Genomic DNA, 72,089 nt, shown 5'->3' on the forward strand with positions numbered 1-72,089 from the left:
TCAAGCCCAAACAGCTAGCCAGAGTAGAAAGACTGCCGAGCTTGTCAGAGGCAGAAGAGAATTGGAATCCAAGTCTTTGGACTTTTAAGAACATAAAACTTTAAGGACTGTTACAACAACAACAAGAACAACAAAAACGACATACTACACAATAAGGCAACAGGTGAGTGCACCATTGTTTCACGAAAGACGCATGCTCATCATCGGAATTATCTGGAGCAAGAACGCTTCAGCTAATTAAGAGCTAAATTTAATTTACATAAATTTAGTTTCAGGCTTCCCAGCAACCAAGCAAAACGAGAGTTGTGATGGCTCATGTTTTCTTCCTACCTGGCAAAAGACAGCATAGAAACAAAAGATTTAAGTACCCACGGGGAGCAGATGGAACTTGTGGGCCCTGCAACAGAGCCTTCAGTCATTCACTGCACAAACACGGAGATCCCACAGAAGGTCCCCGAAAAGTGGTTACCAAGGAGCTCCTTAACTAGTGGAAGATAGACAGTTAAAAGCCAGCTTGTTAGGGGCTGAGCAGCGGGGAAGCGCAGGGAGCTGGGGTCTGGTGGAGAGGAGATTCATAACCCATGAGGGAGAAGCAAGGCCCTGGGGGATCTCAATTGTTAATGGAGTCCAATCAGCCACCTGTGGAGTGAAGGACTGGGCAATTGGGACTAGGGCATCACTGAAGCTGGCAGACCCCCAAAGCCCAGTGGTTTGGGGAGGTATTTTATGCACACCCATTGGCTATAGTGACATTCTTGCTGCAGGGCAAAAAGAGGACATAAGTGGCACCAACTCGACACATGCTGGCCATCGTTACCCATATACACGCACTCCCGGAGCTGTTGCCTGAGATGAGGACATCTTCGTTCTCACCCACAGACCTGGCCCCACTCAAGAAAATCAACTGGTACCGTCTTACCTTCCGCGTGGTGTCCAGTTGTTTTTCTGCCATTTGGACTTTGAAAATGAAAAATCGAGGACAGGTTTGGGTGGGGTGGAGGAAGGATGTGAATATATTAGTTATGATATGGAGAGAGACAGAGACAGAGACAGAGAGAGACAGAGACACACACACAGAGACAGAGAGACGGGGGGCGGGGGGGGGGTAGGAGAATGAGAACTTTCCAAAGCAAATGTGTTTTCCTCTTTCTTTATGTACTTTATTTGAGCAGCAGGTGAGGAAGGAATTTCCCTTGTAGGTGACAAACCAGAACTGAAGGACCATGTGACCATGTGACTCCCCATGGGATTCAGGAAGATGGTGACATGCCCCCCACCCCCACTCCTTGCTCTTCCACGTTTACCATTTCTGTGCCTGGCTCCCTCTTCAGGACAGTGTCTAATTGTGCCACCTCTTCTATTCACCCAAGGACTCACTGCCCTCTGCACTACAGGTGCCTTCTACAGGATACAGACTGACAAATATGTCCTTGCCCTGAAGCAAACAAGGCTGGACCTGTGGGATAAACTTTGTGCTTTGGAAATGCTCAAGTAGCTGACTGCTGGGGGAGAGGCGGGGGCATTGATTCTATGACGCTGGTAGACTGCAAACATTTAGAATGATTTAGGTCTTAGATTAAAGGTGATGAATAGTTTATGAAAATTACCTTCCACAGTCATGTGCAGAGAGCGGGACAGACAAATGCCTTGGGCATTCTGTGACTCCAGAGGGGCAGGCTTGAGGGGACCAAATAATGAAGAACTGGGAACAGAGGTCCAAATAGGCTCTATTGTGGCCTGTATCCTCATTTTGCCTTCTCTGAGCCAGGTTCTCCAGGGTCTTCAGTGTCTTCTGCTGGCTGCTTGGGACCCTCTCTTATGGGCCAGACCTGATTTGAAGACATAGGCATCAAGGGCTAATGAGATGAGATGACTCAGTGGGCAGAAACACTTGCCACCAAGGCTGACCATCTGAGTTCAGTCCACAGGAAGCAGGGGACCGAGCCCTGAAAGTCCTCTGAGTCCCTCTTCCACATGCTAAGGTGCCAATGTACCCACACATATACATACAGATAAATACAATGTAATAAAACAATAAATAAGATGTAGGCCCCTGGTCCTTGAACCTACTGCTCTTTTCCCACTGACTCTCAGTGTGGGGTTTGATGGACAAGGAACTAGGAGAAAGCCCACAGACACCATAGGGTGATTACAAGAAGTTAAAGAAAAAAAAAACAGCACCTTTTTTCTTCTGTGTGGATCCCTCTTGTCTCCATTGGCCTGGTTTTGCTAGGTGACTGTCTGAAGTGATTGTCACCAAGTCTGGGTTAGGGGCCTGGGGCTGGGAGCAGTCTGGTGGGAACCCTGAGAACACTGGGCACCCACAACTCTGAGCAGCTGGCTTTGAGGAATGGTTGCATATCTGCACAACTTAAAAATCTGCAGTTTGGGGGCGGGAGGGGGAGCGCGGGGGTGGGCCCCCACGCGTCCCATTTCTCTTCCGGGCTGTTGGTTGTGTTTTTGCTCAGTGCCGGTGCGGAGAGGCCAGGCGTGTCTTCTGGACCACAAGCTGCCCTTGCAGAGGTCCTTGGCTTGCAGAGGTCCTTGGTTGTTAAATCAACCCCGATCGGAGCCATCTCCCGGTGACTCCCTTTCCCCCCTCTCCCCTTTCCACCCAGTTCCTCTGCTTTCTCCATATGATGTGCACATGCCTGGTGCATGTGTCCAGCCATCTCTTCTGACTTGGTAAGTCGAGGAAAGGAACAAATCGTCTCATTCCACATTGTGTATGAGGTCTTCAGGGAGCGGGTGGTGGCAAACAGTGGCAGAAACGGGGTCGTTTCCTCCTTCACACTTTGTTGTTAAACAAGTTGGGGCCTCGTGACAGCTCAAGAAAACCCCGGCAGTTTTGCAAAGTGTTGCTTTGGCCGTGACTTTCGAGAGGCATTTTGCTCGGGCCACGGGAGAGATCATTTTTCTTCGGCTGGACTGCGGATCTCTCCCAGGCGTGCGCAAGGTGGGAGGCGTGGGACGTGACCTTGACTCCCTCTGGGACAGGGCGGGACACTCCCGAGGTGACTCTGCACTTGGGCCTGAATCGCAATGCAATTCCCGCACTGCTGGGTCTGGGTCCAACCATCGGTGCACGGAGCTCGCTGTGGGACATCCTTAATCCACATCTGTCCGCGCGCGAGCGCCGCGCCGCGCCCTGGGCCGGGGGAACCCTGGAGGAGAGCTGATCGCCAGGCGGCGGGAGGAGCGCAGAGCAGCGGGGCGTTGACTGAGACGTTGGCCCCGCCCGGTCCCGCCCGCCTCTCTAGGCGCCCAGCTCCGGCCGGGCGGGATCCCCGGACTCTGCGACCGCGCGGGCTAACCCGCTCTCCTGCCGCCGCGGCGGCGGGCGCGGGGCCGCGCGGTGAGGCCGGATCCCTGCAGCGCGGGCAGGCGGCGTCGCCGAGCCCAGCCAGCCGGACGCGCCAGGACTCCAGACTCCAGAAGGTACCTGCTCGGTTTCCCACCTTCCCGTGCGCCCGTGACACTTCTCCATGAGACCCCTCAACTTTATTTTTACCTTCCCCCACCTTTTGCTCTTGCAGTCCCTGGTGGCTCAGGTCGCGGGTGCACGACCTCACAGGTCTGTGTTGACTAGGGACTTTGCATCCAGCTGGGCGCCTGGCTTGCGGCTTCCTCCCCATCCGCCAGTCCCGGAGCTGGGAGTCCGCTGTCGCTGGAGCCCCGGCTCTGCCTGTTGCGCAAGCCGCAGACTGCCCGAACCGAGTGCGGGTTTCTTTGGACGCCCGCGGAAGGGAGCTAGAACCAGCTTTTGGGGTAGGAGGTGAAGTGGAGGACCGACTAGTGGCTAGAGAATGGGTGAGCCAGGGAAAGGCGGCACCTCGCGTGGGGGGCATCCCCGGGGCGTTTCCTAAGCCAGGAAGCCCTTCCTTTCTTTCTTCGGGAGGAGGTGCTTTCCTGGCAAATGTTAGTGTTTCTCGGGCCTCCTGCTCCGCCTTCTCGGCCATTTCTCCCCCCTCCCCTCTGCCCTGCAGTGTTGCAAGGCGCCCCGCGACAGTTGCTAGCAAGAGCGTACCCAGGGCTTCTTGTCCTGGTGCAGCGCTGCGCCTGGGGACAGTCAGTGCGCTCTTGGTGGGGCGGCTTGGGAGTCACTGGGCCCATGTGGAATGGTCTCCAGAGTTTCCGCAATTGAATCTGCAGTAATGGCGCGAGGTGGGCCCGCAGGGTCAGGAACTCTTAATTTCTTTCTTCCTTGCTGGTGGCTCCTGTCAGACCACAGGAGATGCCTGGAACGAGCCAGACCTGCCGGCAGGGGCCGCGGCGAGCCTGGCTAGGGCGCCTTTCGCATTGCAGAGCTACCCTTGTGCCCCTCCGATTTAGGATAGGAGCACCCTTTGCGTCCTTGGTTTTCCCCTTCCTTACACTTGTCTCGTCTGGAAAGACCAAGGTAATAGTTTAATTTGAGCGGCCTTTGACAAGGGCAGCATTCTGCCAAGAACAATCCCCACCCGTGAGAGTGACTTGAGGTGTCCTGGTGTTGAAAGGGAGGGACGTAGGTGTTCCTTCTGGTTTTACAGGGAGAGTGGATTTGTGGTTCTTCCAAGCTGTTGAGTTTTCTCTTTCACTTTGTCTGCTGAAGGCAGTGGGACAGGTGAGGAGGGAAACTAGATAGAAACCCTCCCATTCTTTGCATTTATTTGCTTCTACTATTTGCATAACCGTCAGTTTAGGGCTGTGTGTTACTCCTCTGGACTTCTTGCAAATACCTGCCCAGGTAAGCAGGAAGCAAGCATTTCCCCCCGCACTTTGCTAACCCAGAAAGGTACTGGTTTGCAAGAATGTCTGCCGATCCTGTTCTTGAACAATTTCCCTGGGTCCTGCGCTCTTCGAGGAGGCTGATTCATTCAGTGTGCACCGGGCCAGCCACAGTGAAGGATGCTAGAGTCAGTCTCGCTCTCCTTCCTCGTAGTTGCCTTCCTTCTCCCCTTACACCGTGTGTGGCTTCAGGACTAGAAGTTGTCAGTGTTAGGATGGGCAGGAGAAAGTTATGCTGGGGCGATTAAGATCTCTGAGTCTAACGCATATTGTGAGCATGCTAAGGAAACTAATGGGGTTTTGTGTGGGAGCCAACACTGCTTAAACACAACCATCAGTGAAAGCAGCCTAGGTGTGTGGTTTGCCTAGGAGAGCAAGTTGGGAAGTCCAAAGCTGTCTTGGGTTTGCTCAGCAATGTTAAAATACAAAAACCTCATATGCAGTGCTGGTGTCTTAGCTCGTTTCTCATCATGCTGTGATACGTTGCAGTCACAAAACAACTTGAAAGTGTATATGGCTTATAGTTCTAGTCCATTGTGGCAGAGAAGTCACAACAGCCTGAGACTGAGAGAACTGGTCACATTATATTCACAGCCATGAGCAAAGAGAGATGGGTTAATACTTGTATACCAGTGCTCTGATAGCTATTGGGTTTTTCATTCAATGTAGGACCCCAAGACCAGGGAATGGTGCTGCCCACAGTGAACACGTCATCCTTCATTAATGGTTGTAATTGAGATATGTTGTTATTTTGCTTAAGATTAGAAATTAGAAAACAGGAAAAAGAAAGTGTTGCAGGAGACGGGAACTGGGGATGGGAACCGGTGCGATACAGCATGAGCCATGGAGAGCACGTGAACCGTAGTTTATTATAGCTAGACTGAAAGGTGGGGAGACAGACATGAGGGAGAGAGTAAGGGAAGGGAAGAGATGAGAGATGAGAGAGCGTAAGTGGGCAGGGGTCTGTCCTTTTTGTTTTTTCGAGACAGGGTTTCTCTGATTGTTTTGGAGCCTGTCCTGGAACTCCCTCTGTAGACCAGGCTGGTCTCGAACTCACAGAGATCCGTCTGCCTCTGCTTCCCGAGTGCTGGGATTAAAGGCATGCACCACTAATGCCTGGCCAGGGGTCTGTCCTTTAAAGAGGTCCTTTGCATCCGTGTGCAGATTGGGTCTCGTGGAACTCTGGTCTGGCCAGAGAGCTGCCTGAGTGAATCTTGCTAGGTAACAGGGCAGGCCAGAGTAATGCCTGAACCTTTCAAGATGACCTTTCACAGTCATTCTCAAAAGCCCTGACAAATGGACAGTTAAAAGTAACTATCACATTTGGGTTTGCCAGCCAAGCCCCAACTAAGGGTCTTCTCCCCACCACCTTTTCTCCTTAGGAAGGGGAGAGGAGATCCCTGTCTGATGGAGTCTTCCCTGACTGTAATCCTTCACAGAAATAGCACGGCATCTCTTCTGTTCTGCCACAGACCCCAGTTTGCTCAGGTGTGGCGTGTGGTGTCAGAATGTGTGTTAGCTTGGGGAAAGCAGGTACCCTAGGGTTTTCCTCCTCTTCCTTTTAAAATAGGTAACATTTTAAATAGATAACATTTATTGGCTGCCTACAGATATTGGCTGGATACTCTGGTAGGTGCTTTTCTGGGGATTTTCTCATGTGAAGATGTAAGGCTTACATTCTTTATTTCCCTGTAGTCTGGATGTGGGAGTTTGCAGTGCATGGGAGTCCTCTCGGTGCTTCCAGAGTCTGATGGAGGCCAGCTAGATGGAGGCCCGAGGTTTCTAGGAGGGAAGGATAGCTGTCTAGGAAAGTTTAGGCAGAGAGGAAGATGGTTCCTGCTTCTCAGGCACCAGGGTGGTGGACCCTCAGAGTGTCACTAGGGAGATGTATCTTTTCTAAAACCCTTTTAAAACTTTGAGGCAGGGTCTCATGTAGTTCAGGCTGGTCTCAATCAAAGATGACCTTGACTTTATGTCTGAGCTCTGAGTACTGGAATTTCAGATGCATGCTACCGTGCCTGGTTTATATGGTTCTGGGGTTCTACCCAGGGCTTCTGGTATGCTGGGCAAGCACTCTACCAACTGGGCTACGTCCTTAGCCCTCTTGTGTGAAATATGTATAAGGAGACATCAATCAAAGAGAACAGACTACCAACCCCAGTGAGTGTCTCTTTGTGGCTCCTCGGCAGAGGTCACTTGTGTACTACGTCCTTACTGTTTAGCTCCAAAGATTTAGATTGCTAATATTGTTCCCTGTACAAGCACGAAAGGCTAAAGGCCTTTTACATGTATTAACTCCTTCCATTCTGAGGACAACCACAGGAGCTAGGCTTTAATCATTGCCCTGTTTTACATGAGAAGGGCGAGACAAAGCCACCCAGCTAGGAAAATATAAAGCTGGAAGTCGTGCACAGCAGCCTGCTAGTAGAGCCACGGTGAGGTTCACCACCATGTGTCTAGACCCGAGGATCCCGAGCTGTACCCTGTGGTACAGACTGAATTTGGTGAAGTGACCGGTAGAGGAGGCCTGCGGTTACCGAGTGACTTCACCTTCTGTGTCTCAACTCTAAGAGGGAGATTAGAATTTAAAAGCTCTTGTCTTTCCTAGTCAGCTTCTCAGTGGACTTCTGACAGACCGATTTGGATGGAAGGGAGAAAGCAGGACCTAAAAAGCACCAGTTAGGCAAACTCACGGTTGTTTCCAGGTAATATATGATATGAGAAACCTAGAAAAAACCATAGACGGCTTTATCCCTGAATCAGATTCATTAAATTCAGAACCTCAGGCACTGAGGACAAGTGACCTCTGAGATGTGATCTTTGTGGATTTGGGGACTCAAGGTAAATATGCGCACAGTAGGGCAACTCAGGATCCTAACTATGTAATACCTGGCTAGAGTCACAGTCACAGCTACATTCCCTAACCTCAGGCTTGTGTCTTCGCAGTCCTCAAGGCATCTCGATTATGATACATCATGACAGATGGTAGGATGGAGGACCTTGCACGTCAGCATTGCCAGGGCTCTCCTCATTCCACACCAGGGTCTTTCAACCCCACCTTTTTTCTTGTCTCTAGTGGAGAGTCCTTATTGGTGGCTGTATTTGAATTTTATTCTCGAGCCAACTTTTTTTTTCATTTTCTTTTTTAAGTATCCCAGACTGATCCCAAACATACTATGTAGCTGACTGCAGCTTTAAGCTCTTGAACTTCCTGCCTCTACCTCCTGGGTTCTGGGATGAGAGACAGGCATCACTATGCTCCGGTTGTGAAGAACTGGGGGATCCAACCCCGATTTTGTATATGCTAGGTGAACATTCCACCAACTGAGCACCATTTTAACCCCTGAAGCTGACTTTTGCATTCTGAACTTCGCCATGGTGCTCAGTGGGGACAATGGGAGGGGAGTAGTAAATTGGAGAGGACCAAGACAATGTGTTTTTGTTGTTATTTATTTTCCTTTTTCAAGGATCTGCTGTTGCAGGAAACAAGGAGGGGGCAGGAGTTAGCGTGAGTGCAGTACAATGCTTAGAACGGGTAGTGATATACAGAAACGGATTTGGAGCTTCCAGTTCCTGACTATGACTTCCCTTTACTATGTTCCGAAACTTCGAAGGATGAGCCCATTATAAAAGTGATCATTAATAACTAAAAATAGTCACTAGCCTCAATGGTAGTGTGTTTTTTTTTTTTCTTCTTTGTTTGGGGTAAGGGTTGTCGCACTTTCTTTGGAATCCAGCACAGCCTTAGACCATGGTTTTCTTGGAGGAGATACGGTATAAATATTGTCTTTAATTGCACAAGTGTTGAATGATAAAGGCTTATGGTCTGCTTGCTTTTAGCCAACAGTGCTACAATTAAGCAATCAGTGTTTATAGCAACTGGCTTCAGTGAGCTTGGGGACCTTCCAAATGAATGAAATGTCCTGTTTACTGTCGGCAGAGCCTCTACTAGATGCTCATTAAAGCTCATGATTAATATATTTGGTCAAATATCAGAGCTACAAGAATTTAAGTACTTGCCTGTTGATGTATCCTATGCTTGGAGCTGGGTATACTGTGGTAAAGGTGACAGATATGGAAGAGAGAGGGTAGGCGTGTGTATGCACATCCATAGAGAGAGACAGACATTAAGCTAATTTGATGAGGCCAACACACTATGGATGGCAATTTGTTACCAATTTGAATGTTAATCTTATTCAAAACCCCCATGGAAATGCTGGAAATACCATGTGACTAAATAGCTGGGTATCCAGGAATCCAGTCAAGTTGACAGATAAATCCAAACTAAACTGAACATCGCATCATGGTTAGCAAGGGCTGCTGACCTGAAGGTCAATCATGAATGTCACCATTATCCTGCTGTTCCTTAAAGATAGGGCTCTCGGTGATCCATTTAAAGTCACAGGTAGCGAGAGTGAGTTAGGGCCATAGAACTGAGATAGATCAAAGAATCGTTTAATTCATTTGCTGTGTCTTCTACCACCTCCTTCCTCCTCCTCCCCTTGCTCTTCCTCCTGCTCCTCATTCTTCATCTGTTTTCTTCACCAGGGTCTCTCTGTGTAGCCCCAGCTGTCCTGGAAATTGATATATAAGCCAGGCTGGCCTCAAACTCAGAGCTGTACCCAGGGCTGCCTCCTTCGTGCTGAGATGAAGCAGCCAGCAGACTGCATCTGGGAGCTTGGGTATGCTTACATCTTCTTACTTTTATTCTGCTATGGAGAAGTCTGGTTTGCTTAAACTCTGATTCATGTGCCAAGGTAAACATAAAAGTATTCCCTATGATTTATTTGATGTACAAATTATAATCGGCCAAAGAGATGGGAGACTTTGTGGTTAAAGGCTGTGGCTTGTGCATTCGCATCGAGACGATGCTTGGGTTCTGGCAAGGATGTTTCCGCATCCCGGTCTTTGAGGTCAATAAATCACATATGCCAGGCAGTGGCTGTCTTGTGGGCTTTTGTGATGATGGTTTTGTAAATGTAGGGACTTCATGAGACCACTGAAGAGAAGACATTTCATACTTAGGGATGGATAGGAATTCATTTAGGAAAGGTTGGGGCAAGAGAATCCCAAGCTGACGACTGAGTGCTAAGCATCAGGAGAATGGGAGCCCATAGAGTGGGGCAGCCGCAGATCATGCTGTGGCCTAGAAGCCAAGTTCAAGGTATTGTGGCTTAACTGGAGGGCAGGGGCAAGACATGGATGGGTTTGTAGTAGTGTCTTGCCACTAGCCTGTGTGCATGAACAACAGTTACTTCTGATCACCTTAGTGATTATATTTGACCGGGCTAATCAACAGCTATGAGATTGTGTTCTGTGGTTGAGTCTCTTTGTTTTTTAGATTATATCTCTTCTGGGACAAAAGTATAAAGTAACACGCCACATAAGATAGTGCCAATTTGTCATCTATCTTCTGTCCCATATTGACCTGTCTATCTTTCTCTCTGTCTATCTAGCTGTCATATATCACATTTCTGGTATCTCCCTAGCATCCATCCATCCATCCATCCATCTCTCTATCTGACATCTATCTAGAACATATCTACCTATCTACCCCTCTTTACATATTTATGGCTCTATCCTTCTGTCATCTCTTATCTATCTTCCATCTCTCTCAACCAATAATGTTATTCATTTGTATCATCTGTCAATTATATATCTATATGTCCATCCATCCATTCTTCCATTACCCATCATCCATCCACCCACCCACCCATCCATCCACCCACCCACCCATCCATCCATCCATCCATCCATCCACGTCTATTAGCTTACCCCTGTCTTTGCCAAAACATAAAAAGCCACCATTATCCCCCATATCCTCTCGCCATCTCCTCAAATCCTATTATCCTTTGTCATCATCTTCTGAAACTTGTAGTATATGTACAATATAAAGGTGAACACTCTTTTATATTCTAAGAATAGTTGCTGGGCTAGATTACAGTTTTTTTCTTTGTTGGGAGAAAGTGTCTTGAGATGGGAAACTTCCAAAGCTTTGAGAACTTTGCCCTTTAAGATTTGAGAGTGAATGTCAGTGTGCTGTGTCTTTTTGGTGGTGAACACTGAGTTTTTCCCAGCTCTTCTAGACTTACATTCTGGAAGGTGCTACACATGTTGCCTCATCAGGTAGTACCTTTCATATGGCATGGTAAAATGAAAAGCATGGTACGCACCATTTCATTTTATGCCCCTAGATATTAATAGGGCCGTTGCTTTCTATCAGTCATTTTTATCAACAGAGCACGCGTTTACCTTAGTCCGTCCCTTGGTGAGAAGAGTTCAGAATACATGCAGGCATTAAATCATGGGGCCCAGCTTCCAACTGGATGTACCATTCTGGGACTTGAGTACTATGGATATAGAAAGGAGGAAATAACTTTTTCTTGTAAGACAACGTGTCAGTTACTTTTTGTTTCTTGCTGGGATATAATACCATGACCAAGACAGAAGGAAGAGTGTATTTGGCTTATTGTTCCAGAGAGAGAGTCCATAAGAGTGGGGGAACAATGGATGTAGGCAGGTGAGCCCTAAGCTAGCAGATCACACTTTGAACCATAAACATAATGCAAAGAGAATGAATTGGAAATGGGGTGAGACTATGAAATCTTAAAGCCCACTCCCAGTAACGTACTTCCTTTAACTAGGCTGTACAGCCTCTCCAAACAGTGCCACCAATTGCTTTCCTGAGCCCATGGGGGACAGTTCTCATTGGAACTGCCAGAAGAGGGTTATACACTCACACTGCAGGCCCACGCACACAAACACAGATTTTTAAGGGGTCAACCGTGCTCATGGGTGTCGACTGTTTAGCTGATTTGACACAACCTCAGAGAGTATTGCACTATTTTTATCCAAATGTATCTCATGAGCATTGCTTTTACCACCCTGTCTTTAGGAATTTCTTCAGGAACTACTCAGATGGGTGAGTGTAGAGCAGTTGTGAATTGCCCTGCTTATTTTAAGTAGGAGGTACACAGACAGCGAACGTTTGTGCAAATCAGGTAAAGAAAGCCACCGCATCTCACTCTGGGGCACCTGGGGTTTTGTTTGTTCAGCATGCATTCCTGTTTCCTGTGTGGTGAAGATTTTCTTGCAGTATGGTGGCAGGAGAGGGAAGTGGGCACCTGACCTAATGTACTGGGCAGAGCTGCCTTCTGAAGCTTAGCCCTTGCGCCACAGTGTTACTGGCGGCCGAGCACAGCACTCTTCAGGTTGGTTTTTGCCTCCTAGCTCTCTTCTCTCTTGTTCTCCCTCATCTCAAAAACTGGGAAACCCAGAGAGAGGTAGATACATACAGGATATGAACTGGAAGAGAGGGTGTGTGAGAGTTAATAAGTCAAATTAAAAGTTGTTTTTTAAGCTTTCGTTGCCTGGGGATCTCATTATTTTATAATTTTTTTCATATTCATAAAGTGTAGAGTTAGTCTTGGTTGACTGGGCAAAACATTAAAAGCGCCCTTCCAGGATGGCTTGCAGCACCTTCCTGGATGTGGATGTTGTGAAGCATAAACACATTTCCTCCCGTTTTCTTTTCATATAATGGTGTGGGTACCACACAAGTCATCATATTAATTTTATTGTATCTTTTAAGAAGTTAAGTGAAACTTGTTTTTCACTGCACGGAGTAGTCACCGTGGCAACTTGCTACAGCAAAAGACACTTGGCCCTCTGAGAATTTCATTGTAAATATGCTGAGGATTTATGGTTTGGCAAACACACTCTGTTTTCGTTCAGCAGCAAGAAACATTTTCCTGAAACCCTCTGGAAATGCCATAACATGTCAGGGCTCACACTGGGTAGGGAGAAACAAGAACTTATACGATGGCTTGCGTGTGACTCTCAAAATTCACATCTTGCAGTTGTAACTGTGACAATATTAAGAGCGTGGAGAGGGTGGGTGGAATTCACAGGTGCAGGGTATGGGGGGTGGGGATCTTTGGAAGGTCATTAGGATTAGATGAAGTCATGTGGATGGAACCCCTGTGACGTCACTGGTGTGTTTGTAAGGAGAGAGGGAGAGCTGTGACCTTGCACACTTACTCTGGCTCACTGTGTGCAGCTCCTGGGCTAACATGCAGACAGAAGGTTTCATTGGATGTTGCAACATGCTCTTGGACTTCCTAGCCTCAAGAACTACAAGCTAAAGAAACTTCCATTCTTTATAAATTACTCCATCTCAGGTGTTTTGACAGCAGCAGAAAGGGAACCATACCTAATTATGACTTCTTAAAACACTTGCTGGAGCGCCAGGAAAGGTAGTTTGGTGGAAAGACAATGAGTAGCCCTCTCTACCCCTCTCCACTTTGATCAGGAAAGCTCTTTATAATATCTTAACTTTGTTATTTGTGTGTGTGTGTGAGTGTGTGTTTGAGTGTGTTGGTTATGTATGTATGTAGACCTAGAGATTGATGATGGTGTCTTCCTCAGTTATTCTTCACCCATATTTTGAGGCAGGGTCTCTCACTGAACCTGGAGTTCACTGATTCTGCCAGACTAGCTGGCTTCTGAGTTCCAGGGATTCTTTTGTCCTTACCTCCCAAGGGCAGTAATTACTGGTGCTCGCTACTACGTTCATCTTTTTAAATGTGTTTTGGGATCTGAACCCTGGACCTTATGCTTGTGAGATAGCCACTTGCAGACAGAGCCATCTCCCCCACCCCCCGTTGCTTTTTTTTTCTTTTAAAGTAGAGCATTCATTTAGTCATATTCCCACCAGACTTCTCCCACTTGTCTGCTGTGAATCAGACATAGATATCACGAAATGTCAGGGATATTGCTGGGAAGTGGGGTCTACAGTTTCGTAGGGGGACCTCCTTAGGTCTGTGTGCGCTGGGGGAAGGGAACAGGGAATGCAAAGCAAGGGTGTGTAAGAGGTGGCGTTTAAGCGGATTTCCTTTTACTTCGCAGAGTTTAAAATTTGATGTCTATTTTTCTTGCATGTGCATCTGTGTACATTTGTGTGCGGGAGGAGAGTGTCAGAGCCCCTGTATCTTGGGTTATAGAAATTTGTGAGCCACCTTGTGGGTGCTGGGAATCAACCCCCAAAATGGCTGCTTTTCTAATTGCTGAGCCATCTCTCCAGCCCCTTCAATTGATTTCCTAAAGACAGAGCCTTACCTACAAAGAAGGTTCCCATTAGAGGGAAATGGTTCAACAATTTAGAACCAACTAAGTAGGAAGTAGGTCTTGACTGATGGCAAGTGGCTCGAGCTCGTCCCTGAAGGTGTATATAGAATATGACTACAAAATCTTGGCTTATGTATGGGGAAGTCCCTCTGGCCACATGCCAAGAGGGTATGGACATTAGTGAGAACATGATGACATCACTGAACTACTGGTGTGATTTGAGAGGCATTGGAGAGGGGCCTCTGTTCCTTGGTGTCTGAAAACACACACACACACACACACACACACACACACACACACACACACACACACCCCTCCTTACACAGTTTTTTTTTCTCTATGGATAGGAATGGGAGATTCTTGCAGAGGGTTGAGTAGAACTTTTTGCTGCATTATCTGCTTCCTCTTGACATATTATCTTTGGGGGAGGTAGTTATTTGTCCTTATTTGAATGAATGGTAACAGTTAGGGGTGTCCCTGGAAGTTCCTGCTGCCAGCTTCCCGTCTGTGCTTTAGTATAGCTGTTGGGTGGGTAGGTGGTATGGGCTTATCTAGTTACATGCTCCATCAATGGAGTGACATCCAGCTCTCTCCTACAGTGAAGCAGTTGGGTGGGCAGATGGAATGGGCTTAGCTAGTTACACGCTCCATCAACTAAGTGACTTCCAGCTTTTACAGGAGGGCCCTGGTTTCTGCTTATTCAAGGTGGGGGACCTCACCTTCTTCTTTGACACTAGGAGCATCCTAGAACTGTTTGGAAAAAAACAGAACAAGACATGTTTGTGTTGGTTCATAAAAACCAGTTCCTGTTGCATCTGTCCAAAGATCCCCAAAGGATGTAAGAGATGCTCAAGGTCTATTTCACACCATTTTAAAGGCTCACTTTAGTCTTTCCCACTGGGTTAAAAGGGAGTGAGATGAAACTCAAGATGATTATTTGTAGAAATGGAGCCAGGGATGCCTGGAATGTACTGAGAAAATTAGGTCCCTGAGGATCAACCTTGCTGTTCCCCAGGCTTAGTCCTCAGGGACATCTCCTGTGTCTGCCTGGAGACTTTCAGATTTTCATCAGGTTAAGTGGGGGGACTGTTACGTTGTTAGAACTCGAGCTCTTATTTAGATGACTTTTAGGGTTCTTGTAGTATTTAGTGATAATATAATAGCCATTGATGCAGAATTTACAACACACCAGAATGTTGATATCAATACGATGTTCATTTTAACCTATTTAGTCATGCTTGATTGTAGGTGTTATTATAGTCACTGTTGTCTATCATCACATATCTGTGTGTCTGTATTAGAATGTTTTATTATTGATATGTTAATTATCTATGTACCTACTATCTGTGATGATTAATCATCATCTATCTGTCATGATTAATATTGTCAATTACAGAAGATCTAACTAGTGATTCTCAACCTTCTTAATGCTGTGACCCTTTAATACAGTTTCTCATGTTGTGGTTACCCTCAACCATAAAATTATTTTTGTTACTACTTCATCACTGTAATTTGACTATTGTTATTAATCATAATATAAAAATCTATGGCTTTAATTGACCCCTGTTGAATTGTTGTTTAACCTCCCAAAAGGGTCGTGATTCACAGGTTGAGAAGCATCAATCTAGGAGATCAGCCTCTGGGAATGCATTGAGGGATGACCTAGATTAAGTTATTTGAGGTGGCAGGACCCATCTTAACTATGAATGACAGCATTCAGTGGGCTAGGGTCTTGGATTGGAAAAGAAGGAGAAAGGAAGTTGAGTACTAGCATTCATCACCCTCTGCTTCCTACCTGTGGACTCATTTTACTGCCTCTCACACACGCCCCTGTGCCTTATCCATCATGATGGACTTCTCTTCAAACTGTAAGGCAAAATAACCCTTCTTTACTTAAGTAGCCTTGAACAGGAAATTCATTGCAGTAATGAGAGAGGTAACTAGGGTCAGATCTTTCTTCCCTCCTTCCCTCATTTCCTTCCTTCCTTCCTTCCTTCCTTCCTTCCTTCCTTCCTTCCTTCTTTCCTTCCTTCCTTCCTTCCTTCCTTCCTTCCTTCCTCCCTTCCTCCTTCCCACCTGCCTGTCTTTCTCTCCATCCATCCATCCATCCATCCATCCATCCATCCATCCATCCATCCATGCATGCATCCATGCATGCATCCATCCATCTACCTGATCAGGCACCCACCTACCTGATCTGTCTGTCTGTCTTCTTATCTGTCATCTATATATCTGCTACCTACCATCCATCCTATCATCTATCTACTATCTACCATCTGTTGTCTGTCTGTCTATCTATCTATCATCTGTTGTCTATCTTCTTATCTATCATCTATCTATCTATCTATCTATCTATCTATCTATCTATCTATCTATCATCTATCTGCTCTCTATCCATATGTGCTAGCTAGTGTTTGGTAACTTGACATAAGTTAAAGTCATAAGGGAGGAAGGAGTCTGAGTTGAGGCTCTCTTTCATGAGATGTAGCTGTATGGCATTTTCTTAATTAGTTATGGATGGGGGAGGGCCCAGCCTATTGTGGGTGGTACCAACCCTGGCCTGGTGGTCCTGGGTTCTATAAGAAAGGAGGCTGGTGGCGCATGCCTTTAATCCCAGCACTTGGGAAGCAGAGGCAGGTGGATCTCTGTGAGTTTGAGGCCAGCCTGGTTTACAGAGTGAGTGCCAGGATAGGCTCCAAAGCTACACAGAGAAACCCTGTCTCGAAAACAAAAAACAACAACAACAACAACAAAAACCAAAAAAAAAAAAAAAAAGAAAGAAAGAAAGAAAGAAAGAAAGAAAGAAAGAAAGAAAGGAGGCGGAGCAAGCCAGCAAGCAACAGCCCACCATGGCTTCTGATTCAACTCCTGCCTCCAGAGCTTGAGTTCCTGTCCTGACTTCCTTCAGTGATGAACAGGGCTATAGAAGTGTAAGCCATATGAACCCTTTACTCCCAATTTGCTTTTTGGTCTTGGTGTTTCCTCTCAGCAGTAGAAACCCTGACTAGGGCTCATCTGTCTGTTTATCTATGGAAACCTCAAGTCGCACTGCTAGGAAGCAGAGGTGCGGTATTTACATGGCAGCAGAATGGTTCCAGCGCCCTGCTCCCGACTTTGAATCAAATCCCTGTCTCTTCTCAGCCTCTGTATCTCTGGTTTCCTCATTCTCAGAATGGGGATAACGATAACATTTATTTTGCATAACGCAGCATCTGCAAAGCAATTCATGCAGTGCTGGGCACAAAGTAAGCGTGTATACACAGACCTTAAAGAAACACTGGTCAGTGACAGGCCCTGCCCGAAGGCTGCTTGCACTAGTTTGTTGAGGTAACACAGCAGTTCTCTTTGTTGACCTCTGGCACTGTGTAGATGTAACTTCTTATGCAATGTATGGTGATATTATTCTCATGCTCATTTAGGGGGATAAAGTTGGATTGTTTAGGGACAAGAGCCTGGTGTATACGATTAGGGTTGGGGTTGGAGTTAGGGTTGGGGTTAGGTTAGCGTCATTAGCAAGAGAGGCAAAATGACGTTTCCTTCTGCTCATTTCCCTGAGCACAGGCTTCAGTGGGCTCTGGCTTCACTCTGCTCCGTGTGTGTATGTAAGCGTGCATGCCTATTTGCATATGTGCACAGTTGTATGCAGGTGCATGCGCACATGTGTGGAGGTTAGAGGTCACCCTTGAGCGTCATTCCTCAGGCACTGTCTACCTTGGTTTTTGACACAGTTTCTTACTGGCCTGGAATTCACCAACTGTGTGGCTGACAAGTCCCCTGCGTCCACTTGTTTCCACCTCCAGGTGATGGGATTCCAAGCACAGCCCACACTACCACCTCTACGCCTGGCATTTTCGCATGGGTTCTGGGAACCAGACTCAGATCCTCATGTTTATATGGTAAACATGTCACACCGAGCGAAGCATTCTCTGGGTCCTGAATTCAACCATTTTGAACCTCAGTTTCCTTATCCATCAGTGAGTGCTGAACCATGCATGGGTGTGCCTGCCTCTCTGGTGTGACCTAGGAACTCAAATGGCCATTAATTTATTCATACATTCATTATTTCTTTCTTTCTTTCTTTCTTTCTTTTTTTTTTTTTTGGTTTTTCGAGACAGGGTTTCTCTGTATTGTCTTGGAGGCTGTCCTGGAACTTGCTTTGTAGACCAGGCTGACCTCGAACTCACAGAGATCCGCCTGCCTCTGCCTCCCGAGTGCTGGGATTAAAGGTGTGTGCCACCAACGCCTGGCTACATTCATTATTTCTTGTTGGGCATTAAGGATACAAAGATTAAGGAAAATGAGGCCTCCCTCCCCTTTGCAGAGTTGGTGGCAACCCTGGTGGGACTGGTGGTTGCAGGGGTGAAGCAGGCACGGTTTGGGGTAGGGGAGGAGCCTGTGGCCAGGGAGAGCAGGATGGAGCTGAGTGTTGGAGGGTACTTTGAGCAGACAAAGCAAGTGTGGATACCTGGAGCTCTTAGAAACCAGGGGAGTTTTGACAAATTTCAAGCAATTCTTCAGTAGTCCTAAGGTATGTGCTGTGTAGTGGCAGGTAAGGACGATGGGTTGAAGAGTGATGACAATGTCTAGCATCGTGTTGATCATTTATTGTCATAAGCACAGAGGACTCTACGTGTGTCACTGTCTTCCTAGCTGCTCCATGTGAGATATGGTTGGTGTTCATTCAGTACCTGTACTTTAAGAGTCAAGAAACTGAGGCCAAGACAGCTTAGCCAGCTTCTCCAATACCACTAACCCACTGCATGGGGAAGGTGAATTTTCCCGTAAGCATTCTGGATCTAGTGTTCATCCTGAAGGCTGAAGAGCCTACTGTGTGTGGTGTGGCTGTAACCCTGGTTTCAACTTGGGGGTGAGGAAAGAAGATGGGCAGAGGGCAAGGGGCACAATCAGAGTCTACTGTGGTCAACCAGAAGAAAGATACAGACTATCTGAGGGAAAGCAGAGCCAGGAGGGCCAGAGAAGGGAGGAGATGGGAGAGATTCTGGGAACATGGCGGTGTGCATCCTTGGCATTGGCTCAGTGTCAGCAGTGTGGGTGGTGAGGGGAAGCTCTGCGTCTGGCCGGCATGATTTCTGAATGTCTAAATTGAGATTCAGGTGTGGTCAGAGTAGAGAACCAGTGGAAGATTTGGATGTGTGTAAGGCCCCAGTAGGTTATTCAAATAGAGAAGAGCAGTAGGGCATTTTAGAGATCCAGAATGTGTGCTGTGTGAGAGCGAGTAGGGAGGAGGAAGGAGGGGGAAAGGGAGGAGGGAGAGACAGAGATAGAGGCAGGGACAGAATGCAGAGACTACAAATCTACACTCTGTCTCTATATGGGGGTTAGATAAAACTGGCCAGGGAGAAGAATGGGGTGGGGGGGGAGTACAGAAAGGTGTCATTGGGAATGACTAGGGTTCAGAGAAGACAATGTCTCCAGGCCATGGATACCTTTGGTTTGGCTCACAATTTAAAAGAATGAGCAACAATAGTTTCCAGTGTTTAAAAAATATTGTAAAAAATAAGATTTGGAAGTGTTTCTAACAAATTGGATGATGTGGCTTCCTGAGACCCATGGTGAGAGACAGTGATGAGCTGGGGTGAGCTGAGCATTTTGGATGGGCTGGCGTAGCCTGCTTCTCACGGTGGCCGGTGTCCTCTTACCTTGGACATCTGCTTGGTTCCTGAAGGTATTTAATTTGTGGCCTTAGATTTAACATTTGAGCAGAGGAAGTAGAATTTCCTGGGGACTTAGTTATAAATGTCATTAGAGAAGTAGGAAGGACAGTTAAGAATGGTGTCAGTGGTAGGGAATGGCAGGGCCTAGAGAGTTCCAGAGTGACAAATGCCACTGTCCTGTACACCATGCAGACTGGCTCAGGGTTTGGCTGCTTGGAGATGCCATCAGCAAAATATGTGTGGAATGGCAGGGAAAGAGAGATTGAGTATAGAAAATAACTTCAGAGAGCTGTGTGGTGGAGCTAGGGGCATGGATTAGTTCATAAAGTGTTTGCTAATCAAGCAGGAGAACATGGGTTCAAACTCCGGAACACATGTATAAAAAAAAGTGGGTATGGTGGTGCACACTTTTAATCCTAACATTGGGGAGGTGGAGACAGCAGATTCTGGGGCTCACTAGCCAGCAGGCCTAGCTGAATTGTTGTGTTTAATAAGGCACCCTGTCACACTAAAATATCCCTGACTGCCTCATAGTAACACAGGTGTGTGTGTGTGTGTGTGTGTGTGTGTGTGTGTGTGTGTGTGTGTAATTTCAAAAGCACATTGTGGTGATTTTCTTTTCTTCTTCTTTTCTCTCACTGGACTTAATGGGCAAGGGCACTTTAAAATTTAACGTGGAACGGCAGTAGCTTATGGCCAAGATGTGTGAAAAGTGCCAGTTAACCCAAAATTTTTGTCACTTGATTCAGCAAAATTTTTTTTTTTATTTTTTCAAATTTAAATTAGAAACAAGCTTGCTTCACATGTCAATCCCAGCTCCCTCTTCCTCCCCTCCCTCCCAACAGGCCTCCCAGCCCCCCCTCCCAATCCCTACTCTGATCCCCAGGGAGGGTGAGGCCCTCCATGGGGGATCTCCAGAGTCTTGTCATTTTATCCAGGGCAGGGCCTAGGTCCTCCCCCTAGCGTCCAGTCAGCAAATGATTTTTAAGAAACTATTATGTGTCAGGTGAGGGTGTAGGCACTTGTGTTGTGTTGGGTACAGGTGATTAAGAATTCTAATGAACAAGATAAAGAAATAGAAAACATATGTTTCTAAGTGTATGTATGTATATTATACTTTTATATTACATTTTTAGTTATTTAGTGTGTGTGTGAGTGTGTATTTGTTTGACACATACCCACACATGTGTGTCATGGGTTGTGTCATGGAGATCAAAGAACAACTAGTGGGGAATTGGTTCTTTTTTTTTTTTTTCTACAATATGGGTTTCAGGGATCGAATTCAGGTTTTTAGGTTTGGTGGCAGGCACCTTTACCTATTGAGCCATCTAGCCAGCCTGATTTCTAAGTATATTTTGAGGAGTGACAAATGTTAATGTTTAAAAATAAATCAAGGAGGGAAATAAGAATTTGAGGAGATAGGGATGTTTTATTTTATTTTTATTTATTTATCTATTTTTTTAACTTAAATTTATTTTGTGTGTGTATATAGGTGTTTTGCCTGCGTGTGTGTGTGTGTGTGTGTGTGTGTGTTGTGTTTGTGTGTGTGTGTGTGTGTTTGTCTACCATGAATGTGTCTGGTGCCGAAGGATACCAGAACAGAGCATTGGATCCCCTGAAGCTGGATGGAATTACATATGTTTGCGAGCTGCCATGTGGGTGCTGGGAATTAAACCTGGGTCTTCTGGAAGAATAGTCTGGATTGCACCACCTGAGCCTGGAGCTTTCCGGGAAGAGACTAGCTAGTGCAAAGGCCCTGAGGCAGGCACACACCCCACTGGTGTGAGGAAGGATGGCCAGGAGGAGCCTGTGGTAAGAGTTTGAGGAGCTAAAGCAAGCAAAGAGAACAGCAGAGGGAACTTAAACTCTGAGATGGAAGCCAACGGATGCCGACACAAGAGCACTAAGATGTGACTTACTAATCAGAATCACAGTCCCTTTGTTTTTGTTTTTTTGTTTTTTTGTTTTTTGTGCCATGAGCCCTTGTGGCCATCAGAGAAGCAATGGACCATTTTCCAGAACAGTGTTTTAAAATGCAAAACAAAATGCAAAACTGAAAAGCCACAGGATATAAAGGAACTCCCAGCCTATTGAAATGCGTTTATCAAAATACTAACGCCGATTTATGATTGAACAATATATGTGCTTCTTTATGAAATCATTATAAAAGACTTAGGAGTAGGTATGTAATTACTGTGAGCTCAAAGTAATTATGAGCCTAAGTGGTATTTTGTGGAGCCTGCAGTGACTCCTATGGGGCTGGGGATTATCCGGAATGTCCACTGTTGCAGTTGCCGTATTGTTAATACTACCCCAAGCCTGTTTTAATGGAAGGAATTGCACGGTTTCGGTTGGTGTTAGTAAAAGGCAGGATATACCATGTCTAAAATTCTTCTGCAGTCCCCTGTGCTGCCTTTTGTGGCGAGAGGAGACTATGAAAGGAGGGATGAATTACTGAAGCTAGTTCATGTTTTTGTTCCTGCATGCGTTGTTTTGATGGCTGTCCTAGAATTCGATATTGGCTGTCTCAGATCCCAGGAATTCCTGTGGACTGAGGTGCTCAAGAGGCACTTTCTACTCTGGACATCCAAGAAACAGCCCTTATGCCTGGAGATTTTTTTTTTTTTTGCCATTTCTGACTTGATACTTATGGATAGAGGTTTCTGGAGGTGTGCACTATGGACTCCTTGTTTCAGAGAAGTCTGTATGGCTACAGGTAATGTAGTTCCCTCTCCCTGGGACACCCGTCATCCTAGCTCAGGAAGGGGTTGATCCCACAGGTGAAGTGCTTTGGACATTTTAAGAGGAAAAACTGTGTTCGGAGCTTATGGCTCCATCATAGTTGAACTCCATGCTTACCTGCTCTTCCTACCCATACGGCCTTTCCTCCTCCCTTATTTGGCATGCACTTCCTCTTCCATTTGGAGCTGTCTTCCATTCTGTGTCCTTTGATCATATCTGCTGTGCCCCTCAAGGTTTGGCACCAGTACTTTATCCTCCTCTAGCAGGGACTATCCCCTCCCCCCTAAACTGACAGGGACTATCCCCTCCCCCCTAAACTGACAGGGACTATCGTCTCCCCCTAAACTGACAGGGACTATCCCCTCCCCTCTAAACTGACAGGCACCTACCTACCTTCTACTCAGTTCCTTATTTGCTCCGTAATTTACTCCCATAAGTTCCCAGGGAAAGCTCTACATTGCCGTTTGCTCTCTGTCTTCCCAGGTAGCCCTTGGGACAAAGCAACTTTCAATGAATTAAAGCAGCTGGCAATGCTACTCAGGACACAGGGACACCCCAGCTGAAGATTCTACCACTGGCGAGTCTGTAAATTCCGCTCCTGCTAGAAATCCCCCTCCTGGCTGTGTCTCTTTCCTTTCCTGCTCAACTACCAACCCAAGCTGCTTGTGCCCTTTTATATTTCCATGTTGATGTAACTGTTTTCCAAGTATTTTTAAGACTTAACACACTTCAAGTAATTTACACGATATTGACAAACGCAGAGTCAAAAGCAAGAATCATGCCAAATCCTATCACCCAGGGGGGGAAAAATGCACACATCATTTTGGTCTATGTTATCAAAGATTTCTTTTTCACTCTATAATCAACTCAGCCATATTTTGCAAAGCAGGGCTCTGCCATACAGTGTGTCACAATTGTCTTACTTTTCTATTGTGTTAGTGGCCAGGAGAATGACTTTAGAGCGTTGCTTGAGTTCAAATCATGGGGACATGATGGAGTAGCTGTTGACTCTTGGACTGTGTGTAGCTCAGTTGGTAGAGTGATTTCCCAGCAAGCACAAGCCCTGGGTTCAATTCCCAGCATGTGATAAGTTGGGTGTGGTGGTGCATGTCTGTAACATTAGCACTCTAGTGCCCCCCCATTTTGTTTTAAGGTAGTTACTGACTAGGGAGAGTTAGTAATTTCCTTGTTCTCCAGTTTCCCCTTCTGTAAAAGGAATGCAAAACCCCCACTACTCATAGGCTGTGTGTCTTGGTGCCTATACACCTGTAATGCCAATATTTGGGAGGGAGGAATGATAGGGAATGTTCTGTATGCTGTGAATATATGTTTCTCTTATTGGTTGATGAATAAATGCTGATTGGCCAGTAGTCAGGCAGGAAGTATAGGCAGGGCTACCAGACTAGAAGAACGATGGGGAGAGAGAGGCAGAGAGGAACCGCCAGGGAGATGCTATGCAGCTACCAGGAAGACAGGATTCCGGGCAGTCTCCTGTAAGCCAAGACTACTTGGAGATACTTAGATCATAGAAATGGGTTAATAATTAAGAGAGAGCTAGCCGGTAAGAAGCCTAAGCTTTCAGCCAAACAGCTTATAATTAATATAAGCCTCTGTGTGTTTATTTTGGGCTAAACGGGACCAGGTGGGACAGACGCTCCATCTACCGAGGAACATTACAAGCTCAAGGACAGATTGCAATTCAGAATGGGCTGAAGACCAGCCAGAGTTAGATACTGAGATCCTGTCTTAGGAAACCAAGAAACTAAAACTCAAAACCAAGACAGGGACATGGGAGAGATTAAATGAGCCCAGAATGGAAGACCACAGAGCAGGGCCCACCCAATCCCAGAGGTTACTATGCAGAGGGTTCCACTCCGTGGCTATCTCCAGGCTGTAGGGGCTCCCCATTGATGGACATTTAGGTGGCTATTGGCATAAAGTGATAAATAATTAACGACACATTGGACATCTTCCTACATGCATCTTTAACACTCTTACGCTTTATTTCCTTAGGATACTGTTGGAAATGTGAATGGGGGGGGGCTTCTGGCTACAACACCCTCAGGAAAAGGCTCCCTAGAGTCAGTTTGCACACTGCTATCACCTCTGTGTTAAACTGTTCCCCTGCACCCTGCAAAGCAGCTGGCTTTTCCTTTCTCAATTCATCCGAGCTTCAGCACAGTGGGTTGTCATTCCTACCATGGAAAGGGAGAGAGATAAGGCTAGGATTAGGATGTATAAGATCTCAGGCCCCCAGTCGGGTCGTTTTACCTTGCTGCCTGCAGTGGGAGCCTTTTTCTTCAGCTACCCTGGGCAAGGGTGGGAGAGTTCCTTCCCGGGCACAGTGGAGTGGCAGTCACATGGACCACTCAGAGTGACTTGGGAACCCTGTTAACACTCAGGGGTGACTGACTGGGGTCAGTGGCTGTGTGATGCTGTTATCTAGGTGGGCACACCTCCGCAGGCAGCTTCTGGCCTGCTTGTCTCTGCTTTTGTGTCACAGGTTGTCTTGGGAGGTGACTCAGCTGTGTGCCTGCTGCTCTTCTGTCCCACAGGGGAGGTTGTCTGGAAACAGAACCCGAGGAGAGGAGGGCAGGGCGGTGTTAGGTTTCGAATGCTCCGGGCCTGAGGGATTGCTGGAGATGCTTTTGCATCCTCTCATTCCACATACTCATGAGAGAAACAGAACTCAGACTGATCTCTCAAGTACGATTTAGAGACTTCGCTTTAGGAAGCACTAGCCAGGCTACTCACTGAAAGTCAGAATGTCTATAAATTTATTTTTAATCCTTGAATATATTAGAAGCTGAGAAGCTTTCATTTTCCTTCTGGGGCCAATTGAAGTTTTTTAAAAAAATCATGTGAATTCAAGGGTTTTTCATATGAAGGTACTTGTTGGAATTTGATAATTTGGAGGAAGTGTGTAGTTGAGGGATATTGGTGGTAATCCACTGTCAGCATCGGCTGGAAGGTGTATTCTTCTGATGGCTTTGGATTATAGGATTTAAATATCAGTACAATTCTCCCAGCACAGTAAATCCAATTATGGAAGGCTGATTGTGATATTTTAATATTATTGGAGCAAAACACTGGATGAAAATTCTCATTAGTTAAGCAAGACGCAGGCAGGATAGGATTTCATCTTCCATTATTATTCCTATAATTTTATTACCCTCAGGTTTTATTAAGAATTGATATGTGATTGATGAGCAGTGGCAGGGCCACAAAACTGGCGTGCATTTGCAATTTTTCCCCTCCAAGATATTCATTGAGTTTCTGCAGGGGGAGAGCTTTGGCCAAGAGTGGGTGTGTTCAGCAGGAGCAGTTTTTATTGCAGAAAGCAGGATATATGCTTGGAGCCATATGAATATATGTGCATGGCGTATCATCCTAGGTAACACAAGACAGGCTGTCATAGAGGAAGACCTCTGTCCTTATACTCAAGCTCCATGAAGCATACTTTGAGAGTTAACAGGTTAGATTTGCTTTGTGCATGTGTATGTTTGTTATATGTGTATGTACCTTCTTCTGTATGTGTATATTCATGTACATGTATACATACACACGTTTGTCTTGTGTGGGTCCATGAACACTTGCATGAAGACATGATAGGGGTGGAAGTCAATGTTAGATGCTATTCTTAACCCTTCACCACCTTATTTTTTAAAAACATATTTTTTAAAACACCGTTTAACCAATTCTTTGGGAATTTCACATCATGCACCCAAATCCTGCTCATTTTCCCAGTCCCTCTGTATCTGCCCCTCGGCTGTGTAGCATCCCCCCCCCCCCCGAAAGAAAATAAAAAAAAATTAATGAAAAACAAAACAAAGCAAACAACAGAAAGCACGCCTTGCTCCTCCATCTTTCCCGCCTCTCCAGCACCCCTTCCCTGACTTAGTGGCATTGGGAGCTGCAGTTTGTTGTGCAGTACTCTCCTGTCTACTTAGCTTTACTTGCAAATGTCCATTGTATAATGTATTGTTGGTCAGGCTCAAGGCCTTTGCCTTCTGGTGCACCACCACCAATGCTGGGTCCTCACCCAAACTTCTCTCGAATATCCTGCTGTATCCCTGAGCTATGGAGATCCGGTGACTGTGGTTCCCCAGGGCTAGCCCTTTCATGTGCTCCCGCAAGTCACAGATGGGGTAAATGCTGAGGTGTGCAAACTCAGAGCCGGGATGGTCACCCGGACCGCACTCCCAACCTCTTCTGCATCCGCGCTGGCACAGCCAGCGCTCCCATTCCTGTGGGGAGGGGGTGAGAGCAGCTCTTCTGCTGCAGTGGCCACTGAGGGACAGGGCCAGCTTTCCCTGGGCCATTGAAGGGCAGTGCCAGCTCAGCACGGACCTATGATTTCAACACATGTGATTTCTGTCGTCCCCTGTAGTAATATGGGCCGTGGTGATCAACACAGACCCCAGGCATAGCAGGACCATAGGCACACACATGGCCCTTGGCTGCAGCTCAGGCCACAATATCACCAGGATCCTGGTGGCGGTGCTGGCCACCCAGATCAGTATGGTCCGGCAGCAGCATGACCCTAGGACACCAATATGGTCTCAGGTGTCTGACCAGATGTCTGGTATCCACATAGCCCCTTGGTGGTAACAGCAGCCGCAGGTATCCACATGGCCCTCGGTGGTAATGGGAGCCACAGACATCAACTCAGACCCTGGCTGGTGTCACTACATTATTTTTCTGAGATTGGGTCTCTCACTGAATCTGGAGCTCACCTGTTTGGCTAGGCTGGCTGGCCTATGACCTTCAGGAATCTGCGTGTCTCTGCCTCCCCATGGCTGGGATTCTAGGTATATGCCATTCATGACTAGCTTTTCTGTGTATGTTTGGGATCCGGACTTGACACCTCAAGCTTATGTGGCAGGTACTTTACCTACCAAGCCATCTTCCCAGCCCCTATTTTTGTTGACTGACATTGTGGCATGAAATAACTGCTTTTAAAGGAATAAGTATTGGAGGATAGTCCCTGGGTCCTGTCCTCTGGGAAGTGTCACTGCATGCCGAGTCACAAACAGGGGTCTGAACTTTACTTCATTTATAGAGTTTTGGTCTCAAGTGGAGATAAGTTTGCTTCCTAAGCAGAGCACTTGACAGGGCCTCGAGACCTTTAAAAGAATGTCTTATTGGGATTTATTTATTTATTTATTTATTTATTTATTTATTTATTTATGTGTGTACACGTGTACATGTACAAATGCATATGTCATGGTGTACTTGCCATGGTCAGAAGACAACTTGTGGGAACTGGTTCCCTCCTTCTTATATGGTTCTCAGGAATTGAACTCAGGTCATTGACCTTGATGACAAGTGCCTTTAGGTGCTTTTTTTGCCAGCTCTGGAGAGATTTCTGATTATCATAACCTTGGTATCATAACCTTGGTATCATAACCTTGGTATATAGTAGGTAGGGTCTATCCATATTGCTAAACATCCTACAATCTGGGGCACTCTCATAAGAAACAGTCACCCTGTCCTGTGGTAGCAGCAGTTCCAAGGTGGAGACATCTACTGTGGAAGTTTGTAAGATCAAGATATCTCCAGGGAAGTTGTTTGGACCAGGAGTAGGTACCATTTCCCAGGGTCTTCATCCCAGATCAAAGACAGCTGTGTAACTTCAGAAACTCATTTTCTGGTATCAAAAAACTGATCAAACTCTGCCGGCTAGTTTAATGTTAACTTGACATAAGTTAGAGGCATCTGAAAGGAGGAAAATTGACAATGCCTCAATAAAATCCAGCTATACAGCATTTTCTTAATTGGTGATTGAGGTGGGAGGGCCCAGCCCACTGTGGGTGGCGTCATCCCTAGGTTCTATCCCTAGGTGGTACTGGGTTCTATAAAAAAGCAGACTGAGCAAGCCATAATGAGCAAGCCAGTACACAACACCCCTCCAGGGCGTCTGCATCAGCTCCTGCCCTGTTTGAGTTCCTCTCCTGACTTCCTTCAGGGATAGATTATGATATAAGCCAGATAAACCCTTTCCTCCCCAAATTGCTCTCGGCCATGGTGTTTCATTGCAGGACCAGAAACCCTAACTGAGACACAGACTTACTTCAAAACTCACAGAAAAGTGTAAATAAGCCTCTTTCCACTTTACTGAGTTCTATGCATTTATAAACCACAAGGGTAGAGATTGTATTGGCTGCGTAGCTCATGTGTTACCCATTGGCAAGGTGCCCGGATCTCTATTCACCAGGAAGTGTCTCTTGGAGCCTGGAGTCAATGCAAGGGAGATTTTTGGGAGTATTTAAGAATAAAGAACCTCTGAGGGTTTGACCTTTGACTCTTGAACTGGCCTGGAGATGTTGGAGCAGAATGGGCTGACTGCCCAGGATAAGAGGATTTTATCTGTATATCCTGTGCTAGGATAGGTCTTGGCAGTCATTTTGTCCCTCCCAGTATCCTCCTCTGCCTCTGACCAGCTGTCTTTTGTTATCTATATTGATTTTTTTCTCTAATTTACTCTTTAATTTTGTTGGCTTGAAAGAGGGGAATTGGTTTGAACAAAATGTGTCAAGCATCATTGTATGACAGGGATAATTAATATGAAGATTGCTAGTGGGACACTGTACCCAGCTGGTGGCTTTCTTAATCTAGATGATACTCAAGAATGTGGTGTGACAGTGATGGGAACATATAGACTTGTGTGTTCCTACAGAGGACACAGGCCAGTACTGCAATGCCATAAGGAGTGTCTGCTTTCATTTACCAGCTCAATTTTGCAGTTTTAGAGGCGATCCCATATCTACGGTTAGGACCAGGGAAGCCGTAGCCATTTCTGTGTACTGTTTGCAATCCATTTTCTTTCCCCTGGCCTCGGTTCCAAGATTGAATGTCAGGTGTCTGGATGATGGAAGCATCTGCTGTGTTACTTACTCTTCGCCTTTCCCCCTCAATAATGGAGGTTGTCATTGTGTATGGCTTTTGAATGCTGTAGTGAACTCACCAGGAAATATAGCCAGGCTGGAGGAAATGGCAAAGATAATTCAGTTGTTGTGAAAAGAGGAATTCTGCAGAGAGAATCACGCCTTGGGGGAGCATGATGGATTTTTGCCAGGATTGGGATGAATCACAAGGTCAGAAAGCTGTTCAGTGCTAAACCACTGATGATCCCTTTGTTTGAACAGATCAACACTGACAACCTTGGTAGGCACATAGAGAAGCAAACATCAGGTGGCAGGGTTGTGAGACAGAATGGGGGAAACACTTTGGGTGTCCACACTTCCTTTCCCCTAAGTCTGATGCTTTGTCCCACTTCCCTCAACGATTCCACAACCTTCTCTGATGATAACTGGAGGAACTTTGATTTTTGAAGTAAGAGAGATAAACATTGGTCCTACAACTTCTTGGGAGTCGTACTGTGTGCAGATAACATCTTTGGGTATGGATGTCCCACCTCTAAATTGAGAATAATACTTGGCATATGCTGTGGTTGAAGGTTGAGGAGATGTTTGTAAAAGTCATACAAATGTACCTAGAATGGTGTGGGGGACTCAGAAAATGTTAGCTATCAGTTTTTGTTGGGTTCATTTAGAACACAAATGATCTTAGAGTGGTATGGATTGCTATGAAATCATAAATACTACTGACTGGTGTCATACTTGTTTTGGAAATCAAAGGGTGTGTGTGCGTGTGTGTGCATTTGCACACGTGTGCTTGCACTCACACATGATGGAGGCCAGAAGACCACTTTGGGTATCATCCAGAGAAATGCAGTTCACTTTCTTCGAGGCAAAGTCTCTTATTGGCTGAGAACATGTCATTAGGCTAGCCTGGCTGGCCATTGGTCCCAGGGATCTTCCCATCTTGGCCTGCGGGGCTTACAAAGGTGGGACACCACTTCCTGCATTTTTACATGGTGTCTGGGAATCAAACTCACGTCCTCATGTCTTTGATGAAAGCGGCTTTACCAACTCAGCCATCTCCCTAGTTCCCATCATTTGACAGTGATTTAGGTGGTAGAAAATCTAGTAGGACACATGAATTCTGAGTTTAGGAGGCCAGGAGGAAGTGACTGTTTGGATGTCATTTATTCATGATATACTGACTGATGGCTTCCCTTCTGTTTAGAGCATACACTTGGCTAACCTTCACCGTGTGTCCCTGCCTCAGCCCTGACCGTTATGTGCTGAGCCAAAGCAATGGATTTCTAGCCAAGAGCTCAAGTACTCTATTTTTTCCTTCAGCAATGAGTATAGTGATATGAAAGTTGTTTGGGGTTAATTATCTCCAAGTTAACTTTACTTTCTCTTAAAGGATGTTGCAGTTTGAAAGGTATCTGAGAGGAAAGATTGGGCACTGTAGCATTTCTGCCTTTCCCTTTAACTTCTGAAATCCTGCTCTTCATCCTTACGAAGAGATTTCTGTGCTTTCCTAGCAAGAGTTCCACCTGAGAAGTTCTGCTTGCATGGAGACATATTTCCCTTCTGGATCATTCTCATGACCATTGGCTAGAAGTGGAAATTCACCCCTGTGGCAGGTCAGGATGTGCTCTGTCCCTGCTGGGGCCAACTTGTAAGCTGTGTTCCTCCCTGACTGTGTCTGCATAGCCCCCAGGAATGTTTACTTGGTTTAGGAACTGTGGGATATTGGGGTGTTAGAGTAGCTGCTGTGTGCCATCAGAGACCCCAGGGCTTTAGAAGGTCTTCAACCACACTGAGTGTTTATTTAATGACCGATGTAGCCACAGGCCCTTCTTGCCTGTCTTCTGCTCAACATCAATAGCTTCTCCGTGACTACCCACCCCCTTTTGGATAGGGAGTTGATTGGAAAACATGGAAAAAGAAATCAAGGGTTAGATGCTTGGATGCCAGCATAGACCTAAGGGAATATGTCAACATGAGGCAAGACTTACTTGGGTGGGGATTTTTTTTTGTTTTTGTTTTTCGAGACAGGGTTTCTCTGTAGCTGTGGAGGCTGTCCTGGAACTCACTTTGTAGACCAGGCTGGCCTCGAACTCACAGAGATCCGCCTGCCTCTGCCTCCCGAGTGCTGGGATTAAAGGTGTGTGCCACCGACGCCCGGCTGGGATTTAAAAAAAATTTTTGTTCTCTCTCTCTCTCTCTCTCTCTCTCTCTCTCTCTCTCTCTCTCTCTCTCTCTCTCTCTCTCAGGGTTATCTTTTTGTTTGTTTTGACATAAACTTAACCCCCCCCCCCCAGTCCACGCAGGAACACACTCATGTTTATGGAGGATTCTGTGTTAGGACCTGAAACCATCTCTGTGACATACAGCAATGTACAAATAAGAGGAATTGAATTTGTCCAGCCCTTGAAATCTATTAATTTCAAATTGTAGTAGTGGGGTTAATTCTATTAGATCAGTAACCCCTATAAATTTGCCTCTGAAATGGATTAAAGTATATTCATTTAGAAGTTTGCAAGCACACTCTTAATGGATTGGCTAAGGGAATAACTCTTATAAGCAGCTATATGGGAAGCAAGTGACGCCCTAACTCCAGTGCCCAGTTTATCTTGGATGTTTCATGGCCCGTGACAGATGTGATGCTCCAGATGTTCCACTGTAGTCAAGTTCTAGGAGTCCCTAATTCTATCTGTGAGTTCAGGTGGAGCAATGGTTCCATCTTGGGCAAAGACCACTTCTGCCATGAAAGTCCCATGGGGCTTGAAGGTTTGTGTCTAATCAGTGAAACATGCCCGGAGCATGGAGTTGGCGATGGAACGTGTTGGTTTTGTTTTCAGCTTTGAGTGACAGCTTGTGTGGTACTTTCCTCTGCAGGTGCTCTTGACTTTACAGCATCTGATTTGGCTTGTGCAACCAGAGGATCACACTCATCTCTTCTTCGAGCCGCTAAATGCCTGTGCGCACTCCGTACTCCAGTAAGGGAAGAAGGGAGAAGCTTCTTGGATGACAATGAACGTTCCACTGTACAGGATGAGGGCAGAGTGTGCGACATCACCACCAAGAGGGTAAGAATTGTCTTTCTGTATTAGTTTCTCTGACAACCGTTGCTGTCAATGAGGAAGAGGAAAGTATTTTTATAGTATAGCAATAAAGAGGAAATCCACAGATCCGGGGAAGTTCTTCTCATTGTAAAATTTGATGGGCAGTTGAAACCAGCAGGGGTCTGGAAAGGTTAGATCAACTTGCGATCATACTACAGCCAGATTTAGAAAGTTCTGGAGATAGCCCAAGGTGCTTGCTTATCATGCATAAAGCCATGGGCTTGATCCCCAGCACAACGTAAAACGCAAACATGGTGGCACACACCTGTGCTCCCAGCGCTTGAGAGCAGAGTCAAGAAGATGAGCAGTTCAGTTATCCCTGAACACTCATGTGTTCAATGAGTAAGAAGTCAGACTGGCCTGTATGAGGCCCTGCCTTAGTGTCTTCAATCAGAAAAAAAAGCAAGTTAGCGTGTTATACATATTCCTTCCCCGTACTCTCTTTTCGTTTTTCAACATTTGTGGTTCAGACTTGAGGAAAGATCACTACTGCTCTTGCAGTGAGTATCCTTTTATGTCTGCCTTTCCATGGAAGTCACAGAAGTGGAATTGTCAGGAGACTGGCTCAGGTCACAGTGTGCCCAGAAGCACATTTCTTTGGAGTCATATAATGTCTAAAGCCTAGTAGGTCAGCTCCGATGTCCTACATACAAATCAGGATTTTGTTTCTTCATGAGCACTGATAAGTCTGTCCTTGAATCCCCCTAAGTACTGAGATGCTGTGGGGAGTCTCTGTGTTTCACCTTGGGGAATGTATTACAGTGCCCCAACTGTCCCTTTGTTAGCTTGACTTCACCTTTTGGCCATTGGAGCCGATGCATTTTGCCATGCCTGATCTAGATCTTTTTGCTATCGCTTTTTCGGAGAACAGCAATAGCTTTTGTTAATTCTTCCAAACAAAGATGAATGTCATTTACCAGACAAGGACAGGTCATTAACAAAAGAGACTCTCATGGTCTCCTTTCTACCCTCAAGAGGACAGATGAGTGCTACAGACTGTCTAGACATTCAGGGTTTGTGCAGAGTAAGAAGGATCAAGTGTAGAAGGTGTGACACTAATGTGTGACAAGTGCTGCTATAGAGAGGACACAAAGGGTTGTTGATGTTGAACAGAGCAAGAGAGTCCAGGAGGAGAGAACTGTGAGCTTGACCCAGTACATTCAAATTCTCCATAACTCTTTTCCCTGAGTGTCAGAACTCTGCTGTTACAGACAGCTGTATGAGCGTCCCTCCATGCAATATGACTCAGGTGGAGCAGTGATTCTCATATGCAGAATCGAGGCAATAATGAACAAGTGTACAAGTGGGTACGAGATACCATGAAGAAAAGAGAATAAGAAAGGCTAACTATTAGGGGATAAAGACTGACTACAGGTAATGGGTACAAGTTAATGGAAGAGTATTTTAAGCTAATTCTTTTCTAGTTCTGATTCCATTATGGAGTTTTGGTTTTTGGTGGTGGGTAAGAGCATAATATTATTGTCTTTCCTATCCATTTTAGAAATTAATACCAATATTTTAACCTGAAATACCACTAGAACACTCAAAAATTAACAGTCTTTTATGGTATCACACATCTAATTTTTATTTGATATTTATATATGTGTACAATGCAGATATAATGCATATGCAAATACATCTATAATGAAACAATATGCATATATACATTTGATTTGTTAGAAACAAGATCCATACAGCATCTATAGACTGATTCAGTTTTCTGTTTCTCTTAATGATCAATGTCATTTTTTCTGTGTGGGTTCTTATACTCTTAGTTTTACTACTAGCATCCTTTTTGATATCATTGAACATGTTCTTCTGAAATCTCTTCTTTTTTTTTTTTAGTTAGGAGTTAGATCTAGACCAGGCTCAATCAAATTTAGGTCTGTGGAATTGTTTATAGACATCCATCAGGAGATGTTTTGCTTTGTGTTTCTTTTGTTACATTGGTCATCGCCAAAGGGACAGATGATGTGACTCTGATCCATGTTAGGAAATTTCTCATTGATTTGTTATCTGGCAGTCATTGACAACCATGGTCCAGCTCTTTAAAAATATTTAAATAGAAATAAAATTACATGATGTTGCCCCTCCCTTTCCTCCTTCTCACCCCTCCTAACTACCCTCCCATGGTCTCCCTTCCACCCTCAAGTTGATAGTCTCTTTTTCCTTGATTATTATTACACACACACACACACACACACACGTATAAGCACAAATATCTATCTACCAACCTACCTACCTACCTACCTACCTACCTACCTACCTACCTATCCTGCTAAGTCCGTAAGTCTGGTTTTATTGTTGGTGTGTATATAGTTTCAAGACTGAACTTCACATTGTGGAGTTCATCCCTGGTAGAGGCTAATTCTCCTCTTCCCAGAAGTCATTACTTGCCTGTAGTTCTTTGTCTAGGGAAAGGATTCTGTACAATTCCCCCTGTCCATGTTAGCATGTCTATTGATACTGCCATTGTTCCACTCCTGTTTATGCAGCCATTTCCAGGAGAGACTGTTCCACAGCTGTCCACAGCTGCCCTCCTGCTATTCTGTCTCTTACAATCTTTTCACTCCATCTTCCACAATGTTACCCCAGCTATAGACACAGGAGTGTGATGTATTAGGACTGTGTTTCCCATGATGTGGATTTTTTAATTGTATCTATAAAATAGATAGTGGTTTTCTATAATGGTCTCCAGTTGCTGTAAAGAGAGGCTTCCTTGGTGAGTGATAGTAACCATATTTACCTTTGGGTGTAAGGATGAAGATAAGATTACTGGACCAACAGAATTCCTTACTACATTTAAAATTTTGTTCGGGTTTTTCATTATAAGCTACCAACCAGTAAGATTTTAGTGCTAACAATTCTTCATTCACTAAGTGAAACTTATTAAAAATAGTTTTACTGAGATATGTTTCATATGCTACAAAATTTACTCTTTAAAAATGTATAATTCTGTTTTTACTATATTCGTAAGGTTGTATGGCTGTCTTATTCCAGAATATTTTTATCACTCCTAAAAGAAATCTATACCCGTTAGCAATCCCAGTTCTCTTCCCTTTTTCCAGCTCTAAGTGACCACCAATGCATTTCCTGTATATTATATGTGCTTATTTGTTGGGATATTTCATATATGATGATGAAATGTAGTATGACATTTCTATGGACAATGGACTATATACATGGCAGTATGTTAAAATGTCCTGGCGGATTTACATGTATAAACCAGCTTTGCATTCTTGAGGTAAGTCTGAATAGTCAAAGTATAGAATTCTTTTTATATGTTGTGCTCACTAATTTTATACTAACTTGACATAAGCTAGAATCATCAGAAAGACTCCCAGTTGAAAAAATGCCTCCATAAATACCGGGCTGTCCAAAAGCCTGTAGGGCATTAATGATTGACATGGGAGGGCCCAGACCATTGTGTTGGGGGTGCTATCCTGGGCTGGTTTTCCTGGGTTCTATAAGAAAGCAGGCTGAGCAAGCCACGAGGAGCAAGCCAGTAAGCAGCGCCCCTCCATGGCCTTTGCTTCAGCTCCTGCCTCCAGGTTCCTGCCCTCATAGGACTTTTGACATGAACTGTTATAAGACCTGTGAGTGAAATTAACCCTTCCCTCTGCAAAGTTGCTTTTGGTCATGGAGTTTCATCACAGCAACAGAAACCCTAACTAGGATTTATTAACGGACCTGGTTTGCTACTGATTTGTTGATTATGCTTGCATCTGTATCCACAGGGACAATGGTCTTGAGTTTCCTTCTTATGCCTGTTTATTGTCTTGGCATGAAGGGAATACTGGCTTTATATAGTTGGGGAGGGCACCTTCTTCTTTGTGGTCTTGGAAACGTTTGTTCAAGGATCCATGCTAAGAAGTGATGGAACTCAACAGTGGGGCTTTTCTATGCACAGAGTTTTTAGGATGCAAATTAAGTATCCTGCAAGCTCATTAAGATTTTACTTCTCATCTTGAGTTATTTTCTGTAAGTTATATATTTCCAGCAATTTACCTACTTTATCTAGGTTATAGGTTATCTAATGTGCAGCTATAAATTTGTTCACAGAATGTTCTTACAGTTCTTCCCACTTCTGTGAGGCCAGTATTGACATACCCTCTTCCACTGCTGATTTTGCTAATTGGTGTTTTCTTACATTCTTTCATGGTTAATGTGTCTAGAGATGGATCAGTTTTATTGATTTTTTTAAATGCCTAGTTTTTGGCCTTCTGAATTTTCTGTATTACTGTTCTTATTTTCTGTTTCATTCATTTCAAGTGTAACTATCATTTTCTTATTGAGCTAAATTTGGCCTTAGCTTTCCTCATTTTCTATGGTTTTAAGGTCAAGAGTTCTTAATTTCAGATCTTAATTTCTTTAAATATGGGTATATAAGTCTATATTTTTTCTAGTCACTGTTTTATAGCACTCTGTAAGTTTGTTGAGATTTTGTTTTTGTTTATTGCATTAAATTTTTTTCCCTTTGACTCTTGGCCCCTGAGGAGTATTGTTTAGTTTCCACTTTGAAACATTATTCCAGCTTTTCTTTTGTTATTGATGTATAATTTTATTCCATTGTAGTTGGTGTACTTTACTATTTAAATCTCTTTTTTTTTGTTTTTTTTGTTTTTTTTTTTCGAGACAGGGTTTCTCTGTATTGTTTTGGAGGCTGTCCTAGAACTCGCTCTGTAGACCAGGCTGGCCTCGAACTCACAGAGATCCGCCTGCCTCTGCCTCCCGAGTGCTGGGATTAAAGGCGTACGCCACCAACGCCCGGCCTTAAATCTCTTTTTTTCCTGTAATTTGAATCTTGAATGTCTCCAAAGGGCCGTGTATGTGTTAGATAGAGGCTGGATCCTTGGTTGTGGAGCTATTGTGAGGTGATGTAGTTGTTAGCAGAAAGTTAGTTCATTGGCGATGAATTATATTATATTAACACTGCCCCCCCCCCCATTTTTACTGGTTTGGCTTCCTGGTTGCCTTGAGGTTGACCCATGTAATCCTGCAATGCTGTTCTGTCTGTCTGTCCATCTCTCCATAGGCCCAAGACACCAGGGCCAAAGGATAATCTACTAAAATATTTGAAATGGTGAGCCAGGAAACCTGTTCTCTCTTTAAGTTGATTACTTCCAAGTAATTTGTCAAAGCAGATTCGAGATGGCTAGGGTCCTTTAGAATCTATCCAGGCTGTTCCGATGACTTAGCTGCTTTTGTTTATACTAGAGAGTGTTCTTCTGCATTCATCAGAGAGAGAGCTCTTGCTGGCTGGAGTGCTCTGTCTCTGTCAGATCTTGTTTGTTTATCATGATGTTTGAATCTTCTTTATTTCCCTGTGGATATTTCTATGATTGTTCCATATGTTATCCAAGGTGGGATATAGAAATGCCAGTGATTTCTCCTTCTAGTTCTGCCATTATTTCTACATAATGTATTTCTTTTGGCTCCATTGCTAATATGTGTATGGTGCTTCTGCCTCCTTTTGATGGTTTGACATTTTTATTACTAGAAATGTTCTTTGACTCTGGTAATAATTTTTATCTCAAATTTTATTTTTTGTGACATTCAGTATAGTCACAACAACTCCTTTTCAGTTATTTTCAACTTTTAAAATCTCAACTTGTTTTTAAGTGTAAATAATTACTTTCTATTATGCCATTTGATTATTTCCACTGCTGTGTTTTCAAATTATTGGGATACTTTTATAAAGAAAGATTTTCCTCATTAACTCTTGTATTATTTTCCTAAAGTATAATTCACACAGGAAAGTAGGATAAAGTGCTAGATTTTTCTCTTTACTTTCATAGAATAATGAGTTGGTACTTGGGCAGTCTCCAAAAGAGACAAGTCAAGCACTGCGTTCCTTTTTAAAAATTATTTTTGTGGGGGCTGAGGAGATTATCAATAGAGGGCATGCTATACAAGTAGTAGGAGCCAAGTTCAATCCCTAGAACCTGTTTTAAAAGGTCAGACTTGGTGGTGTGTGTTTGTAATCTCAGTGTTGGGCATGTAAAGAGACAGATCCTTGGGGCTCTGGCCAGCCAGCCTTGCTGAGTCTGGAAGTTCTAGGCACAAGTGACAGAGCTTGTCTCAAAAGACAAGGTGGGTGGTGTTTAGCAGTGACAGTAAGGTCATCTGGCTTTCATACTCTTGGGCACACATGCAGCTGTGTACACACAGAACATGTACACATGGACCGGCAGGGAAATTGTTGCTATGAACTTAAGACTTTCATCATATTTGATATGTTAGGATCTGTTGCAGATTTTTGCTTTTCCCCCATGAGACACGTGCTTCTTCTCTTCAGCAGGTGGAAGTCTCCTTAGTTTTCTTTGAATCGTTCTGACTCTGCCTTATCTTTGACAACCTCCCTTGTGTTCTGGTATAGAAGGAAATTCCAGGCTCCTCTTGTGTATTTCTGTTCCCAGATTGGAAATTGACTGTCCAGCCAAGAGACCCTTACTGTTTTATGGGAGAAATTGTATTTACTTGTTTCATTCTCACTGAATTAGGATACTTCCTAGTGTTTCTAGATTGGCTCTCTAAAATATACAGAGGCAGATATGTATAGGTGTCCTTGGGATCAGCACCCGTGCAGAAGTGAGGAAAGGAGGCTTCAGTAAATGGAGGCGTTGAACTTGGATGGGATTTAAGCATAGACCTCACTTGGCTGTCGCAGAGCTCCGGAGCTAGGTGGACCACCTTTATATAATAAGAAGTTGGGTTATGACAAGCCTCTTATAGACAAGCCATTGGCTATGTTTCTGATCTTGGGAAGCATCTCTCTTTTGGCTGAGGGTGATTCCCTAGTGGTGACTGACTTAGCTGAGAATTCTCAGCTGTTAGCACTCCTAGAGAGGTGAGAATAAATACCTCACTTTTAGGGAGAGACATGAGCCGCTGGCCATGTAGCATCCACGTAGTCATCTGTTTCAGTCTCTTTTATTCGTTTTGTTTTTGTTGTTTGTTTGTTCATTGTATTGTTTTGTTTGGCAGACAGAGCTAGGGCATATGACTCTCCATGTGCAAAAATAAATTGTGTGTTTATGCTGTCAAATTCAGGATCAGAGAGCTTTTATTTAATTTCTTTGATTCTTACATTCATGTTTATTTTTATTTTGTACCTAACATCTTGGAGTGCTTAAGGACATTAACGTAACACTTCCTGTGCTTCATCCTACGTGTATGTAAATGTTTAAACATAAGTATGCAGGGCTGGAGAGATAGTTATGTGGTTGAGAGCACTGGCTATTCTTCCAGAGGACCTGTGTTCAATTCCTAACACCCACAAAACTCCAGTTCCAAGAACCTTCTGGTTTCTCACAGTGCAGGGCGTGCACTTGGTATGTAGACACATATGCAAGCAAACACCTGTATACATAAAATAATAATAAATATTTTTAAAAAGAATAAGTACATAACCGTGATTGCTAAAATGTTTTAATATTGTTATTTATTTTTGTGCTAGTCTCCATACCAGTTGGATGCTTAGTCAGTTCATTGAAGTAGTTCATCCGTGTGAGGCTAAGTTACCAACTTGATATACAGTAATGCTAAATTTTTAAAGAAATATCTGTTTCATTTTAATCTAATTTGCCTCATAATTAGGTAAACATTAACATAGTTCCTGAGTTCCCTTTCTGACATTGTGTGTGTGTATATCTAATTACATACATGTGTGTGATATGCTGTGTGTATGTGTGTGTGTGTATCATTGTATATGATGTGATGTGTGCACGTTGCACATGCGTGCATCCATGCATGTGTGTGGCATCTAGAAGTAGACCATAATTTATATTTATTTTCAGTCATTCCTCCTCTGATGGACATTTGGACTGTTTCCACTTACACACTGTGCTTTGCTTATCTAACTTTGGGAAGAGTTCTAGAAGAGAAAATACTAGGTCAGAGGGTAAAAGCCTATGCCAGTCCATCAAACATTGCCAAGTTCTCCTCCCCAGGGGCTCCCCTTCATTTTACATTCCCAGCACAAAGTGAAGAGGCCTGCTTCACCACAGACTAGCCAGCACTACATGTAGACATTCTGATGTTGCTCCAATTTGGTGCATTAGAAGTAATGTGTCAATGTGGTTTTCACATGCACTCCTGAGGAAGGTTGAACATTTTTTTCCTGACTTTGGTACCATTTGTGGTTTTCTTCTATGAACTGTCTGTTCCCATCTCTTGTCCATTTCCCACATTGTCATAGTTCATTTTCTTCTTAAAAATAAACCCTCTTCATATATTAAGCGCACTAAATCTCTTCTGTGTGATATATGTGAGTCTTTTCTGTAACTCATTTTTATGTTGCTGTGAAAATTACTTTCACATAACCAAAATTTTTGAATCAGAAAAAGTTACATATTTATGGTTCATAAATTAGTTGGTCCATATTTGTATTTAGTGGATGTATGTATGATTCACTATATATCTACATGCTGTATAATGACAGACACCCTTTGGTTTCTAGATCCCTATAGATACCCAAATCCTCAGGTGCTCAACAATGGTGTAGTATTTGCGTAGAGCCCATGCATGCTCTTCTGCGTGCTTAGAATAGTTTTTAGGTAATGGGTGGCATTTCATATACTGCAAGTTCTGTGTCAATAGTTGTTATGCCCTGTCATTCAGAAAACAACGACAACAGAAAACTGCTTACATATTCAGTACACACATTTTTTTATTTTCTGGGTCTATGCTTATTTTTCCAATTATATATCAAAATTCAAACTTTCCTAATTATAAGATAGTATTACTGTTAAATGATAAAATTTACTTTCTGGGAAAGGCCTTTAATCTTAGTACTCAGGAGGCAGAGGAAGATGGATCTCTATGAGTTCAAGGCCCACTTGGTCTACACAGTGAGTTCAGGCCAGTGAAGACTACATAGGGAGACCTTGTCTCAAAAACGAAACCAAAATGCCATCTGATCCCTCCCTCCCTCTCTCCTCTCATCTCCCCTTCCTTCCTCTCTCTCCTCCCCTTCCTTCCCCTCCCTTCCTTCCTTCTTCCCCCCTCCCTCCCTCCTTCCTCCTTTCCTTTCTGCATTCCTTTCTTCTTTTGCATATATTTATATGTGGGTGTAGATGCTTATGCATGTATATTCATATGTGTGGTACATGTATGTAGGTGATGTGCACTTGTGTGTGCTTGGAGCGAAGTGTCTTCCTCTATGGAGTTTCACCTTTATATATTGAGTTAGGATCTCATGCTGAACCCTGAGGTCACTGTTTCACACAGTGTGGCTAGCCAGCTTGCCCTGGGGAAGCCTCTATGTCTGCTTCCCATGCAGTTGGGTGTTACAGATAGGTTGCTGTGCTCACCTGGCTTTTGCATGGGTCCTGGGAGCTGAACTTGAGTACTCATGCAGTTGAGGCAGGTGCTTTACCTGTTGAACTGCCTCCTTAGTCTTGAAATCTTGAGGACATTGTCCTGGTTAAGAAAATAGATGTTACTGATGGGGTTTAAAATACAAATCCTACACGATTAAACATATTTCTTGGCATTTTACTGTGCCAATATAAAAGAAAATGGAAATGTGTTCAAGTCGATATATTTGAATTGATTTTTGTATTTAAATAATTTATATTGATTTTAAAGTTAAATAATCTTGCATTGTGTGCATCATTGCAATACATGCATTTTTTTTCTGAATTAAAAAAAGGCTTACTTGTTTAGTGTGTGTAGAAACAAACATACCATCATTTGTGGATGGAGGTCAGAAGACAACTCTGTGGGAGTGGATTCTCTCTATCATGTGGGTCCCATGGATGAAATCACACTGTCACCACTGATTTGTATTTGATAGAATCCTCCTGTTTGGAGCTTCATGGACATGGAGAGCCAAGTGTGTGTGACTGCCTGTGTATATAAACCCGAGCTATACCACGTAGTACAGAGGTAACCTTTGACTCACTAAATTTTTCCTGAAAGGAGCAAACAAATGGATTTTTAATAAATGCTAAGCCAAATGCAGCCTCCTTGGAAGTGATGATATACAGTAGCAGCCATGTGATCTTGAGTGTGTGAGCTGGAATGCTGAAGCCTCTGCCTCTGTTCCTCGACTCAGATTCTTTGTTTCCATATCTGTCAATTCCCGGAATGAGAAAAAAATACATAAGAGTATGCTGCAATTGGAAAAAAGGTAGAAAGTTTTGTAAAGGTAGAAACTTCATCTTACTTGCTCCAAGTGGGCTGCTGGGGGTCTGACTGCAGTCAAGGAATCCAGGCCTGACTGTGTACATCCGAACTGGCCTTTGGAGCAGCAGTGTTGGATCTGATCCTGCAATGTTCTCTTCTCTTTTTTGAAAGCCCCCTAAAGTGATCTTTGGTTTTATGACATGTGTTGCTTTTATGATGAGACTCCGTGGAGCACATGGATGGACTTCCAGATGACCTTTCCTTCCCCAGTGTAGACGAAAGAAAATGCAGGGAGGACAAAGCAGAGGGGCACGGTTGGAATATGGGCATCATGGGTGGTCTTGCTCTTTAGATAGGTCACCAGGGAGAGACTGGGGAGGTGGATTACAGGCTCTTATTATGGGATCCTTATATGCCTGCGATGTCATGAAACATTATGCCACTGTGGGATTCCAGGACAGCCAAGATGAAAAACAATCCATCAGAAGTTGGCTTCCATTAAAGTCTTAGTGTCATTGTAGAAAAACTAGCTCCTATGAACATTTTCCAACTCTATGTGCCATTAGCTTGTGCTGTCCATCAGAGACATGATGTTACATAAATATTTGGATCAAGGCAACAGTTCTGACTTAGGCCTTTCAAAGAAGATGCCTAATTAAAAACAGAAAGCAGAGGGAGGCAAATTGAATTTTTGGAAGAGGTCAGCAAATCTATTGAAGATACATTAGCCATGCTCTGGTCTTTGGCTTCATGAAGCATTGGTGTCCTGGAGGCAAAAACTGAGTAGTTTTTGTGATTGTAGACCTTGTTCTGGAATGGATGTCAGAGGCTCTGTTTTAAGGGTGTGACATGACCTGTGGTATATGTCTCTATTTCAGACCAGGAATCTTTTGCTGGTAGCTTTTGCTGGCCATAAGAGGAATTCCTTCCTGACTTTTTATCCTTTCATGGTGTTACTGTTCACAAATTCAGGAGACTAGAGAGTATTTCTCCTTTACCCTGTCTATGTATTTCTCTCTTCTCTTGAACCAAGTGCCACATCCCGTCAGTTTTGCTTTGTAAACTCCTGAACTTGACGATTCCTCTTTATAAGTGCCCCCAACACATCCATTTCTAGTCCCTGCCTCATCCTGGTGCTGTGTACCCCTTTCTCCCGTTCGCTGTCTTTCCCTTGAGAGGTCTTCCAATTTTCCCTCAGTGGAACTGATATTTTAGTTTTGGGTTTCAAGTTTTAAAGAAAACTGTTTTTACTTACAGTTCTGGCGGCCAAGGCATCCAAGAGCATGATAAGGGCTTTGTACAGTGTCGTGAGCTGAAGCTCTGAAGACAGAGTCTGAGTGGGCGTAAGTCATGGTCACACATGCACTTGGAAAGGCCCTTTTGCTTGTAAGCCATGTCCATCCTGCAGTCTGCTGACTGCTTGTAGCTCACGGCAGCTATGCATGGGTCTAGTACCAACACTGAGGCAGGTTCTCTTTTTCCCTTGAAACTCAGTTACATGGGTCTGGAGTAGGAACTTTGTAGATGACAGTGTGGTGTTGAAATGGGAGCTCAGTTGATTATAGTCTTGTCTACAGAATAAAATCCAGTTTCTTCAGAATGGTGTACTGGTCTATTCACAGTCTTCCTGCTGCCCACCTCTGGCACCTCTGCTGAGAGCTCCCTTTCCCATTCTGTTTAGTCAGCTGTGCTGCTCTTGTTGAGGACCTGGGTTCACAGCGCTCACCTGTGGTGGCTCAAACTGCCTGATGTCCCAGCTCCAGGGCATCCATGCCTTCTTCTGGCCTCCAAGGGCTCCTGTCCACGTGTAGCACATGTACATATTCATATAATTAGAAACAGGTGTTTACATCCCCAGCCCTCCGTATTTTCTCTCTGAGGAATGGATCTGATATACCCTGGTTAGAATTAGAACTTTGAGCCCAACCAGTGTGGACCCTGGATGGCGTGGAATTCTCGATGATGCTGCTGTCAGTGTGTAAGAGACTGTGAGAAGAGACTGTTCATGCCAGGAAACAGAGCATGTTTAACTTGAAAAGGTCTTCCCCAGCCAGTTTCTTTCCATGTGGATAGTCCTGAAACCCCATCCTGGGAAGTGTAATGATATCTGTAAGATATATGGTGCTTAATTACGGGGAGATAATTATATCCTCCTGAGTGTCAGTGTCCAAACATAAATAATGGGCTCTCCTAAAAGAGCGCATTGCTGGAACATAAAGTGAAACCCACAGTCACTGTAAGAGCTCATCTCTGTCTCCCACGGATGAAATGTGGAGAAGAGGAGAGCACTTTTTCTCTGGGTGGATGAGTTTGGGATGGACAGATGTAGGCTACAAGCCCTACAGCAGCTGACTTGTTGAGCCTCATGGTTGAGACTGTAGACGTGTTTATATTGTGTAAGTAAGTAATCAGAATTGCATTGCTTCTTAGTCTCTCTCTCTCTCTCCTCTCTCTCTCTCTCTCTCTCTCTCTCTCTCTCTCTCTCTCTCTCTCTCTCTCTCTCTTTCTCCCTCTCTCTCTCTCTGTGGGAGGGGGTGCTGAAGATGAAATGTAAGTACTTAATAGAGAAATGGGAATTAGGTCATTAAATGATATTGTAGGTTTTCTTTTGTAAAACTGGATTTTTAAGTTCAAGTTTTTGGACCCCCTCCAAATGTGGCTTTTCTTTTTGCAAATGCATTTCCTGTTTTGCCTTCAGTGCAGCCCATCATTCTGGAAAGGGCAGATTGGAAATCAGTCCTGACGAGGCAGGGCTGGGCACAGGCTAATATTGTCTTGTGCTCCTTCCAGGTGCAATGTGATCTTGGGCATCTCCCTTCCCGGCCAGCACTCTGCCTTCTCTGTCCATCATGGTGTTTGGTGAGTTTTTCCATCGCCCTGGACAAGATGAGGAACTTGTCAACTTGAACGTGGGGGGCTTTAAGCAGTCTGTGGACCAGAGCACACTCCTACGCTTCCCTCACACAAGACTGGGGAAGCTGCTGACCTGCCACTCTGAAGAAGCCATCCTGGAGCTGTGTGATGACTACAGCGTGGCAGATAAAGAGTACTATTTCGATCGGAACCCCTCCCTGTTCAGATACGTCTTGAACTTTTACTACACGGGGAAGCTGCACGTCATGGAGGAACTGTGCGTGTTCTCCTTCTGCCAGGAGATCGAGTACTGGGGTATCAACGAGCTCTTCATCGACTCCTGCTGCAGCAGCCGATACCAGGAGCGCAAGGAGGAGAGCCACGAGAAGGACTGGGACCAGAAAAGCAATGATGTGAGCACGGACTCCTCCTTCGAAGAATCCTCCCTGTTTGAGAAAGAGCTGGAGAAGTTTGACGAGCTGAGGTTTGGTCAGCTCCGGAAGAAAATCTGGATTCGGATGGAAAACCCAGCTTATTGCCTGTCGGCCAAGCTCATCGCTATCTCCTCCTTGAGCGTGGTGCTGGCCTCCATCGTGGCCATGTGTGTGCACAGCATGTCAGAATTCCAGAATGAGGATGGAGAAGTGGATGACCCTGTGCTGGAAGGCGTGGAGATCGCATGCATCGCGTGGTTCACTGGCGAGCTGGCCATCCGGCTGGTTGCTGCCCCTTCTCAAAAGAAGTTCTGGAAAAACCCTCTGAACATCATCGACTTTGTCTCCATCATTCCCTTCTATGCCACTTTGGCTGTGGACACCAAGGAAGAGGAGAGTGAGGACATTGAGAATATGGGCAAGGTGGTCCAGATCCTTCGGCTCATGAGGATTTTCCGAATTCTGAAGCTAGCCCGGCACTCTGTAGGGCTTCGGTCTCTGGGGGCCACACTGAGGCACAGTTACCATGAAGTGGGGTTACTGCTTCTCTTCCTCTCGGTGGGCATTTCCATCTTCTCCGTGCTTATCTACTCTGTGGAGAAAGATGAACTTGCATCCAGTCTCACCAGTATCCCTATCTGCTGGTGGTGGGCCACTATCAGCATGACCACTGTGGGCTATGGAGACACCCATCCAGTCACCTTAGCCGGGAAGATCATTGCAAGCACATGTATTATCTGCGGCATCTTGGTGGTGGCCCTTCCAATCACCATCATCTTCAACAAGTTTTCCAAGTACTACCAGAAGCAGAAGGACATGGATGTGGACCAGGGCAGTGAGGACCCACCGGAGAAGTGCCATGAGCTACCTTACTTTAACATTAGGGATGTTTATGCACAGCAAGTACATGCCTTCATTACCAGTCTGTCTTCCATTGGCATCGTGGTCAGCGAGCCTGACTCCACGGATGCTTCTAGCATTGAAGACAATGAGGATGTTTACAATACCGCATCCCTGGAGAACTCGACCACAAAATGAGCAGGAGCATTGGCACCGATATCTCGTGTCCCTTCCTGACATTAGGTTAACATAGCTTTATAAACCTTAATGGGTTTGTTCAAATAAATCATTTAATTCTCAGGGTGTACCTTTTAGCCATAGTTGGACATTCATTGCTGAATTCTGAAATGATAGAATTACCTTTATTTTTCTCAGTGAGGTCAATTAAATGCCTTGTTCTGAACTTTATTTTTTACAAGAGAGAGTTGTAATATGGTGTTTTGGGGAAAAGTAAATGATACTGGGAAGGATTTATTGCTACGGCTTACGCATCATCCTGTATTTGTCATTCACTCACATTGAGCTAACTATACATTACTGATGATAGAGCAGAGGCCCAGCTGACTGAAGACGACATGCATGTGAGATCTACAACATGAGACAATGCATGTAAGTCCATGTTCATGTTTCAGACATGGGAATTAGGAGCCCAATAAACTTCTAATTCAGTATGGAGAATGCCTTGATTGTATGTTTTTATGTCAAGTACATATATCCTGTTATCCCATAATGGGCTTGGAAGGTCTTAGGGTTTCTATTACTGTGAAGAGACACCAATGTCCACGGTTGTCTTACAAAGGAACACATTTAATTGGGGGATGGCTTACAGTTCGGAGATTTAGTCCATTATCGTCATGGGGAGAAGCGTGGCAGCACACAGGCGGACATGGTGCTGGAGAAGCAGCTGAGAGTTCTACATCTTGATCTGCAGGCAGCAGAAGGAGACTGAGTCACACTGGCAAGACTTCAGCTTCTTTGACCTTAAAGCCCACCCAGTAGCCCACTTCCTCCAACAAAGCCACACCTACTCCAGCAAGGTCACACCTCCTAGTAGTGCTCCTCCCTATGAGGAGCCTGTGGGGCCATTTTCATTCAAACAATCACAGCAGGGAAAGGCTCCCATCACAATATCAAGAATTTTTTCGTTGCAACTGAGGTGATAGCTCAGTTGGTAATGTGTTCTCATCGGGACCTGAGTTCTATCCTCAGAACCCACAGTTAAAAATAAAAAGTCAGGCATGGTGTTGCATGCATGTAATTACAGAGTGGGGTTCATTGGCTGGCCAGCTTCGCTTGCTTGGTGACTCTCAGATCAGTGAAAGACCCTGTCTCAAAAGACAGATAGCATTGAAGATGATACCCCAGATTGTCCTCTGACTTTTACATACATATGCACACATGTGCACACCCCGACACACACTTGCATATGTGCTTTATTTTGAATATGCCCAGTGATCTGCTAGTTCTTTGTTCCTTATACCTATGATTGGCAGATAGAAGAGCACATCAATAATAAAATCGCTCTGCCTCATGTAAAATAGTTAAGATGACTAAGCATGTAGATGTTTGAGATATATAAATGAATGGTATACTTTTCCTAGGTGTATTTCCAGCGCAGTTTGAATCTTAACAATGCTTTGCACTTCTAGGATAAAACTTGAAAATTAAATGGGTGGGTAAGCCCACCCACTCGGCAGCAGAGAGTCACGTGTGAGTGGTGGAAAGGAGTAATACACAGACAGACAGATGTGGATCGTCAGACAGATGTGGATCGTTATGGGGAGGAGCAGGTGCCGCGTCGCTAGGGCAGGGGTGCCCACAACCATCAGATGAGCCAGAATTTTCAAACTGCCACAGACAGGGGGAATGGCTGCTCTTACACAGAAACCACACTGCAAAAGGAGACATACTGATTATTGCCTGAGCCAACAGCACAGTTCCATCCCACATATGGAGAGCGTAGCCTCAGACTCCATTTTGGAGACACAGCAAGAAGCTAACCGGTGCTGGCAGGCTGGCTGCCATTTCGGTCCCTGAGCTCTTTCGAATGGGGAGGCCGCAGGGATTTTGTGTGCAGCGTTTTATGTGTGGAGATGAAAGCTTATCTATAGGCTGTCAGTGCCTATAGAATGCCTCATTCTTCTTATTATGCCTGTGACGTCTGAGATAGACACGAAGAAATAGTTTGTTTCTCAGCTTGATGTTTATTACATGAGTGTGTCATCAAAATTCTACTCATTTGGAAAACCCTTTTCAACCCAAATGCCTACTTGATGTTGTCATAAATGCAGTTTTATAGCATAAAAATAGGAGTTGGGATCCTGTTTTATTAAAGATTTTCTAACTAGTAGTGAAGTAACTGAAGCCTGTTTATATGGCCATTAGCGTAGTGATAGCAGGAGCAACATCAGGGGCAAAAGCAGGGGACTTAAGTGAATATTTTGCTGATATAATTTCATTTATCTTCTTGCAATCTCCCTAGCACCTAGAGTTTATTTTCACCTTCATTTGAAGATGCAGAAGCCGAGGTTGGCTTGGTAAGTACACCGCTGAGCTTTGAACCCAGGGAGGCAAATTCCAAAGCTGGCCTCTGAACCGCCCTCAGGGGAGTCGGTTTGAGGTAACCACAGAACAGGCACAGAGCAGTAAGTACACTCAGAGTTTGATTTTTCCCTGTGCCTGAGTCAGAGGGGCATCCTGGACCGTGTGTGTCTTTCCTTTCCTCACCCAGAAACCAGACAGTTATTTACAGGTGTTTCTAGAATAACCGTGAAGCTGGAACAGGCTCTGAGGGACACTGAGTAGAAGCGGCGGTGAAAAAAAACTAGCTCTCCAGCAATTTGAGTAGGTTTCAACTGGCGGAACAGGCGGTGTGTGTGTGTGTGTGTGTGTGTGTGTGTGTGTGTGTGTGTGTGTGTGTGTTCTGAGTCAGTACTAAGTAGAACTGCTCATGTCTGTGCTCCGGGGAGTCCTGCAGTGATTACCCTGTGCCTGAGTGTCTGTCTGCTGTGGCTCCTCTCTGGTCTTCGCTACAGCTCCTCGGTACCTGGGCACTCCATCCATGTTCCCTCGCTCCTCACAGATCTCTCTGTTCCTAGAGAGAGAGAGACATAGGCCCATCCTCTCTGAAAGGGTGGACTTGGTGGGTAAACTCCCATTTCACAGGGTGACCAAAGGCATGAACTGGCAGCAAAGGAAACCAGACAAACTCCATAATGTTTCTGTGACGATGACCCCTGAGGTTTATTTGAGCCGGCTGCTTCAGAGAGTGTTTATTACCTTACAACTTACTTAAATTTCTCTCTCTCGCTCTCCCTTCATTCCTTTTTTGTTCCTTCTCTGTGAACTCTTTTTCTTTCTGCTTCAGTTGACTTGTTTTATCATCAACACTAGGGATTTGGATGGCCATGAATGCAGCTAAAGGACTGATCTCCCCAGTCCTTCACCTTAGGGACAGAAAAAAAAGGTCAGGAGGATGAGAGGAGGAAAAGGGGAGGTGACAGTTTCCTGGAGGAGTTTGATACACCTGAGCTGTTTGGGGGTCTCTGTTCTGAGCTTGGCTGAGTTCAACTGGCGATTAAACCTTCACTGGTGCTGCAAAGGTCCGTTGTAGATTGCCTCCCAGGTCTCTGTTCTGTCGGAGACTGCCTCCTGCTGCATACACAGCATGCTAAGCTCTGCCTGTTTCCTCTTTCTCTACTTTTGCTCAACACCCAATTTTAGTGACAGCGTCTTTTACCTTGAGGTGTTCCTACCTCCTACCCCTTTTTGTCTGGTGGAGGATCAACTGTGCAGTTACAGGCAGGACTTTGATTTCGCTGTCTTCTCATTTTGATTGTTTTTGTTTTGTCAGAACTATTTGGTCTCTCAGATGTTTATGTATACATCCGGTACTCCATCTTGTGTTAATTTCATATTTAACTCAACAGTTTTGGGGGAGCGTTTGCTGTTGTCCCCATCTGGAGGGTCATAGACTGCTATTCATTGCCTTGGGGCTTGGAGATTTCTGTTGTGTTTTGTGAGGGTTGACTCATAGCACTGTTTAGAAATGTTTGCCGACATTGAGATAAGGGTGAATTGTGCCATATGGAATTGTCAATATCTATTATTTCTGATATAGGATAACAGCAGTTTCAATATGGTTAAATTTAGTGTTGTGATCTTGCCTTCTGCTTGGAAAAACATGATTCTTAAGTTCTCAGACAAATGTGTGTGTGTGTGTGTGTGTGTGTGTGTGTGTGTGTGTGTGTGTGTGTGCGCACGCGTGCGTGCTAGCATATTGAGAAGTGGGCATGGAGACCCTGGGGTTTCCTCTCAACTCCATGGCTTGTAGCTGTATGGTCAGGAAGTGAGGAACAAACGGAGCTGGAGGCAAGAGGGTGATTGCTAGGATCCTTTGTGCGCCCCAAACTTGATAATTTATGTTATCTCCAAGTTGGCTACATTCTTTCCAACTTTGTTCCCATTATAAATTTGCATAATAAGAACTGGTTTTAATCTGCCAACTAATTTTTCTCTTGTTCTCGGTCAGTGGAGTCCTAGCCATTGAGGTCTGACTTCTGTTGCTGGGGCCTTGGGAGTTGGCTACCTTAAAGCTTCGGTTGTCAAAGAGAGGCATTTGCAAAGGGTTATCCGTCTCTCTGTGTCTGGTGGCAAGACTGAAGGCTCCTGTAGCTCCGGTAGCCGGGTGGGTGAAAGGTTTCTTGAGAAACCATGGGTGCATGACTTCGATTTGTTCTCACAGCACTGGTGGCTGTTAACCTTGGTCATTTGCAGCATCTGTTAACTTTGTCCTTCCCAGGCAGGGTGCCACAGTATTTAGGGGAATAAGAGAGAGGAGGGGTGAGCTGGGAGAAAAAAGGTCTTAGATGGTTAAGCAATGCTTAAGGTCATGGACTTGACAACTTGGGGCAGTTTGGAGGGGCTTTCAGAGGTCATATCACTCTTAATTTTACAGTGAGGAAGAGGAATGAATTGCTGAAGGTCATGTAGCAACATGAAGACCAAATCCATCGTCACAGCTCTGGTTCCTGCCTTTTCCCTCCCTTTCCTATTTAACACACACACACACACACACACACTATATATATGTATATATATATATATATATATATATATATTTTACTCTTTGAGAGACTGCCACCCAGCTCCAAATAAATAAACAGAGACTTAGTCTTACTTATGAATGCCTAACCTTAGCTTGGCTTGTTTCTAGCCAGCTTTTCTTAAATTATCCCCTTTACCTTTTGCCTCTGGGCTTTTACCTTTCTCTATTCTATATACCTTTCTTTCCTTATTACTGTGGATGGTGGTGTGACTGGGTGACCGGCCTCTGAGATCCTCTTCTCCTTCTTCTTTCACTCCTTCCCCTCCTTCTTTCTCTTCCTATTTATTCTCTCTACATGCCTATTTCTCTCTCCTGACTGTTCTGATCTTTATTAGACCAATCAGGTGTTTTAGACAGGCAAAGCAACACAGCTTTACTTGGTGATATTTTGTTTGTGATCTAACAAATTAAGCTTGCCTGAAGATCAGAATGCAAAGCTAGCCACACAAGTCAGCCATACAGGCCAGGCAGTGGTGGTACAAACTTTAATCCCAGCAGCCACACTAGTTAGCCATAGAAGCTGGGCAGTGGTGGTGCACACCTTTAATCCCAGCACTAGAGAGGAATATAAGGTGGGTGGAGAGAGGAGTGCAGTGTATTCAGAGGACAGGATGGCCCCTGCCTTTGTAGGTAAGAACTCTCTAGTGGTTGTTTACTTTTGCTTTTCTGATCTTCAGATTGAACCCCAATATCTCTCTCTGGGTTTTTATTCATGTTACATCCTTACAGAGTTAAACAAATGTAACAAAAGAAGTAATCGCATCTTTGTATCATTAAGCAAATATTTTACAGCATAAGCAAATGTAACACGTCTTAAGCTAACATTCCAACACACACACACACACACACACACACACAAATATGGTGTAAATGTATGTGTGCATGCGTGTGTGTGTGTGTGTGTGTGTGTGTGTGTGTGTGGACATCACGTCCAGTATCTTTTATTATTTTTTCAAAAAGGAGGGAGAAAGTATTAATTTCCCCCAGTTTTATAAACATCCAAGTGAAGTCAGTATTTCAGTTGAGAGCCTCACAACTCTCCCAAGCCTGTGTGTTTTCTATTATAGCTATAACAAGTTACTACTTCCTTGGTGATTTGAAGCAATGGAAATTTGTCTTCTGAGTCTGAACTTGAGATGTAGGAACTAAAATTAAGGTGGCACCAGAGCTGGTTCTGCTGCAGGCTTTAGGAAGACAATTTGCTTCTTGCCTCTTCCAGCCTCCAATAGCTGTGGGCATCTTGGGCTTGCTGCCATGTCATACTAGTCTGTTTCTCTGGGGATCTGACACCTTCACACCCCTGCACATAAAATGAATTTAAATAAACTGTTAAAAAGAAAGAAGACAAACAGTTATACATTGGACTTTAGTGCATCAGTGAAAACAAATAAGCAACATATTATCAGTAGATAGAACATTTGGTTTCTGAAACATGGGTAGCATTTGAACACAGCTTTCCTCCCAAGTGCATTCTGCCAGCCACCAGCATGAAAGTGCAGTGTATTGAGAAGTTCATGGTACTGTAAAGCCAGGTGTACAAAAGCACACACAGAGCTGTTTCTCCAGTAGAGCAATTAGCTGATGAAACGGTGCCTGATCTGCAGCGGGCAAACAGGATCTATTCCCATTGGAGTGGGAACATGTGCTCCGGTATTTATAAACGGAGAAAGAAGTTTGTCAGCATGTGTGGTGCACACATTCATCGCTGAGAGTCGGTGAGAAATAACCTCCTCGTCTCTGAAGAGCTAATGATGGATTCATATGTTCCGTCAGCAACTCTGTTGTTGCTGGGGAGTCTCTCTATAGATGACAGTTCCATCATTCTTAGTCTTGGGCTAGGCAGAATGCAAGACCCGGGGTTGAATGCTTGCCCCATCCTTCTTTGGACCAGCTTGGCTGATTCTAGAGGCAAAGTATCCTGTTGCAAGAAACATGGCATAACAGAGAAAAGGACCCACGGGAGCCCGAGTGTTCAGAATCCTCATCTTTATCCTTTCTACTGCCTGGTACCTGGAACCTTGAGAGACAGTACAGGCATGGTGTCACCTCATGGCTGGGGTCTGTATGATTTCTGCACCCTTCCCAGGTTCTCAAGGGAGTTGGCTTTGGTAGAAATGAGCTCGTGATTGCTCATACCCTTGGTCTCTGGGCCAGTTTCACAGTTCTGCACCCCATAGAAGAGAATCATAAACTCTCCGCAAGGTTCACAGAATAAAGTCAAGCTCTCATTACGGGCCCCTTACTGTATCCATCATACTGTATGATCCGGAGTCTGATTTCAGCTTTGCCTTCTGTCCACTATCTGCCCTTGGGTGTGGCAAATCATCTGTTTCTCACTACAGTTCCCACTCATTTCCTCAGCCTACAGCCTACTTGTGACCCCATTTTAGATCACTGTCTCTGGGAATCCACCCCAAGGAGTCTCTTGTGTCAACTCAAGCACCCCAACTGGCAGGAGTTGAGCTCAGTCCACTGCAGCCCAGTAGGAAGGGCCTGAGCATCTTCTTTGTTCAACAGAAATGCGATATAGGCTACTATATGCTCTCTGCTGCTCTGTGACCATGCTCTGACAATAGTGAAAAGGAAACAGTTCCTGGGGATGAGAAACTACTAATATGATAGAGTGGTTAGCAGGCTGTTGTGTATGAGTCAAAGAGAAAAACAGCACAGGCCTTGGAAGTCGGCTGGTTCAGAGCCAGGTTTTCCCACTCTCTTGATGGATAGCTAAGATTTGGTTATGTAATTTCTCTGATGCCTCCCTTTTCTCAACCTTAGGAAAGGGGTTATCCAGGTCCAGTTCACAAGGTTAAGGTAATTCATGTTACAAGTAGTTAGTGAGCACTTCTTATGTTTGAACATGAAATACCTACTGATAGCTAAAGACTTGACCGGGACTGATTGGCAGAGGCAATCTCTGTCGGGGAATATTCTTTTTAAGGTGTGTTGCTTTTGTTTACCTCTGTGAAGTTGTGTGACTGTGACTGTCTAAAACACCTGATAGTCTAATAAAGAACTGAATGGCCAATATCCCTGAGGCAGCAGAGAGTATAGGCAGGGCTGGAAGGCAGAGAGTTAAAGAGAAGGAGAAATCTGGGGGGAGGAGGAGGAGGAAGAGAAGGAGGAGGAGGAGCAAGATGGAGCAAGGAGAGGAGGGCATCAGTTGCCAGCCACCCAGGCAGCCACGGAGTAAGAGTGTAAATAAGATATACAGAAGTAAGAGAAGGAAAAAGTCCAGAGACAAAAGGTAGTCGGGTTAATTTTAAAAAAGCAGGCGAGAAAAAAAGCCAAGCTAAGGATGGGTGTTTACAGTGAAGAATAAGCCTCCATGTGTGATGTATTTGGGAGCTGGGAGGCACATCCCTCAAAAGCCTAAAGAGTAAAGAGTGAAAAACAACAACATCTCTGAAGATATTCATGTGTTGGTCCATTGATATGTTCACAGTTGAATGGATTGTTGGGAGGCCTTGGAAACTGTCGGAGGTAGGAGCTACTTGGGGGATGTAGGTCATGCCCTTGAAGAGTGTATGTTGTCTGTGTTCTTTCTCTCTTCCTGCCTCCTTCCCTCCCTCTCCCCACTCTCCCCGCACCAGCTCTCCTGACTGCTACATGGTGAGTGGCTCAGTTTCACCAAATGGTCCCCAGTATGGTGCTCTGCCTCATCAAGGTCTAATCTAATAGTACCAAGCGACTGTCTTGTGAAGTCTCTGAAATCAGCCAAAATCATCTTCCCTCGGGGTATTTTGTCTAGGTGAGAGAAAGCTAACAGACAGTGTTGAACTCATGCTTTCTCTCTGATTTTATTAATTACTAATATGCTTACAGCTAAGGTGTCATTACATAGGCTGAACTTAAACCCCTGATATCTGATGGTAAATCTGATAAATATTTTAGGGATATTTAGGGATTTTTGATTTTTTAATAGTGTTCCACACATGGAATGGCAGCTGTACTACAATAATATTATTATATGCATATCTGATTTTAAGTACTTTAATTATATTAACAGAGGGATGCCCACTATCTCCACTCTTAGTTAATATAGCCTTTAAAGTCTTAGCTAGAGTAATAAGCCAAGGAAAACAAATGTAAAGGGTTCAAACAGGAGAGAAAGATGTTACATTATTCCTATTTGCAGAAGACTTGGTCCTATATTTAAAAAACCATGAAGACTAACTGGACCTGGAGACAAGAGGGGTTATGAGCGGTCATGTGGAGGCTGGGAACCAAGCCTGGAGCCTTTGCAGGTGCTCTTAGCGGCATAGCATCTCTCCAGACTTCTCATTTCTTAAAGGCATCATCTCCTAATAGTGTTAAACAGGAAACCAAACCTTTAACATAGGCCTGGGGTGGGGAGGAGTGGTCTTGAGCCAAACTATAGCACTCAGTATTTCTCAGAGCTAGATCCCTCACTTCATTCATTCATTCATTCATTCATTCTGTACTGACCATGTGCCTGGTGACTGGACAAAGTCTTTCAGGTCTCGAATAATAGTTGCATCTTGTTTGGTACTAGCTAATTCTTCCCTTCAGCACTTCCATTACACATTTACTTATCCCTTTTTCTGCTGCTGATGTCCCCTCTTTCTTTTGCTGGTAAATTCAAATCAACTATTAAAATGTCCATCTTGTCTACCCGTACCACTTTTGCTTTCCTGTGCTAAGCCAGGCTTTCCAAGGATGGTAAGCAGTGACATCCTTCCCGTCCTCTCTGCATGTTCCCTTCTAGTCCTCATGGCTGAGCCTCACTTCTGTCACTCTCCCAGAGCTGACATTACTAGTTTTCTTTCAAGACAGGGGTTCTCTGTGTAGATTTAGAGTCTGTCCTGGCACTCACTCCGTAGACCAGGCTGGCCAAGGCTGGCCTTGAACTCACGGAGATTTGCCCCTTTCTGCCTCCCAAGTGCTGGGATTAAAGGCATGCGCACCCCCACCCCACCCCCTGCCCAGCTAGAGCTGCCCTTTCTGAAGTCTCACCAGTGAACACATCTGTACCCATACTCTCAGATACCTTGGATAACAATCATATTCTTCTCTCTTTATAATCGTCGGGCCATTCTTTTGCGTTTGTGTGTGTATGCACTTGCACATGTGTGTAGGAACCTAGACATGTCTGTGCATGTGCTTGTGGATAGCAGGAGACAGTTTCAGGTGTTATTATTCTGTTACAATCTCCTTTATGTTTTGAGATAGAATCTCTTTATAAAATTTAATTGAAGTTTTTTCATTTATTTTATATACCGACCACAGTTTTCCCTCCCTCCTCTCTTCCTGGTCCCCCTTCTTCTCCCCCTCTTCATCCACTCCTCCTCTGTCTCCATTCAGAAAGGGGCAGGCCACCCATGGGCTTGAACCAAGCATGGGACATCAAGTTGAGATAGGACCTAGTTCCTCTCCCTGGAGACAGAATCTCTTATTAGCCTGATTCAACTAGATTCGCTGGCTAGCCAATCCCTGGGAGCTATCTCTCTCTATCTCCTAGTGCTAGGATTATAGTACATAGTCCCAGGCCCAGCTTTTGACATAGGCCCTTGGGCTCACAGTCAGGTCTTCATGTTTACACAGAAGCATCTAATGACTGGCTCACCTCCCCAGTGCTATCCATTCTTTCTAAGCTTTGATGGCCGTTCGTGTTCTGCACGATGCTTCACTGCGGTCTCTTCCAGCTCCCATCTGCGGGCTGGTCTTGTTTGCTTGCTCAGCTTTCTTTATACAATTGCATCCTCTCACATGACTGTAGCAGCCGTTGATATTCCAGACCTTCCTTCTCTTCTTTCTGTATTTCTTACTTCGTACGCTAGTGAGCAGGATAACGGAGTCAAGCAACAGAGCAAAGTCCCAGCCTCTGCTCTTGTGTACTCTTTTTTTTGTTGTTGTTGTTGTTTTGGTTTTTATGAGACAGGGTTTCTCTGTATTGTTTTGGAGGCTGTCGGTCCAGCCTGGCCTCGAACTCACAGAGATCCGCCTGCCTCTGCCTCCCGAGTGCTGGGATTAAAGGCGTGCGCCACCACCGCCCAGCTCTTGTGTACTCTTCCATGGGGAAGACTGTAATCAAGGAACCGTAAATATAAATGAAGCTGTTCGTATATGACCAATGTTGGCATGAGAACATGCAGGAACAGCTCCCACAGGAAGTGAGGTACCAACCAAGATTGAACGAAGAGTGGGTTGAGAGGTAGTTAAAGGCAGTTAAAGGAGGATGCTCTTGGCAGAGGCAACAGCATAGACAGAGGGCCTGGGCAGGAGGAGCCCGTTCATTGATGAGTCCGACTAGGGTGGCTGCCGGTAACAGGAACGAGTGAAGCTGAGAGGAGGCCAGGCAAACTGGACACGGCCTGGCGGGTTAGCAAGCGTTCTGGTCCTTATCATGGGAGCGCTCAGGAAGTCACATGACTTTTAATTTCACCTTCAAATGTGGAGAACAGAGAAAGGTAGAGATCAGTTGGGATGGTGCTTTAGCAGAGCAGTCACCAAGAACAGAGACTGGAGGTCACTTGGGTGTCTGTCAGTCTGGGGAGTGCTTTGCCTTCTCAAACTCAGGCTTCAGCCATGGAAAAACTCCATTCCTCAGAATAAGGGACTTCACAGAATTCCCGAGGATATAAGGCTGTTTCTCTGGTTATTCCTCTATCAGCAGTGACACACAAGTCAGACTGAATGAGCCAGTGGCTAAAGCCAGACACTAACCTGCCTCAGATCTATGTCCAGAAGGGATCAGAAGAGCCCCCTCCCTGCCACCAGGAAAAGCACCAGTTCTTGGAGAATACTGAATATCCATGCCCTCTTTGACGCTTACAAGATGAGTAGCTGTCCCATTTGCATTCAGACTATGATACCACTGGCTCATACCACTGGGGAATCACAGGAATTCTGGGTTATATGAGATCGCTTTTAACTTCAAGCCTAGGGGCTATACACACACACGATGAGTGCATGCATTTATAATCATTAAACTCTGCAACTGCAATGTGCAGTGGAGTCAGTATCTGGTTGTTAAGTCTAGCTCTCATTTTCCCAGTGGGACCCTCTCTCCCCTGGTTCTGTGGATAAGCGAAGAGTTCAGCATCTTCATTTTGCTTTTGTTGCTTTGATAAAGTACCCTGATGCAAAGCAACTAAGGAGAGACAGAGTGTATTTCACCTCACTATTCTAGGCTATGGCCCACCACAGCAGGGAAGTCAAAGCTTCAGGAATTGAGAACAGCAATTCATGTTGTATCCATAGCCGCGAGCAGAGAGGGAAATGAACACATGCACTTCTGCCTGCTGCTCGGTTTGCCTCTCTGTTTGTATACAATTCCGGACTTAAATCCCTGAGTAAGTTACTGCCCCTTCAAGGCTCGCTCCTGCCACATCAGTTGGCTTCATCAAAACATGCTCTTCACCCGTAAAGCCACACCTGCCCACAGCCCAACTTGATCTAAACGATTCTTCATTGACGCCCTTCCAATGTTATTCTAGATTGTGTCAAGTTGACAAAGTGAACCATTACCCTTCTTGGTACAGTTTGGTTGAATTAATATGTAATTTATTTTAGGAAACCTTGCAAAAATATGCAGGACATAATGGACTCAGAGCACACTGGGGGAAACCCTAAATCTAAGGAAGAATTTGGTGGGCACTGCTTAGATGTGACACACAGAGAAGGGATGACATTAGGAGATCATTTACAAGCACAGTGGGAAATGGATAGACACCTTTGCTTCCAAACATGGGAAAAGAGAGGGAGCTATTCAATAAAGAAGATTTCAGGGGAGTCTTTCCCTGTGTCCTGTGGAGTAATTCTGCTTCGAGTTTACTAAGTTTCTGCATTGTTGTTTGAGGTCCTGATTTTGCAGTTAGATTACTTCCATGTATTATAAGGAGGGAGAAGCAGAAGCGTGGGATGAGGAAGCCCAGATGCCCTGCTTTCCAAACCTATGCTGATGTCTGGATTGTTTCTTTACTCTGTCTCTGGGTGGATCTTAGGGTTGGCACCGAGCTTCGTAGGATTGCCGGGTATGAGTGGAACATCAGCAGAGCAATTTTAAATAAACACATCCATCAGCCCTTTCTGGGCCCAAGATAAAATTATAAGCTGTCAGAAATGGAAAGCCTGGCAGAATCATTTAGCATTTCACAGATTAGGAACCTGAGATATACTGAGGAGCTATCATATGGCATCATGCCATTCCTGAGGAAAAAGCAAGAACTTGATATTCTTAATTTTCAGGACAGGGGGCTCTTCCTTTTAGAGCGTCTCCCTGGTTCTGCACACATTCTTACATCTTGGAACCTTAGTGGACATGAATAAGAAACACCCTGTATCTGTTGTGATTCTTTTGGTTGTAAGCAACAACAACAACAAGTTTTCAACTGACAAAAGTTTTGAGAGGAAGTCATTAGGAAATGGTGTGGGCAACACACAGATGAGGGTGCCGAACCCTGAGCTGTGGGTGAATAGGAACATATTATGGTCTGAGAGGCTTATGTGAGGATTGCCCACAGCTGTTGGAGTTTTGTGATCCATAGTATTCACAGGCTCTTTAAAAATAGTTTTCTTGCTCTTACTAAAAATCTTCACTTATCAGCATGCTAAAGAATCTAAAACACTATAATGGGGTTGGGGACATGAGTCAGTAGGTAAAGTGCTTGTTAACACCGATTTGGAACTGAGTTCTAATCCCTGGAAGTTAGGAGCAATAACATGTATCAGTAACTCCAGTGCTCTTTGGGAAATACAGGTAGTGGAGAAAGAAGAATCTTCAGAAACTCACAGGGCATCTAGCCTGTCCCAAGCAATAGCAGCAAACAACAAAAAAGATCCTGTCTCAAACAAGGTGAAGTCAAGGATTGTCACACACATGTGTGTGCAGGTTTGGGGTTTCATACATAAAACACACACACACACACACACACACACACACACACGATGTGAAAAATCATTACAATGATTCTTATCAATTAAAAAAAGTCAGGACTTTGATGAGTAAAAAGTAATTTTGCCACCCTGTGGATTAAAATTATTATTCATATCGGGGGTGGTGGTAGTGGTAGTGCATGCCTTTAATCCCAGTACTCAGGAGGCAGAGGCAGGCAGCCAGCCTGGTCTACAGAATGAGTTCCAGGACAGCCAGGGATATTCAAAGAAACTCTGTCTTGAAAAACCAATATATACATTGGTTTATAGACATAATATTTGTGTCTTACTAAAATTCCTGTGTTGGAACCCTGACTCACAATATCGTGGTCTTTTGGAGGCTGTCAGGGCTTGTGGGGGTTAGGAGAGTAGGATCTTCATGATAGAATTAGTGTCTCTGTAAGAAGAGATAGAGAACTTTGCATCTCTCTGTTGTAGGAGGACACATAAAGTGGCCATCTGATTCCACCCACACCTTGATCTTGGACCACTCCCTAAAACCATGACGGATAATGTTTGAAATGAACCACACTAAAGAGTCACTTGCTGTTTTCACAACTGTTGATTTGCAAACCCCCCGAAGACAAGGATATTAGGGTGTCTCAGCATGTGTGCCCTGGGGACTTGCCAATACTGGGACCTGAACTCCACTCATTTCTGTTCACTCAGTAGAGCCAGTTTGCAAGTAGAGAGTGGCTAGCTTTCTATTCTTACTTTGGTTGGCTTGGTTAATATTTGTGACTGAGAATTCCATGAGCCTATGTGGGTGGTAAAGAGGGATCAGGGAAGGTTTTGGGGTGATGAATATCTACAGAATCCCTGTACCTATCTCTCACTGTAAAGACTTGCATCTTTCTTTGATGCTACCATGATTCTGTTTCCAGAGACTGGCCCATGTGGAGCTCCTCAGAATTAATTAACGCTTTGCAGAGGTAAATGGAGGTGTTATTTCACCCAGTTTTTCCTTTATTAAACTTCAAAGGCCTATTACTATGCTTCTGGTTGTAAAACACACCTCCTTCATTCTGTCTTTCTGAGCAGTCAGCGTCAGGAACTTTGGCCAACTTTCACCTGCTATTTGATTTCATATATCCTAAACACTACTATAAAGAAAGGGCCCACACCAGTAGAGAAGCAGAGAAGAGTTGAGCATCTAGATCCAGGGTGAATTCAGGAGTTCCTGTGTTTGCTCTGCATAACGTTGGCTATGGACAGCCCTCTGGGTACTTTCCTTGCTTCTTCTAGAGGGATATCTGTGCATCAGACTTGCATAATTGCTTGCCTAGATTCTATTGCCACTCCCCATCAATATTTACTTTGAGAGGCGTGACTCCCCTTCTGGTGTCTATCTCCAGCCGCCATTTTAAGCTATTTGTTTGCTTTCAGGCCTGACTGAAGTGTTTTTTTCCTTCCCCCATTAAAGAAAGCAATTTCAAGTTTGAAGTATTTATTAATTATAGAATTCTTCCATTCAGACCAGACAAATCTCCGTAGGATGTGACTGGTAGATTAGAAGGTCACTTTAGAAAAACCTTACATCTGTGTGTGTTTGGGAAAGCAAGGGTATCTTGAAGAGTTTTGAGATATACTTGCTTTCTTTCTTCAGGTTTTATAGACAGTCACCTCCTTCGATTTGATAATACCTTTGGAGTTTTGGCTAGGAGTACAAAGAGAATCTTAAGATCATTTTGTTTTCTGTTAATGCCCAGCAATTTATAAAGGTATGTTCCTATGTAGTTTCATCATTGTTTTGGGAAGACAAAACAAGGGAGTTATTAGACTTTTATTATTTTTCCAGCCCGATGCAATGTCAGATTGCTTTATTTTGAAGATTGTAGTTCAATCATGACCAAGTTATCATATCTCTGTGTTGATTCTTTCCGTCTGTTATTCTTGGCTCATTAACAATGAGAATCTCTTGTTATTGGAGGATTGACTGAGTAACAAACTTGGATTAAATAAGACAGAGAAAAGCACAGCTAGGAGATGGAGAAAAAAAACCAAATTTTTGTTTGGCGTTGGAATTTAGGGACAAATTTTCATGTAGGCCCCAGGCTGGCCTCAGGCTTGCAATGTAGTCAAGGCTAGCCTTGAACTCTGAATCCTTCTGTATCCACCTTCCATGTGCTGAGGTTATAGATGCATACTTCTGGTTTGTTCTGCTTCTGGGCTAGATACAGGAGTCACCTGCTCCTGCCGCTAGTGTGTAATGGACCACATCTTCTTGGAACCATGAGGCAACATGTGATGTTCACAAGGTTAATGTTTAAGGTAATGGTTGAGATTTTGAAAATCAGGGATCATTATATCCCAGTGTCTTTCAAACTTAGCAAGATATCTTAGATTTTTATTGGTTGGGTCTGGCTACCTTATCCACCACCCATCCAGATTGTTTGCTTGCTCCATATGACACGGTGCCTACATTTTGGTTCACAGGAATCCACCCTATCTACTTGCTTCATAGTCAAGAAATACCTGTAGGTCAAGCTGCTTCCATGGGTATTTGCACGGGAAGGTGTGGTGATATATTATTTATGATTTATTAAAGTTTGCCTGAGGAGTCAGAAAGCAAAGTCAGTCACAAGCCATAGAAGCCAGGCACACAACTTTAATGCCAGCAGGAAGGTGTCAGAGTGTATGATGGGCTTTTTGGTAGCCTGTGTGTATGTTGGGAGGCAGTCCTGGAGAGCTAACAATTTAGGAGGGTCTCTTGCTTGTTGGGTACTGAGAAGTTTCACATGCCTTTTATCTGTCATTCTTGTATGAAGCATAGAGATTTCACTTTTCTCATTTTAGAAATAAAGAAACTGAGAGACCCAAAGGTGATCTGCTTTAAAAACTCCAGGTTAATTTCATTCTAAGCCTGTGATTAGAGTTTTTTTTGGGGGGAGAGAATGGGGCCTGGTGTCTGAGACAGAGGGCCGGAAGGGGGCAAGGGTTGTCTCTGGACCAGAGAACCTGTGATCCTTACTTTCTGCCCACATGCAGCTGGGGTGAGTAGATATTTTGACCAACTCTCTCTTCTGTGCCGTCCTTAGGATGTTAATTAAAGCGAAACAGATGGTTCTCAAACGATGAAAAATGTACAAACTCATTCGTGATTAGAGAAATGGAAATGAAATCCCACAGTACTTCTCATGTATCAGACGAATGAAGATTAAAAAATGTAACAGTATATCCCATTAGCAAGAAGGACAGGATAGGTCCAATGTGCTGCTGGTGGGAAACAGCTGGGATCAGTCATTAGGCGAGAAGTTGGCAGCACCACACAGAGCTAACTGTACATTCTCTCTCTCTCTCTCTCTCTCTCTCTCTCTCTCTCTCTCTCTCTCTCTCTCTCTCTCCCATCCCCCCGTGTGTGTGCATGTATGTGTGTGTATGCATATGTGAGATGTGTGCACATGTGTCTGATTGTCTCTGTGCCCCTGTACGGAAGCCAAAGGTAAATGTTTAGTGTCTTCCTCCATCATTTTCTCCTCTACTTTTTAAGGGAGAGGATTTTACTGGACTTACAGTTCCCTATCTTGCACAGATTGGCTGCCACTGACCTTCAGGGATCTGCCTGTTTCCCTCCTCTCCATGTTGCAGGGTTACAGGTATATACTGTGGTACCCAGATTTAATGTGGGTGTTGGGGATCTCCTGTTTCCAGGATCTTGTCTTATTTGAGTTACTGCCCTGACTTCCTTTATCCTTCAGTGATAAACAGCAATGCTTAAGTGTAAGCCAAATTTCCCTTTTTCTCCCCAGCTTGCTTTTTGGTCATGGCATCTCATTGCAGCAATGGGAACCCTACCTAAGACAGGGAGTCTCCTCATGTTTGCACAGCAGGCATGTTTCCCATAGGACTGTCTTCCTTGTCCTTGCACGTCATCTTCTGATTGCACAAACTCACTTGTAGATGCTGCTTGTAAGTATGACAGCACCTGCGCAATGAGATTTTTCATTGCAATATGGTTTTCAGCTGTAAGACAACCGACCTCAGGTTTCATTAATATTTTACCAATGTTAATTTCCCACATAGTTTTATTATTTTTTGTTTACTTTAGTAAGAAGCTAACAATTCAGGCAAGCTGCGTGAAGGAGACTTTTCTTACTGAATAATGTGTCTGCAAATCTAAAGTTGTGCTCAAAGTAAGAAGTTAGATAATGAAAGCAAAGCATATTTGCCCTCATCTGATGTGGGGTGTGATCATGGTCAGTGCTGGGGCAACCATGAATAGAATAGCCACCCCAAATTCCATTTGATTGGGCCCAGAGCATTCTGGAGGGAGGGGTAAAGCCGACCAGGGGCTGGAGTTTGGGTAGTGTATTAGGTGGTTGTGTGTGTCAACTAGACACAGCTTTAGATTCTTCAGAGGAAGGAGCCTTGGCTGAGGAAATGCCTCCATGAGATCCAGCCATCCGGCATTGTCTCATTTAGTGATCAATGTGGGAGGCCCAGCCCATCGTGGGTGATGTCATCCCTGGGCTGGTGGTCCTGGGTTCTATAAGAAATCAGGCTGAGCAAGCCGTGAGAAGCAAGCCAGTAAGCCGCGCCCTCCATGGCCTCTGCATCTGCTTCCAGGCTCCTGCCCTGTTTGAATTCCTGTCCTGATTTCCTTAAGTGACAAGAGCAATGCTTAAACATCAACCAAATAAACCCCCTTTCTCCCCAACTTGATTTTTGGACATAGTGTTTCATGGCAGCAATAGAAACCAAGACAGGGCGTCTCCTCAATGGGAGAGGCAGGCAGTTGTTAGCCACAACGATCCTGAAGCTCTAAGCAGCTGTAGCTTATTGCAGGGCAAACCTGCCCAGACAGCTGCTGTCTGAATTCAAAATCAAGTCTGTGACAGAAGCAGAGCCATTAAACTCTCATCTGTGTGTGTGTGTGTGTGTGTGATATTCCCTGTTCTTTTTCAAGATACTGGTTATTGGTGTCATATATTCAAATGCCCCAAACCATGCCCTCTCATTCTGTGGCATTTGCAGTCCTACGGCTAACAGAAAAACTAGGAAATAAGATGAAGCATATTTAGTTTTTTTTCTCTCAAATGATTTGCTCAAAATGCAATGCTCCTGGTTTTAAATGTGTACAGTTGATAGATGGGTCAGAGTGTCCTTAGTCGGGGTGACTTAGGTGTTGCCTCACGTTTTTATCGCTCCTAATTTATACTTTAATGGAAAAGACAGATTAGTTGCCTTTTATTTGCCATTCCAAATTATTTTGCCAGCACTGGGCTTTGGATTTCAGCGATAACTCACCAAAATATTAAATCCCTTATCCTGTGGTGACAGGATGAATTAATGAGTGTCTGGGGACTCTTTCAACTGGGTAGAGTCCTTAAGTTCATGCTACGGCTTTGCTGCTAGCTTCAGCTTAGCTGCCAGCTAAAACGTGGGTGGGCTCAGGTAAGATGTCCCGAAAGCCCTCTTCTTCCAGACCCCTTTAGGAGCTAGGCGATATGTTAGCTGGGTCGACCAATTGATTGTTCCCATAACACTGCTAAGACTCGAGAAAGCTAAATGCCTTGCTCAGGGTCACACAGCCAATAGACAGTGCAGCTGCGGTCTGTGTGCCTTCAAGTTTGGGGACATTTCCTAAGTTTACCACATAACAGAGACAGAGGAATATGCTCTTAACATTGCCACTTAGCTAAAGTCTGCTAGGATCACATTTCCTGTAAAAAAAAAAAAAGTCATTCTAAAAGATGCTGTTACAGTAGAAGTTTCAACCCAGTCCCCTCCCCTATTTCCCTCCAAACCCTGCTGCATCTCAGAAAGCCCACCAGATGATGACCCTCCCTCAGCGATGCTCAAGACCACTCCCACAGGGTATTTAAACTGCCTGCCAGAAAATAGACTCGTGGTATTTCGGGTCCCCCTTACGTGTCTCCTCTCTGGGGGACTGGAAGGCCATCTGGGGGCATTGTATCCATTAAACATGGGCTTTTTCTAATTTGGTTTGATTTGGTCTGATTTGTATTGCTGCATTGGTGGAGAGGCTTACAGGGTGTAGAAACTTTTCAGAATCTTTATTATTGGTGTGTAGAAACTTTTCACTTCATTTGCTCTTTTGTTGTTTTTTGTTTGTTTGTTTGTTTGTCTTTTTGGAGACAGGATTTCTCTTGATAACAGTCCTGGCTGTCCTAGAACTTGCTTTGTAGACCAGGCTGGCCTCGAACTCACTGAGGTCCTCCTGACTGTGTGTCCCAAGTGGTGGGCTTAAAGGCATGTGCTACCACTGCCAGGCTTGCTATTTCTTACAGGTTGGTCCATGCAGGGAGCCCCAAAGCAAGCCCTGCTGATGGGTTGCCCTCTTGTATATATGTTTCTCTTATTGGTTAATCGATTAAAACACTGTTTGGCCAACGAGGTAGGAAGATAGGCAGGTCTAGGAGACAAGGAGAATTCTTGGAAAGGTAGGCAGAATGACTCACAAGACAGAGTCTCGATGCTGCCCAGGAATAACACCATGCTGGGCGTTACTAGGTAAGTCACAGCCTCGTGGCAATACATAGATTGGTAAAAATGGGTTAATAATTAAGACAGAGCTAGCCAAAAAAGAAGCCCCAGACATCGGCTTACAGTTTAATAATTAATATAGCGTCTGTATTTGGGGCTGATGCGGTTGTGGGACCAGGTTGGCTGGGAATAAGCCTTCAGTCAACAAAATGGCACCAGCAACATGATGCATGAATTTCCATATAAAACCTGACAAAAGCTTGTTAGAAACAAAAGAACAAAGTCAAGCTCAGCTTCTTGGTAGCAGCGTTTTTCTAAGGTGGTCTCTGTTTGCTAGAGACAAGCAGAGGCTCGAGGCTCCTCTAAGGGAGACTTCCTGACTCAGCATTAAGCAGCAAAAACTGCAAGGCTCTTTTAAGAGGCCCTGCTAATAATTGAATGGTGTGTATGAGCAGCTGGCAGTGGCAGCGACCATATTTCCAAGCCAGCAGCATGCTGCTTGATGGTGGCATAGACCAAGGCAGTAAACACAGCTCCCAGTGCTGGTGGTAAATGTACCCCCACTGCCTTACCCCGCCTTACCATTTGTGAACTTTAGAAACCCATTGCCCCAGCCCACCACAGTGGGGAACACCAACCAAGGCTTCTCCCCTTTCTTGCTAGGATAAGGTTCTCTGTGTGTTTTGGGGGCAGGGAGCACAGCTTGGGATCACAGCAGCCTATGAGTTTTGCATCATCATCATATTCCTTGAATAAATGAATTCACCTCTTCACACTTCTGCAACTTATTTTTTAATGAAGTGGGGATGGCAATACCTATCTCATGGAATCACTGGAAGATTGAATGATAAAATGTAAAAATGCACCCAGCACACAGTAGGCACTGAGTAAACAGTTGTAATTATTGTGACAAGCATGGATAATTCTCTACCTCACATCACCCTATCTGTTCCTTCACAGGGTCTCAGGGAATTTCCAACAAAGAACAGAGTTTCAAAGCATGCTATCTTTGAAATAAATTTCACTCCTAGAAGACAGAAGCTCTACCAAGGAGAAAAATGGTAGCTAGCCCAGGCTTTTGTGCAGGCTTTATTTGTATGCAAACGGAAGTGAGTCTTTTGTTCGGAAGATGAATTTCATCAAACGGTGCCAGTGGATCTTTCAAAAATCTCATAATTACCATTCCTCGCATGCTCCATACTGAGACAAAGAAAAAAAAAAAAGCAGTGGCCAGTCCAGATTGGATGTGGAGAAGGATGTGCGGTTAAGAACATTTCAACTTTCCTGAGTCATCCTGGTCCATGCAGACATGCAGATGCATTATACTGCAGAGTCAGCACCACCAGCTGCGGGTACTGTAGATGGTGGTGTGGTTCAAGTCAGGCTTGAGGGGACACTTCGCTTCATGGCCTTGTCTGACTTCCTGGCCTTGTGGTTACCTATTGCCAAGGACTCGTGCTTGAATGCTTGATCTTTCAGGTGGCAACGTTAAGAGGTGTCAGTCAACGCTGGCAAGGATGCGAGGGCAAAGGGAACCTTACTGATGTCAGGACTGTCAATTAGTATGAAAGGCTCTCAAAAAATTAAAGCTAGAATTATCCTCTGAACTAGAAAAACTGTTTCTGGGTGTCAGTTTAGGGACACTATAGCTGTGATGAAACAACATGACTAAAGCTAGTTGTGGAGGAGAGAGTTTATTTGGCTTTCACTTCTACAACATAGTCCATCACTGAAGGAAGTCAGGGCAGGAACTCGAGCAGGGCAGGAACCCGGTGGCAGGAGCTGATGCAGAGGTCCTGGAGGAATGCTACTCATTGACTTGCTCTCCATGGCTTGCTCAGCCTGTTTTCTTAGAGAACTTCAGTACCACCAGCCCAAGGATGGCCCCACCTGCAATGGGCTGGACCCTTCCACATCAACTACTAAGAAAATGACCTATAGGCTTGCTTACAGTCCAGTCTTATGGAGGCATTTTCTCAATTGAGGATCCCTCCTCTCCACTCTAGCTTGTGTCACGTTGAAATACAAGAAGCCAGTGCACTAGGTGTATACCTGAAAGACTCTTAACCAATGTAGATCAGAAGTTCTTGCCCACTCATGTTTATTTGCTACACTGTTCATGATAACCAAGTTATGGGATCAGTCTTGGTGAACTTTAATGAATGACTGGAGGCAAAAATTTGATATTTCTCCATAATGAAGTTTTATTCAGATAAGGAATGAAATTATGTTGTCTGCAGGAATAGGTGCAACTAGAGATAATCATATTAAGAAAATCAAGACTCAGAAAGACAAATATGTCATGTTTTGTTTTGGGGTCCGGTGTGTGTGTGTGTGTGTGTGTGTGTGTGTGTGTGTGTGTGTGTGTGTAATCTTATGTGATGTTTAGGATGTGAAAGTAGAAGCAGGACTCTCTTGGGGGGGGGGATGAGTACAAATAAAGGGAGTGGGCATCCAAGTATGAAAATGTCTCCATGAAACCCATCATGTAAAATGAACATATGGTCATTAGAGAATCGTGAGCATGGCCTTGGTAGATCAAGCTCCCACTATGTTGTATTATCGCTATGGTGTATTAGGTTCAGACATCACCTTTGTGTGGTAAGCGTTTTACCCACTGAAACACCTCCCAAGGCACCAATGAAAGTCATGTGAGGACATGGAGATTTCCAATGCTTTACAGTTCATACCGTCATGCTTGGCCAGATTGCTAAGTGTTTCATCCTAACATGTCACTTTCCATCGCTATAGGCAGTAGGGGCCTTGGGAAGTGAAACAAACTATTGCGGAGTTTCTTTCTCCTCTTTCCCCCTTTCTCTTACTTCTTTTCTCCTCTCTTCTTCTTCCTTTTTATTTTCCATCTCCTGATAGAGAAAATAAAATTATGGTGGGAAATTAAGGTTTTTCGAGACAGGGTTTCTTTGTGGCTTTGGAGGCTGTCCTGGAACTTGCTCTGTAGACCAGGCTGGCCTTGAATTCACAGAGATCCGCCTGCCTCTGCCTCCTGAGTACTGGGATTAAAGGCGTGCGCCACCAACGCAGGCACAAATTCTTAATAACTCACTTGAAGGTTATTAGATCAGAAGTTTGGAAAAGAGTTAAAAAAGAAAAGGCATGAACCAGTGTAAGAACTCTGACATCAGATGCGTTGGCCAGCGACATGGAAAGAAGAGGGGAGAAAACAGAACATGCTAAGAAAAAGAAGCAAAACAAAACAAATAAAACAAAACAGAAAACAAAACAGTCAACCAAAAAACAAAGAAAAATACAGGAAAACTGATCAGAAATGTATAACCAGATATGTTTTCATGTTTAAAGAACTATAACTCAGTCTGCTGAATTTTTTCTCTTTTTTATTTAAATTATAAACAAGCTTGCTTCACATATCAATCCCAGATCCCTCTCTCTCTCCTCCTCCCCCACCCCCCAGTAGCCCCCCAATCCCCACTTAGCTCCCTAGGAAGGGTGAGGCCCCCCATGGGGGATCTCCAAAGTCAGTCATATCATCCCAGGCAGGGCCTAGGCGCTCCCCCATGTGTGCAGGCTGAGAGAGCATATCTCCATGTAGAATGGGCTTCCAAAGTCCATTTGTATGCCGGGGATAAATGCTGATCATCTACCCAACGTCCTATAGATTGCCAAGGCCTCTTCACTGACACCCAAATTTAGGTGGTCTGGATTAGTCCCATGTTGGACTCTCAGCCATCAGTCTGGGGCTCATGAACTCCCCCTTGTTCAGGTCAGCAGTTTCTGCGGGTTTCACCAGCCTGGTCTTTACTCCTTTGCTCATCACTCCTCCCTGTTTGCAACTGGGTTCCAGGAGTTCAGTTCAGTGTTTAGCTGTGGCTGTCTGCTTCTGCTTCTATCAGCCACTGGATAAAGTCTCTAGGAAGGCATATAAAGTAGCCATCAATCTCATTATCGGGGAAGGGCATTTAAGGTAGCCCTCCCACTATTGCTTCGATTGCCAGTTGGTGTCATTCTTATAGATCTCTGGAAATCTCACTAGTGCCAGATGTCTCCTCAGAACTATAATGACTCCCTCTGTTATGATAGCTCTCATCATGCTTCCTATATTCTTTCCCTGACTCAACCTTCCTGCTCCCCCATGTCCTCCCAGCTTCTCTCCCTCACTTTTCTCCAGCTTCCTTTCCCCTCCCTCCGTGCCCCCAGTCCTCTTAGGAGATCCTGTAACGTTTCCCTTCTCCGGGGTACCATTTCCTTTCTCTTAGGGTCCTCCCTGTTTCCCAGACTCTCTGGCTGTGGGATTATAGCCTGGCACTCCCCTGCTCCATGTCAAAAATCCATATATGAGTGAGTACACACCATGTTTGTATTTTTGTGACTGGGTTACCTCACTCAGGATGTTTGCTTCTAGTGCCATCCATTTGATGCAAATTTCAAGATTCCATTGTTTTTTTCTGATGAGTAGTACTCCATTGTGTAAATGGACTACATTTTCTCTATTCACTCTTCAGTTGAGGGGCATCTAGGTTGCTTCCAGGTTCTGGCTAGTACCAAAAATGTTGCTATGAACATAGTGGAACAGATGTCCTTCTTGTATGAATACACTTTTTGGATATATGCTTAAGAGTGGAATTGCTGGGTCTTGTAGTAGATTGATTCCCATTTTTCTGAGGAATCTCCATACTGATTTCCAAAGTGGCTGTACAAGTTGGCACTCCCACCAGCAGTGGAGGAGTGTTCCCCTTTCTCCACATCCTCTCCAGCATAAACTGTCATTGGAGTTTTTGATTTTAGCCATTCTGACAGGAGGAAGATGGTATCTCAGAGTTGTTTTGATTGTATTTCCTGGATGGCTAAGGATGTTGAGCACGTTCTTAAGTGTCTCTCAGTCATTTTAGACTCCTCTATTGAGAATTCTCCATTTAGTTCTGTAGCCCACTTTTCCTTTGGTGTTTTGGAGACTTGCTTCTTGAGTTCTTTGTAAATTTTGGAGATCAGCTCTCTGTCAGATGTGGGATTACTGAATATCTTTTCCCATTCTGTGGGCTGCCTTTTCGTCTTGTTGACTGTGTCCTTTGCCTTACAGAAACTTTTCAGTTTCAGGAGGTCCCACTTATTAA

General features: G+C 44.5%; 1 protein-coding gene across 4 annotated transcripts; it reads left to right on the forward strand.

The window, feature by feature from the left end:
• The first annotated feature begins 2,488 nt into the window (after positions 1-2,488).
• Kcns3 (potassium voltage-gated channel modifier subfamily S member 3) lies at positions 2,489-47,228 on the forward strand. 4 transcript variants are annotated; one of them, XM_040730907.1, is made up of 4 exons: positions 3,354-3,438; positions 32,069-32,259; positions 35,364-35,539; positions 45,217-47,228. In XM_040730907.1, exon 4 carries the CDS (start codon positions 45,276-45,278, stop codon positions 46,749-46,751), a length of 1,476 nt encoding a protein of 491 aa, XP_040586841.1. In that variant the 5' UTR covers positions 3,354-3,438; positions 32,069-32,259; positions 35,364-35,539; positions 45,217-45,275; the 3' UTR covers positions 46,752-47,228. The 4 variants fall into 4 exon arrangements, with proteins under 4 accessions (XP_012975279.1, XP_040586841.1, XP_005079115.1 ...); XM_013119825.3 differs by lacking the exons at positions 3,354-3,438; positions 35,364-35,539 and adding an exon at positions 2,489-2,685; XM_005079058.4 differs by lacking the exon at positions 35,364-35,539.
• The last annotated feature ends 24,861 nt before the right edge of the window (positions 47,229-72,089 follow it).

Source organism: Mesocricetus auratus, unplaced genomic scaffold (genome assembly GCF_017639785.1).
Source record: "Mesocricetus auratus isolate SY011 unplaced genomic scaffold, BCM_Maur_2.0 Super-Scaffold_100024, whole genome shotgun sequence".
NCBI lineage: Eukaryota > Metazoa > Chordata > Mammalia > Rodentia > Cricetidae > Mesocricetus > Mesocricetus auratus.

Excerpts from the sequence above, each read along its gene's own strand:
- Kcns3 (XM_013119825.3), top strand. The coding sequence starts at position 45,276 with ATGGTGTTTGGTGAGTTTTTCCATCGCCCTGGACAAGATGAGGAACTT.